Source organism: Bos mutus, chromosome 5 (assembly GCF_027580195.1).
Source record: "Bos mutus isolate GX-2022 chromosome 5, NWIPB_WYAK_1.1, whole genome shotgun sequence".
Taxonomy (NCBI): domain Eukaryota; kingdom Metazoa; phylum Chordata; class Mammalia; order Artiodactyla; family Bovidae; genus Bos; species Bos mutus.
Window position 1 is genome coordinate 75315556 of NC_091621.1, and position 58038 is coordinate 75373593.

Below are 58038 nucleotides of genomic sequence, written 5' to 3' on the forward strand. Positions count from 1 at the left end.
TAATGCTTAAAAATAAACTACATAAATAACAAAAAAATTTGAAAATTTATTTTCTATGTGGATGAATGGTTGATTATATTTCCAGACACTTAACCATAGATCAAGGTCTCTGTTATTGGCTCTTAATCTTCCTATCTGCCCCCATCTGAAATTCCCACTATTAAGGTTATGCTTCTGAGCACAAAAATATGGGACTTGAATTATCAGTCTCTTATCTGAATTAGATACACAATAAATGATTATAATAATTAACATATTAGTAGAAATAAAGAGTCCATTATTAAAAGAAATTTTCAATGCTAGTATCAAGGGAAGTCTTCTGATTTTACCTTTTATATATTTGCCTTCCATACTTAGGTTAAAGTGGCAGAGATCAAAAGCACAAAATGAGAGATGAAAAGTTCTAATCACTCTGTATTAAAAATAATAAATAAAAATCAACACAACTTATAGACCCAGAGAGATAGGCTTGATTTAAAATACGGGTCATGTGTGCTATAGAGAAAGACTACCAGGGTTTCAAACATAAGCAAACTTGGTTTAGTACTTTAGCTTTACTGTACCTTACTTTTCTCATTGGTAAAACAAGCATATTTATTTATCTTTATTATTAAGTCATATCCAGGGATAAAAATAAGCTAATATATCCCTCTTGATTTAATCTATATTTGACACAAAGCAAATAATAAATATTTCTCCTTATTAAAAAAGGAAAATTCAGTGTCAGCTTTTTTACACTAAGTAAATTTACCTTTGGTTTGTCCATATATTCCATTTTCCAAGTAATTTTTTAGATCACTTTGATGTTCAAACATTAGACAAATTTTTTTCCTCTCACTTTATTTTGTGATAGTCAAAGGGTCTGCATTATGCAAGTTCAGTGAGAATTTCCTGTATTGTGGTTCCTGAAGCATTTTAGAAGACAATGATTTTACTGCCTCTTTTCATACTACACATCCATGTCTCATCGGCAGAAGATTTAAACACACTTTGATACACAGTTGTTGTTTTTTTTTTTTTTTTTTTTATTTTAAAGGATTTCTTTATAACTTTCGGGTTCCTTAGCTTCCAGCTTAGCTTCTAGATCTAATCTCATTTCTCGGAATCAGCATCCATCGTGTCTTACCTTCATTGACATTGGACAACATCTCACATGGCAGGTATGTGCATCCCAAGTCATAACATGAAAAAAATGAAAACAGCCAGGAAAGATATCTCATGAGCATGGCTGATTTCAGGGAAGGCTTTAATAAAAAGGATGCAGTTTTTGGCTTCCCATGTTTCAGCACTTTTTACTTCAATTTCACTTTTCTGATTCTTCATTCTGTAACTTAGCAATGACTTTGTGAAGTTTTGTCAACAGATTTAAGGAGTCGATTCTGACAAGGATAGCTCTAAATTCTGATTGCGATCCGAATTTACAAGGAAAAAATGTAAACAGTATAATTCTAGCTTGAACTTAAACAGAAAATGCTAAATGTTAACAACTCAATGCTTGAAAGTGCTTTTTAAAATTTACCATTTGTGTTATGGCACCCCAGAATCATCCAGATTAACATTTTGACACATTGCACTGTTATTCAAGACACCGCACTTTGGGGTGCACTCATGTTAATGCAGAATCTCCTGATGCTAGATTATTTTAGGGGGAAGGTCTTGTAAGCAAGCATTTTTTGGCATGAGAAAATGTAGTATATATGAAAAATGGTTCCCGTAAAAATGAATGCTATGTGTCATAAATTAACGTATTGTGGAAATAAAGTCAAGCGCTCAAGGTATTACCTGTATGTTGATTGTGGAGCCTCTCACTACACCAGGTCCAGAGTACTCCCATGTCTTCTCTTCCTAGTACAGCCTCTACAAAGCTATCAGCAGCTTGACATTTCTTAGAGCAGTGAATATGTTGAGATTAGCAGAAGGGCATGCTCCCAAGGGAAGCCTGGCATGCTGCAATCTATGGGGTCTCAAAGACTCAGACAACCGAGCGACTGAACTGAACTGAACTGAACACTCCCAAGTATTGTAATAGTTTCGTGACAATGATAGAATATATTAAATGAAAGACTCTGGGTTGAGAAAAGCTTTCATCTGAATTCTGACTTGGGTACTTAATAACTTTGAACCTTGAGAAAAATAACCTTATTAATGGACAGTAAGTTTTCTGATCTACTTAATGGGAGTCATACATTCTATCTTGTGATTTTGTTGCTGTTGTTTCTGTGAAAATAAATTCGTTATATCAGCCCATTAACCAGAACTTGGTGCCTGTTGATCTCTTGTTACTACAGATCTTTAAGCTTCTTTGCCAAATTAAAAAATTAAAGGTAAATACTGAAATAGGATAAAGAGGAAATGTATGGATAATCTCACTGAAGAATAAAGTACATTATATAAAAATGTTGGTAACAAGTGGAGTTCTGAATGGAATATCTTCATTTTCCAGCATTTTTCTGGCAAAATGATTGGATTATCAAGCCAAAGCACTTTTTGGATCCTCTCACTGTTTTCTGCTTTTAAGAATTCCCGTGTTTGTTCTTTAAATCATTACCCTATCTTTCTTTCTTTACAGGTTTTCAGACCACTCCATGGAGGTTGATTTCTGGGGTTTTAGGAGTAATATGCCTTTTGTTGATGGTAACTTTGGGAGTTTTGTTGAAAAATTGTAAGTTTTTATAGTCAAGGCTATATAAAAAAAATCAAAATTGTGATGAAGCTATCTTATAAGAAAAGTTTCATTTTGATAACATGTAAACGATTCTGATGCTGGAAAAGACTGAAGGCAAAAGGAGAAGGGGGTGGCAGAGGATGAGACGGTTAGAGAGCATCACTGAATCAGTGGACATGAATTTGAGCAGAGTCCCAGAGAGAGTGGAGGACGGAGGAGCCTGGTGTGCTGTAGTACATGGGGTCGCAAAGAGTCAGACAGGGACAGTGTGCTGATTTGGTACTGAACAAAAATATTTTGTTATTTCATAAATGTTTATCTGACAAAGTAAATTTCTTATCATTTCTTACAGCACTTACTATACAAAGTGTTCAGCTTGGACCCTCCACAGACCTCAGTGAAGGTTGGTTTCACACTTTGGAAAATTTTTGTGTTGGTAGAGAAGGAAATGGAGAAGGCAATGGCACCCCACTCCAGTACTCTTGCCTGGAAAATCCCATGGAAGGAGGAGCCTGGTAGGCTGTAGTCCATGGGGTCGCTAAGAGTCGGACACGACTGAGCGGCTTCACTTTCACTTTTCACTTTCATGCATTGGAGAAGGAAATGGCAACCCACTCCAATGTTCTTGCCTGGAGAATCCCAGGGACGGGGGAGCCTGGTGGGCTGCCATCTATGGGATTGCACCGAGTCGGACACGACTGAAGTGACTTGGCAGCAGAGAAGGAAATAAATGGTTTCTTGGTTTTCTCACACATAAGCTTGATGGAATATTACACAGTCATATTGATTGATATAGTAATTGTAGGATAGTCCCATTTCATTGTTCATTTAAGAATGTATTAAATACATGTATTAAATGTATTTAATAAGAATGTATTAAATACATTATATACTATTTATGTAATTAAATAATTACATATTTATGTAATTAAATAATTATATAAGAAAATTATTATATTGAAATGATATATTTTTCAATGTGAGTGATCATGTAAAAATAAACACAAAAATTACAGTAAATACTATAACAAAAATAAATTGCAAATAAAAAATGGCAAAAAATAAGTTGCAGTAAATATTCCAGCTAATTCTAATTACCTGCTTGTGTTTGTTGATAACCTATACTTCTGTATCTCTTTACCTTTACCTCTGCTTCTTCCATAATTTAGAAAGTAACATGGAGATTAATGCAATTCTAAACCCTACTTAATCAGTGAAAGTCAGCTCAAAGTCCTAGTTTTTTTTGTTTTTGGAACTAGAAGATCTGTTATTTACTCTTCAACCCATTGTACTCTTGTTTCTCACTCTATCACCCAACAAAAGTCCTAGTTTCTAAATGTAATTTTATACTCAAATGCTCTCCAAGTTGTCTTCAGTGTTCATATATCTCTTCACTTGTATCATTTTTTTCCCCTGAGCATTTTTCCAACTTTATTGAGATACAATTGATAAAGGATGCTGCATAAATTTAATGGGTGGGGATTCCCCGATGGCTCAGCAGTAAAGAATTCCCCCTACAATGTTGGAGACATGGGTTCAATTCCTGGGTGGGGAAGATGTCCTGGAGAAGGAAATGGCAACCCACTCCAGTATTCTTGCCTGGGAAATTCAGTGGTCAGAGGAACCTGGCCACTATACTCCATGGGGTCACAAAAGAGTCAGACACAACTTAGCAACAAGTTTTGTGTACAATGTGCTGATTTGGTATGCTTATTATTACAATATTATTATCCCAAAGCATTCACTAACAGCACCATTATGTCACACAACTATCATTGCTATTCATGGTGAGAACATTCAAGAACTACTCCTGTGGCAACTCACAAGTAAGTAATATGGTATTGTTAACCTTAGTTACAATGGTACATAGTAGATTCCCAGAACTTATTCATTTTCTAACTGGAGAAGTATATACCCTTTTTTTTTTTTGTATTGGCCACAAAAGGTGGCTTGTGGGATCATAGTTTCTTGACCAGGAATTGAACCAGAGTCCAGACAGAGAAAGTTTGGAATCTTAACCACTGGATCACCAAGGAATTCCCATGAACCTTTCAACAAATCCATTTATCCCACATCCCATCCCCTGGTAATCACCATTCTACTCTAAAATTTCAGCACCATTCATTTGACAAGGATTTGAGTGTTGTTGAAGACATTATCACTAGTAAACTGAATGGTCCAATATCAAGCTAATTATTCTTTTATTTTCATTTTGAAAATAAAGTATCCAGAATTATTTTTTTAAAAATCTTCTGACTGCATCATGCGGCATATGGCATCGTAGTTTCCTATCCAGTGATCAGAAACTTTGCATTTAAAGCACAAAGTCTTAAACACTATACCACCACAGAAGTCCTCAGAATTCTTTTGTGACTCAGGAAATGTGCTAAAATTGTTTCCTTCTTTACATATCTTTTTCATCTAATTTACTTTCTCTCTCTCTTTTTTTTTTATACCAAAAATTTGCTTTCATTTTGCTGTGATTTATGTAAATGTTGCCTTTGATCAAAAGCAATACTCACCTTGAGGCATAAGAGCAGTCACAATTTAGCATAGATGCAAAAGACAAATGGACAAAGAAAATGACAAAACAGAATGCCAGCATAGTCTACTTTTAATTACACAGCAGAGATCAACTTTGGGTCGCTTTCTCAAAAAAGGTTCTTATCACTGCCCCCCATCCTACCACCTGCTACACTGTATTTGAACATACTGACTTTCTTTGTATACTTACCCAAATTATCACTAAATATAGTTCATAAATGAAGGCAATTTATATAATTCTACCCCTATCTGTAGAATATAATTTCTATGAGGAAAAAGGGTCATGTCTGAGTTGTTCAAATTAATATTCCTTGAACTGTGGTGTATGCAGTAAATTCTCAAAGAATATTTGTGGAAAAGATTAATAAGTAACAAATGATTTTTTTTGGTTGCTGATTTATTTTAAAATTTTTATTTATTTATATTTTTTGGCCACACCATAAGAGACATGTAGGAATCATTTTTTAAAAAAATTTATTTATTTTAACTGGAGGCTAATTACTTTACAATATTGTAGTGTTTTTTTTGCCATACATTCACATAAATCAGTCATGAGTGTACATGTGTTCCCCACCCTGAACCCCCCTCCTACCTCCCTCCCCATCCCATCCTTCAGGGTCCTCCCGGTGCACTGGCCCTGAGGGCCTTGTCTCATGCATTGAACCTGGACTGGTGATCTATTTTACATATGGTAATATACATGAATAACAAATGATTTTTGAAAAAGTAAATAACACTGAAAAAAAAATTGAACCTCCAATGTCATCCAGTAGTGTTTTATCATTTCTTCTAGAATCTGGCTGCTATTCTTGCCAAGAAAAATGGATTGGCTACCAATGCAACTGTTATTTCATCTCTAATGAAGTAAAAACATGGAAAGACAGTAGGGATTTTTGTGTTTCTCATAATTCCAGTCTACTTCAGATACAAAACAGAAATGAACCGGCAAGTATTTAATTTTGATTTTCTACATTTTCTTTGGCTTAGGAAATATATTATCTAAGTAAGCTGAATACTTTGATTCAAGTCTTTAATCAGATAACAAGTAGATGATTATATTTGAACTAATATCCTATACTTTGAAACCATTACAAAATCAACCCAAAATTTCTCAAAGATTTACATTATAGGAGTGTTGACAGATAAAGTACAGATAAAGTTTTAAAGATAATTCAAAGTAGAAATAAAAATAACCTAATTTAGCTAAAAATAACCTATTTTTAGCTCTTTAATTGAATTTCTAATTTATTTTGTAATTATATAGCTTTTGTTATCACTCTTGGGTGTAATGTGAAATGTATATGTAAAATATTATAAAACAATTAGTTCTTTAGTAAAAGTTCTCTAGCTCCCCGTAGAACCTGTGCTAAGATCTATCCCTCAGTGTGCTATTGGGATCAGATTTGACTGATGGTCCCCTATGAAGGAAATGTTCCATAAAAACTCTAACATCCATTATGACATTTTTCATTCCTTTAAGAAGTGAGACTTTGTGGTATTTTTTCCTCCAGAAATGGACTTGATGAATGAGAAACAAGAGGCAAGTGACTGACTACATCTCCTAAATTAGAAGTTAAAAATGATTTTAGTTTGTATTAGTTTGGTGCAAAAGTAATTGTGGTTTTGCTTGGTTGAAAATTGCTGTTGGATATTGGAAAACATTCTTAAATAAATGTGATTATGTTATATACCGTTTATTATGCATTTCTCACTTTATGTTTTTTTGCTAATGACATCACTTGCTGTTTATTTTATATTTATTTTAGGCTATAGAAACTATGTTAGACAAAAAGCAAATTTAAGCAATTTTTAAATTCAAGTTCAAAATGGGTTATAAAGCAGTGGAGACAACTTGCAATGTCAACAATGCATTTGGCCCGGGAACTGTTAACAAAAGTACAGTGCAGTGGTGATTCAAGAAGTTTTGTAAAGGAGACAAGCACCTTGAAGATGAAGAGTGCCGTGGCTGACCATCAGAAGTTGACAACGGCCAATTGAGCGGGTCATCAAAGCTGATCCTCTTACAACTACACAAGGAGTTTTCCAAGAACTCAGCATTAACCATTCTGTGATCATTTGGCATTTGAAGCAAATTAGAAATGTGTAAAAGCTCTAAAAGTGGGTGTCTCAGGAACTGACAGCAAATTAAAAAAAATCATTATTTTGAAGTGTCTTCTTCTCTTATTCTATTCAACAGCAAACCATTTCTCAAGTGGATTGTGATGTGTGACGAAAAGTGGATTTTATACAACTGGCGATGACCAGCTCAGTGGCTGGACCGAGAAGAAGCTCCAAAGCATTTCCCAAAGCCAAACTTGGACCAAAAACAGGTCATGGTCACTGTTTGGTGGTTTGCTGCTGGTTGGATCCACTACAGCTTTCTGAATCCCAGTGAAACCATTACATCTGAGAAGTCTGCTCAGCAAATTAATAAGAAAAAACTGCAATGCCTGCAGCTGGCATAGATCAACAGATAGGACCCAATTCTTTTCCATGAAAATGCCTGGCTGCAGGTTGCAAAACAAACACTTCAAAAGTTGAACAAATTGGGCTACAAAGTTTTGCCTCATCTGCCATATTCACTTGATTTCTTGCCAATCAACTTGCCAATCACCACTTCTTCAAGCATCTCCATGAATTTTTGCAGGGAAAATGCTTCCACAAACAACAGGAGGCAGAAAATGCTTTCCAAGAGTTTGTCAAATCCCTAAGTATGGACTTTTACACTACAGGAATAAAAAGTTGATTATCGATGGCAAAAACGTGTTAATTGTTATGGTTCCTATTTTGGTTAAGAAAGATGTGTTTGAGCTTAGTTATAACGATTTAACATTTATGGTCTGAAACCACAATTACTTTTTTGTAACAATCTGATAGAATTGAAAAACTGAATCTGATACTGGAAACTGGGCTTCTTAAAAGTACATGTTTCCTAGAGTAGATTTGAAATAGGTTAATATGTTGGTCTCTGTTTCCAAGCAGGATTTTATGAAGTTCAGTTCCAGTTTTTACTGGATTGGACTTTCTTACAGTGAAGAACATCATGCCTGGTTGTGGGAGGACAATTCTACTCTCTCCCAAGATCTGTAAGTTTCTGGCATCAAAACTTTTTCTGTTCTTTTTGTTTATCCTTGGATTTGATCATTCCTTTTCCCATATACTAATAATTTCTTCTTCATTACAGACTTCCTTTATTTCACACTGTAAATCCAAAGAACTGCATAATATATAACCCAAGCAGCGGTGCATTGAATGAAGACTGTGAAAGAACAAATACTTACATCTGTAAGCAACAGTTTATTTAGATGTTTCTTGGGGCAGAAGTATTCTGCAATGAAGATTTAGACTTACTTAGAATGCCAATGTATTATTACTATCTATTTCTGGGATCTGTAAAATATTTCAAATTGTGTCTTATCAACCATATAATTTTCATATATTTGAAAGCACATGCTTAAATTTTTTATCAATACATAATTGATATATAAATTATATTGGTTTTAGATATACAACAGCAATAACTAGACAGTAAGTCTAATTAACATTCATTGTTATAGTTACATTTTTTTTACATAAATTACATAATTTTTAAATTTTGTGATATTTAAAATTGATGAAACTTGTATACCTACACTGAAATTTTAGAGTCAAGATAAATAATTTCATGAATATTTAATGTATACAGTCAATAGTGAATTTCATAATTTATACATCTATTCTTAGAAATTCTCTCTGCTGAAATTTAAATAAAACCTAGTTCCTACCAAATAATATATATCAAAATCATATCTGTCCTTTGAATGGCATCAGTTCAATTCAGCTCTGTCACTTAGTCATGTTTGACTCTTTGTGACACCATGAATTGCAGCATGCCAGGCCTCCCTGTCCATCACCAACTCCTGGAGTTCACTCAAACTCATGTCCATCGAGCCAGTGATGCCATCCAGCCATCTCATCCTCTGTCATCCCCTTCTCCTCCTGCCCCCAATCCCTCCCAGCATCAGAGTCTTTTCCAATGAGTCAACTCTTCGCATGAGGTGGCCAAAGTACTGGAGTTTCAGCTTTAGCATTAGTCCTTCCAATGAACACCCAGGACTGATCTACTTTAGGATGGACTGGTTGGTTCTCCTTGCAGTCCAAGGAGTCTTCAAGTCTCAAGAGTCTTCTCCAACACCACAGTTCGATGGTATGGGGAGGGAGGAGGGAGGAGGGTTCAGGATGGGGAACACATGTATACCTGTGGTGGATTCATTTTGATATTTGGCAAAACTAATACAATTATGTAAAGTTTAAAAATAAAATAAAATTAATAAAAAAAAAAAGCATCAATTCTTCGGCACTCAGCTTTCTTCACAGTCCAACTCTCACATCCATACATGACCACTGGAAAAACCATAGCCTTGACTAGACGTACCTTTGTTGGCAAAGTAAAGTCTCTGCTTTTGAATATGCTATCTAGGTTGGTCATAAATTTCCTTCCAAGGAGTAAGCGTCTTTTAATTTCATGGCTGCAGTCACAATCTGCAGTGATTTTGGAGCCCAGAAAAATAAAGTTTGACACTCCAGATGCCATGATCTTCGTTTTCTGAATGTTGAGCTTTAAGCCAACTTTTTCACTCTCCACTTTCACTTTCATCAAGAGGCTTCTGAGTTCCTCTTCACTTTCTGCCATAAGGGTGGTGTCATCTGCATATCTGAGGTTATTGATATTTCTCCTGGCAATCTTGATTCCAGCTTGTGCTTCTTCCAGCCCTGCATTTCTCATGATGTACTCTGCATATAAGTTAAATAAGCAGGGTGACAATATACAGCCTTGATGTACTCCTTTACCTATTTGGAACCAGTCTGTTGTTCCATGTCCAGTTCTAACTGTTGCTTCCTGACCTGCATACAGATTTCTCAAGAGGCAGGTCAGCTGGTCTGGTATTCCTATCTCTTTCAGAATTTTCCACAGTTTATGGTGATACACACAGTCAAAGGCTTTGGCATAGTCAATAAAGCAGAAATAGATGTTTTTCTGGAACTCTCTTGCTTTTTCGATGATTCAGCGGATATTGGCCATTTGCTCTCTGGTTCCTCTGCCTTTTCTAAAACCAGCGCGGGTATACCTGTGGCGGATTCATTTCGATATTTGGCAAAACTAATACAATATTGTAAAGTTTAAAAATAAAATAAAATTTAAAAAAGTAAAAAAAAAATAGATAAATAAAACCAGCTTGAACATGTGGAAGTTCACGGTTCATGTATGCTGAAGCCTGGCTTGGAGAATTTTGAGCATTACTTTACTGTATGTGAGATGAGTGCAATTGTGCAGTAGTTTGAGCATTCTTTGGCATTGCCTTTCTTTGGAATTGGAATGAAAACTGACCTTTTCCAGTCCTGTGGCCACTGCTGAGTTTTCCAAATGTGCTGGCATATTGAGTGCAGGACTTTCACAGCATCATCTTTCAGGATTTGAAATAGCTCAACCGGACTAGATTGAAAATTCCCATCCTGATCTCTTTTTTCTGGAAGCAAAAATAGCTTTATTGCTATTTTTAAATTCTTTCTGGATACCTATGCATCTATATCTTCTAATTTAGACCTGCAGGTGCCATATAATACTTTCTTCATGTTCATCACAGAGTTCAGAGGGTTTCACATTTGTGTGTCTTCTCTTGATGCTACAGAGTTCCACATAAGAATTGCAAGTCTTTGCCCAAGTATGTAGTCTCACAGATTACTTTCATATTTTGGAAAAGGAAAGGTAATCTAAGCCCTGATCGCATAAATATACAGTCTTATTTTATTTTACTCCATAGATCTTTCTTGCCTCATATTTATCTATCAGTTAAAAAAAAAAACCAAAAAAGCCATTCTTACATGTGCTTTGAAGATTTTAATCTCTCATCAATCTCCAAAATCCTTTCCTAAAAATTATATAATAAATACTGAACAATTACACTTTTGAGGGGTACAGGGAGCAGTTCGTTTTATTGAGGGGTTTTCGAATAGGTCAAAGAAGGATTAAGATCATAATGAGTTCTGATGCCTGTGACCTGAATGGGATTTTCCTAAACTCGGAGATATCAAAACCCAAGTCTCCCCCTTTTTTATAACTGTTGCATATAATTGACCCGGTTTCAAACCCTGGGTTGGGAAGACCCCTTGGAAAAGGGAATGGCTACCTGCTGCAGTACTCTTGCTTGGAGAATTCCATGGACATCAGGCTCTTGCCTGATGGACTACAGTCCATGGAGGGTCACAAAGAGTCAGACAGGACTGAGCAACTAACACTTTCACTTTTATACATCTTAAGAAATTTGTTTTGACATCTCTATTTGCTTTGTGATTTTATATTTTAATTAAGTGGTAATGATTAAGAACACAAAGTTGATTTTAAAATTACTGAGTCAAGATGAGGAAAGAACCTCTTATGTTTTATTTCTCAAAATATAATAGTACTACAAGTTGAACTCTGCACATTTTTGTATGAAGGTTGACTTAGGGAAACTGCACTTGTTATATTATGAAAGATACAAAATAGACTATAGCATTCTTCAAATGCTTAACATGGACTAAGCAAACATGCCTTGCACTTTATAGATACTTGAAATGTTTTGCCTTTGCTGCCCATGTGATTTTCATAACAATAATTTAGTTGAATTTAATTGAATTCAATTAAATTCAAAATTGAATATAAAATATAAAATGAAAATTATAAACAAAGTTACACACACACACACACACACGCACCATCTTTTTTTTATCACTTCCAGAATGCAGGAAAAAGGAAATTTAAAAAAATCAAAACTATCATATTTGTAACAAACAGCTTATTTAGCTATTTTCTTAGAAAAAATCCAAATCTCATCTGACTAAATATGGAACCTCCTTTATTTTAATAAATCATGCTCATTTCTCTATCTCTAGACTACTAAATGTATCCATGTCTATTTTATCTCTTTTAATAAATATTCACTAATTGTGTCAAACTCTTGTGTCCCCATGACTGTAGCCCACCAACCCAGGCTGCTCTGTCTATGGGATTTCCTATGCAAAAATACTGGAGTGGTAGCCATTTCTTTCTGCAGGGGATCTTCCTGACCCAGGGATACAACCTGGGTCTCTTGCATTGCAGGCAGATCTGAATGTGCATCTGAGCCATCAGGGAAGCTTCAATATATACTAAACAAAAACATTTGAAACCACTTATATTGTTGTTGATAAAATGTATGTGTTTCTACTTAAAATATAAAGATTAAGAAAATTATTTTTAAATTTCCTAATTTTATTGTGTTTTGTTAAACTTAATTTGAGTCTTCTGTTTTGAAGCCCTGGTTCATGTGATTGCCTCCCAATTTTTCTCGAAATAAAAATAATTTATGTTCTGCTCTCTTAAAATTCAGCAATTTTTGTTTTTCTTGGGTGTTTTTGTTCATCCTTCTCAATAGAGGAGTCATTCACATCTCTTTCTTCCCATGATCATTCCGTTAAACCATTTCCCTAAGTATCAAATATCATATACTGTAAAACTCACTTTTGTGATAATGTTACACATATATCTTTCGAAACCTGCATTGATATTCTTCAGTTCAGTTCAGTCGCACAGTTGTGTCTGACTCTTTGTGACCTGATGAACTGCAGAACGCCAGGCCTCCCTGTCCATCAAAAACTCCCGGAGTTTACCCAAACTCACGTGCATTGAGTCAGTGATGCGATCCAACCATCTTATCCTCTGTCGTCCCCTTCTCCTCCTGCCCTCAATATTTCCCAGCATTAGGGTCTTTTCCAATGAGTCAGCTCTTTGCATCAGGTGGCCAAAGTATTGGAGTTTCATTTTCAACATCAATCCTTCCAATGAACTACCAGGACTGATTTCCTTTAGAATGGACTGGTTGAATCTTGCTGTCCAAGGGACTCTCAAGAGTCTTCTCCAACACCACAGTTCAAAAGCATCAATTCTTTGGCTCTCAGCTTTCTTTATAGTCCAACTCTCACATCCATACATGACTACTGGAAAAACCATAGCCTTGACTAGACGGACCTTTGTTGACAAAGTAATGTCTCTGTTTTCTAATATGCTATCTAGGTTGGTCATAACTTTCCTTCCAAGGAGTAAGTGTCTTTTAATTTCATGGCTTCAGTCACCATTTGCAGTGATTTTGGAGCCCAAAAAATAAAGTCAGCCAGTTTCCACTGTTTCCCCATCTATTTGCCAGGAAGTGATGGGACTGGATGCCATGATCTTAGTTTTTTGAATGCTGAGCTTGAAGCCAACTTTTTCACTCTCCTCTTTCACTTTTACCAAGAGGCTCTTTAGTTCTTCACTTTCTGCCATAACAGTGGTGTCATTTGCCTATGTGAGGTTATTGATGTTTCTCCTGGCAATCTTGATTCCAGCTTGTGCTTCTTCCAGCCCAGTGTTTTTCATGATGTACACTGCATATAAGTTAAATAAACAGGGTGACAATATACAGTCTTGACGTACTCCTTTTCCTGTTTGGAACCCGTCTGTTGTTCCATGTCCCATTCTAACTGTTGCTTCCTGACCTCCATACAGATTTCTCAAGAGGCAAATTAGGTGGTCTAGTATTCCCATCTCTTTCAGAATTTTCCACACTTTATGGTGATCCACACAGTCAAAGGCTTTGGCATAGTCAATAAAGCAGAAATCGATGTTTTTCTGGAACTCTCTTACCTTTTCTATGATCCAGAAGATGTTGGCCATTTGCTCTCTGGTTCCTCTGCCTTTTCTAAAACCAGCTTGAACATCAGGAAGTTCACGGTTCATGTATTGCTGAAGCCTGGCTTGGAGAATTTTGAGCATTACTTTACTGTGTGAGATGAGTGCAATTGTGCGGTAGTTTGAGCATTCTTTGGCATTGCCTTTCTTTGGGATTGGAATGAAAACTGGCCTTTTCCAGTACTGTGGCCACTGCTGAGTTTTCCAGATTTGCTGGCATATTGAGTGCAGCACTTTCACAGCATCATCTCTTAGGATTTGAAATCACTCAACTGGAATTCCATCACCTCCACTAGCTTTGTTTATAGTGATGCTTCCCAAGGCCCACTTGTCTTCACATTCCAGGACATCTGGCTCTGGGTGAGTAGTCACACCATCATGATTATCTGGGTCATGAACATCTTTTTTGTACACTTCTTCTGCGTATTCCCGCCACCTCTTTTTATTTTTTTATTTTTTAAATATAAATTTATTTATTTTAACCACCACCTCTTTTAAATATCTTCTGCTTCTGTTAGGTCCATACCATTTCTTTCCTTTATTGAGCCCATCTTTGCATGAAATGTTCCCTTGGTATCTCTAATTTTCTTGAAGAGATCTCTAGTCTTTCCCTTTCTATTGATATTCTTAGGTTGTATCTAATTGTATATTTCAAGCACTAATAACACAGTTGAGAGTATATGATTTAATTCCACCATTTCATCATACAGTATGCCTATGTAAAGAAACCTTTTCATTTATTTTTTGTTGACAATGTGACTGTCACACCAAAGCCATTTTTACTCTTGAATAAAGTGAGAATTAGAAGAAATAAACTTAAGTCATACTATGATAGATGCAGGCTTCCCCAGTGGCTCATACGGTAAAGAATCTGCCTGCAATGAGGGAGACCTTGGTTCGATCCCTGGGTTGGGAAGATGCTCTGGAGGAGGGCATGACATTGCACTCCAGAATTCTTGCCTGGAGAATCCCTGTGGAAGGAGGAGCCTGGCTGGCTACAGTCCATGGGGTCACAAAGAGTCAGACATGACTGAGTAACTAAGCACACATGATAGATATATATTAATAAGTGCCATCTTTCAAAACATTTGAAACTTAAAGTTAGGAATCATTTCTTGGAGACTTAGATTTTTTTTCTTTTGTGTATTATTTTGCAGAAGCAGAGCGTGGACATGCTTTAAAATTCCATAGTACAGAAGAGTGTATTAGGAAAGTCAGTAATTCTTTTCCCTATTTGTCATTACACTGATCCTGCTCCAGGGGCAAACTAATTATTATTCTGTTTTTTCTACTTTTATTAGCTCTCTGTATAAAAGTAGGGAGAAGTATTTTTTACATTTATAGCCCAGGATGAATCTTGGAATCTAGCAAAATCAAGGTTTGAAATATTTTTAAATTTACCATTAGGAGAGTCCATTCTGTTTTATTATTGTTGTTGTTTTTGTTGAGGGCTTATGAGGCTTATTGGATGTTACAAGAAATAAGGCTGTTAAATAGGATGGATCCTATCTCTTTCAAAGGCAAATTATCTCCAAATAATAATAAGATGAATAGTTAGAATATGGCTTAGGAGGAGGAATTGCACAATACCCTCCCATACAGAGAGTGAGTCATCATCAGGAGTTTCCCCATTTTCTATAATGATTCAAGAAACTGATGAAAAGTGCTGACTCAAGTGGCAAATGACTATCACTACCAGTGCATTCTCTCTACTCCCAGCACACTGTTTCCCACAAATAGTACTTAGTCTTGCCCCTTCGACCTTTTTTTATCTTCCTCCAATCCTCACTGTATCATTAGCTTATTCTCCTTTTCCTCTGGTCAGGAGAAAGTGGAGTCATTGGATTATTTTCTTATTATAAGAAAAAATAACTTTGGACCATGAGATTGAATGACTGATTGTGACATCACTTTATTAAAATGTAAGGTGCCCAGAATTGCAAAAGTAAATATACAATTTTTTTTGGTCCCTGGAGGCACAGGGACTGGGCATCATATTATGTGCTTGACTGTTTCCAACTGCAGCTTTTCTGAACTCCATACCTTTTTCCTGGCTCAGATGCTCAACTAGCTCCTGCTTGTGGGAAGGCGGCTCTTCTCTTTGCTACAGTTTGTTAAGTGTCTGGTATTTCTGGTGCTATTCTGCTTCTTTTGGTAAGTCTGCCTTAAGATCTGACCAAGATAATTCATATTTCATAAAATTGCACTGAAGGCAACGTCTCAAGGTGTGAAATTTGAGACAAGAAAAGAAGAAAAACAGGATAGTAATCCATCTCTACCTAGTTTATCCAGAAAGTTCAAACAATGTTGCTGTGCCCATACATATTTTAGATTCATATTCATTTTTTGTATGCTAGTATGTGCATTCATACAAACACACACATACCATCTCTTTTTAATCATCCTCTAGAGTATACGGAGAAGGAAATTTTTTAAAAATGAAACTATTGTATTTGTAATAAACAGCTTATTTAACTGTTTTCATAGCAAGAATTCGAATCTCATATGATTAAAAATGGAACCTCTTACATTTTAATAAATCATGGACATTTCTCTGCCTCTAGAAGACAGTGAAGTGTATTCATCTCTATTTTATCTTCTTGTAATAAAGATTATATAAATACATTTGAAACCACTTATACTGTTGTTGATAAAAATTTGTGTCTCTACTTAATAAAGATAAAGAAAAATTATTTTTTACATGTCCCAATCCTATTGCGTTTTGTTTATTTGAGCCTCCTGTTTTGAAGACATGGTTCACACAGTGATTGCCTCTCAATTTTTCTCAAAATAAAATTAATTTACCTTCTGGTCACTTTAATTCAGCACTTTTTACATTTCTTTGCTGTTTTTATGTTTATCCTTCTTCAGTAAAGGAGTTCTTCACCTCTCCTTTTCTTCCCTGATCAATCCAGTAAAAACTTTCCCAAAGTATCATGTCATACACTATAAAACTCACTTTTATAATAATGTTACATATATATCTTTAGAAACCTGGATCACTATTCTTATTTTGCTCTAAGTGTATATTTCAAGCACTGATAACACAATTGGGGAGTATATGATTTGATTTCACCATTTCACCATACAGTGTGCCAATGCAAAGATTTTATTAGTTCAGAATCTTTCTTTTTTTCTTTTCCCAGGGAATTCTTCCTCTCTCTGAAAAAGAAAATAATTTGCAACTTGATGCTAGCAAATTTCTTTCCACCCAGAGAATGCACCCATTTTCCAAGTGGTGAGGTCAAAACAGATTTCTCATTTGGGACCCTTGAAATATATCAGATCAGATCAGATCAGATCAGTCGCTAAGTCATGTCCAACTCTTTGCAACCCCATGAATCGAAGCACGCCAGGCCTCCCTGTCCATCACCAACTCCTGGAGTTCACTCAAACTCACGTCCATCGAGTCAGTGATGCCATCCAGCCATCTCATCCTCTGTCATCCCCTTCTCCCCTTGCCCCCAATCCCTCCCAGCATCAGAGTCTTTTCCAATGAATCAACTCTTCACATGAAGTAGCCAAAGTACTGGAGTTTCAGCTTTAGCATCATTCCTTCTAAAGAAATCCCAGGGCTGATCTCCTTCAGAGTGGACTGGTTGTATCTTCTTGCAGTCCAAGGGACTCTCAAGAGTCTTCTCCAACACCACAGTTCAAAAGCATCAATTCTTCGGCATTCAGCCTTCTTCACAGTCCAACTCTCACATCCATACATGACCAGAGGAAAAACCGTAGCCTTGACTAGACGAACCTTTGTTGGCAAAGTAATGTCTGCTTTTGAATATGCTATCTAGGTTGGTCATAATTTTCCTTCCAAGGAGTAAGTGTCTTTTAATTTCATGGCTGCAGTCACCATCTGCAGTGATTTTGGAGCCCAGAAAAATAAAGTCTGACATTATTTCCACTGTTTCCCCATCTATTTCCCATGAAGTGATGGGACTGGATGCCATGATCTTCGTTTTCTGAATGTTGAGCTTTAAGCCAACTTTTTCACTCTCCACTTTCACTTTCATCAAGAGGCTTTTTAATTCCTCTTCACTTTCTGCCATAAGGGTGGTGTCATCTGCATATCTGAGGTTATTGATATTTCTCCCGGCAATCTTGATTCCAGCTTGTGTTTCTTCCAGTCCAGCGTTTCTCATGATGTACTCTGCATATAGGTTAAATAAACAGGGTGACAATATACAGCCTTGATGTACTCCTTTTCCTATTTGGAATCAGTCTGTTGTTCCATGTCCAGTTCTAACTGTTACTTCCTATATTCTGGAACATTGATAAGCAAGGAAGAGACTTCATAATTACATGGACATTCATTTATTTTCTCCAACTCTTGGTTCAGGTTTGAATGGTCTTTTAGTTACTGAAGTCAACATGAGCACTGATCAAGGGCATGAGTAAACTACAGGGAAGAAAATTTGTAGTTCTTACAGTGAAGAATCTCCTCCCCTACTTGGGGAGAGGAGATTCTGCTGAGAGACCTGCATTTTCTGCAAGGAGTAACAAACACTTAAGTGAAGCTGACATTTCAGTGGAGCTTCAGTTTGGGTTCTTTCTGGATCAGACCCCTCCTGATAAAGGTTTGAGTGAAAAGCATATTTGGAATGTGTGTGGATAAAGGAGGAAGTGTTAATTCAGGAAAGAGAATGTAGAACACAATAAAGGTCACTCTCTTAATCCAGATACTAGAGGAGGAGACTGGAGGCTAACACTGTTGAGTGAATCTGGTGAATGGGGAAAAATATAATGTTCAAAAACTGCCTCACATTCAAGTCACAGTTGCTGAATTAGAGCAAATACTGAGACTCATTGTTTAGGGCCATCCCGGTGAGAATTCCTCAGCACTTCTGGACTGCCAGGCGAGAGCAGCAAAACTTTCAGCAGTTCTAGGAGGGAAAATTTGCACTTGCTGATTTACCATAGTTTACAAATATTCCAAGGGATATGGGAGGGGGGAAGTGATAACATTTGCTTCAAGTGGAGATAAATGGTAGGGAAATTGGTACAAAAACAATTCAACTGCCTTTGTGCAAAAAGGGATCAATCAACCAGTGCTGACAGCACAGAGAAAATTAGAGGATTTTATACTTATATATAATCTACACATATATGCATATAAAGTCCTCTTTAATCACCTGACTTCCCTGGTGGCTCAGCAGTAAAGAATCCATGTACAGTGTAGCAGATGCTGGAGACATGAGTTCAATCCCTGGGTCAGGAAGATACCCTGGAGGAGGAAGTGGCAACCCACTCCAGTATTCTTGCCTAGAGAATTTCAGGGCAGAGGAGTCTGGTGGGCTACAGTCCATGGAGTCACACAGGGTTAGATACGAATGAGCAACTGAGCACACATACGTATATAAAATATACACATATATGAATGCTGCTACTGCTAAGTCGCTTCAGTCGTGTCTGACTCTGTGTGACCCCATAGACGTCAGCCCACCAGGCTCTCCTGCCCCTGGGATTCTCCAGGCAAGAACACTGGAGTGGGTTGCCATTTCCTTCTCCAATGCGTGAAAGTGAAAAGTGAAAGTGAAGTCGCTCAGTCGTGTCCGACTCTTGGCGACCCCATGGACTGCAGCCCACCAGGCTCCTCCATCCATGGGATTTTCCAGGCAAGAGGGCTGGAGTGGGGTGCCATTGCCTTCTCCAACATATATGTATACACATGTAGATATGTCTACCTATCTGTATCCATCTTCTACGCTATCCATCTATCTGTTTATCTATCTATATCTTTTGTGTGTATATGCATGAGTGCATTCAGTTATCTTATTTGTGACTTGACATTTACATTGTTGGACTGAACCAATCTTTGATGGATTTTTACCACGGAGTTAGAGAATTAAATGAAGGAGAGAGAAAAAGTGAGAGAAGAAGAAGGAGACGAGGGGAGAAGTCCCTCTGATTCCACCATTTTTATTTTGCCTTCCATACTTGGGTTAATAAGGCAAGAATGAGAAGTACAGCATGAGAGCTGAAAAGTTCCAACTACCCTGTACTAAAGGAAATAAATGAAAATTAAGAAAACATAGATGGAGAGAGAGGCTTAATTTGAAATTCATCTCATGTGTGCTCTAGAGAAAGACTACCAGCGTTTCAGACATGTGACCTAGCTTTACTATACCTTACCTTACTTTTCTCATTGGTAAAATAAGCATATTTATCTATCTTTATTGTTAAGTCACATTCAGGGGAAAAATAAGCTAACATATTTCATGTGCTTCATGTTTGACACGAGGTAAATAATAAACATTTTTTACGAATAAAAATGGAAAATTCTGTGCAAATTTTTTTGTACTAAGTAAATTTTCCTTTGGTTTGCCCATATATTCCATTTTCCAAGTAACTCTTTAGATGACTTTGATGTTTGAACATTAAAAAAAAAAACTTTCCTCTGACCTTATTTTGTGATAGTCAAATGGTCTGCATTATGAGGTTCAGTGAGAATTTCCTGTATTGCGGTTCCAGAAGCATTTTAGAAGATAGCGATTTTACTGCTTCTTGTTCATACTACACATCCTTGTCTCGTCAGCAGAAGATACAAGCACATGTTGATTCACAGTTCTTCTTTTTTAAAATTTCTTCACAACTTTTGGGGTGTTGGTAGCCTCCAGCTTAGCTCCATGGACTCATCTCACTATCCTTGAACAAGCATCCACAGTGCTTTATCTGCGTCGACATTAGACAACATCTCACATGGCAGGTATGTGCAGCCCAAGTCATAAAGTGAAAAAATAAAAATAACCAAAAATATATCTCATGGGTATGGCTAATTTTGGGCAACATGTTAAGAAAAAATGTGTACAGTTTTAAGTTTCTCATATATTAGCACTTTTTAATTTCATTTTTCTGATTCTTCACTGTCACTTAGAGATGATTTTGTGAAGTATTCTCAAAACAGATTTAAAGAGTGGATTTTGACCAGGATAGCTCTAAATTCTGATTGAGATATAAATTTACCAGGAAAATTATCCTAGGTTTTCCTACCTACCTAATGGGAATCATGTGCTCCACCTTGTGATGCTTATGTTGTTGTTACTAATATAAGTTTGTTATCAATATATCAGGGTTATCCTGGGGGCTCAGACAGTAAAGAGTCTGCCTACAATGAGGGAAACCCATGTTCAATCCCTGGGTTGGGAAGATCCCCTGGAAAAGGGAATGGCACCCACTCCAGTGTTCTTACCTGGATAATTCCATGGACTGAGAAAACAAGTGAGCCACAGTCCGTGGGGTCGCAAAGAGTTGAGTCCATAAAATGGAACTTAGTGCCTGTTTGTCTCTTTTTACTACAGATCTCTAAGCTTCTTTTCAAATTAAAAAGTAAATGGTAAATACATTGTACTGAGACAGAACTGATAAAGAAGAAAAGGTACTGAAAATCTCAATGAAGAACAAAGTACATCATATTGAAATATTGGTATTGGATAGAGTTCTCAATGGACTGTCTTCATTTTCAAACATTTTACTGGCAAAATGGGTTATCAAACCAAAGAACCTTTTGGATTCTTTCACTGGTTTCTGCCTTTAAGAACTCCTGTATTTGATCTTTAAATTATTATCCCATCTTTCTTTATAGCTTTTCGGACCACTGCATGGAGGTTGATCTCTGGGGTCTTAGGAGTAATATGCCTTGTGTTGATGGCTGCTTTGGGAGTTCTGTTAAAAAATTGTAAGTTTTTCTAGTCAAGATCAAAATTGTCATGAAACTATCTTACAATAAAAGTTTGATTTTTCTAATGTGGAGTATTTTGTTATTTCATAAAACAGTGTCTGATAAAGTAAATTTCTAATCATTTCTTCCAGCACTTACTAAACAAAGTGTTCAGCCTGGACCCTCTGCAGATCTTCAGGAAGGTAGAGTTCCTACTTTGGAAATCTTTCTTGTTGATAAAGAATAAAATAAGCAGTTTCCTGTTTTTCTCATACAGAAGCTTGATGGAATATTATAGTCATCAAAACTTGCCTGCTTGTTGTAGGATAGTCTTCTTTCATTGTTCACATAAGAATTTATTAGATTTCATCAAATAAGTATTATTTGTATATTTAAATAATAAGGAAAATATTACCCTGAAAAAAATTTTTTCAATGTTGTGTTCATGTTTAAGTAGCAAATAAAAAATACATTATATTTTTATATTTATATTATATATATACATGATACTTACATTAAAGTAAATATTATAGCCAATCCTAATTACCTCATTGTGTTTGTTTATAACCCATACATTTATATCTCTTTACCTTTACCTCTGCTTCTTCTATAACTCAGAAAGCAGCATGGAGATTTTTGCAGTTCTAAACCCTACTTAACACTTAACCTGTGAAAGTCAGCTCAAAGTCCTAGCTGTTGTTTTTTTTTTTTGTCTCAAACACTCTCCAAGTTGTTTTACTATCTTCTTTGTTCATATAGCATCTTCATTCATATTTTTTTTTTCCTGAGCATTTTCCTGGCTTTATTAAGATACAATTAAGATACAATTGACAAATGATGTTGTATAAGTTTAATGTCTGCAATGTGTTGATTTGATGTACTTATTACTATAATATTATTACCACTGTAGCACTAGCTACTGCCTCCATCATGTCACACAACTATCATTTCTGTTTGTGGTAAAAATATTTAAGAACTACTCCTGCAGCAATTCACGAGTATTTATACCACAATACTGTTAGCTCTAGTTATAATGGTGCACAGTAGATTCCCAGAATGAATTCATCTTCTAACTGAAAGCTTCTATTTTTTTTTTTTAATTGTTTTTGGCCTCACCTCACAGCTTTTGGGATTTTAGTTCCACTATCACAGATTGGACCCAGGTACTCAGCAGTGAAAGCATTGAGTTTTAACCACTGGACCACCAGGAAATTTCCATGTACCTTTTGACCAACATCTCGCTATTTCCCCCATATCTCAGCCCTTGTTAACCACCATTCTACTCTACACCCTCAAAATTGTTTATTTGACAAAGATTTGAGTGCCTGCCATGTCATAGAACTTTTATCACCAAGGATGGTCAATACTGAAGACACCATCACTAATATATTTGGTGGTCAGACTTCTGGCTAATCATATTATTTATCATCATTTTGAAAATAAAATATGCAGAATTTTTCTCTCAGAAAATATGCTATAATTCTTTTTTCATTTTAATACTTCTTTCATCTAGTTTACTTTTAATTACATAGAAAAAATCAGCTTTGGATCACTGCCTTAAAAAGGGTTCTTCTAATCACCTCACATCCTACAATCTGCTATACTGTTTATTTGAACACAGTGAATTTCTTGTGTATACTTACCCAGATTAGCATTAAAAATAGTTCATAAAGACTAAAATGTATGCAATTCTCTCTCTCTAGAATATAATCTCCATGAAGAAGAAGAGTCATGTCTGGGTTGTTCAGGTAGATATCTGCTGATGTGTAGTGTATGCAGTAAATTCTCAAAGAATATTTGTAGACACAATTAATAAATAACAAATGCTTTTTGAATGAGAAAGTAGCACTGAAAAGAAACTGGATCTCCAATGTCATCAAGTCATGTTTTATTTTTTCTCTTAGGATCTGGCTGTTATTCTTGCCAAGAAAAGTGGATTGGCTACCAATGCAACTGTTATTTCATTTCTAATGAATTAAAAACACGGAAAGACGGTAGGGATTTTTGTGTTTCTCATAATTCCAGTCTACTTCAGATACAAACCAGAAATGAACTGGTAAGTATTTAATTCTTATTTTCTACATTTTATTTGACCCAGAAAAATATATTATCTATACTTTGACTCAAGTCTTTAATCAGATAGTAAATGGATGATTATATTTGAACTAATTTCCTATACTTTGAAACCACCATAAAATTGAGCCAAACTTTCTTTAAGGTTTACATTATAGGAGTGCTGACAGATAAAATATAAGAAACTGTTTAGAGAGTATTCAAAGAAGAGATAATAGGTCATTAGTTTTATTCCAAAAACTTTAAACTTTTAGTTCTTTAAGTGAATTTATAACTGATTTTGTAATTATACAACATTTGCTATCACTCAGGTATAATGTGAAATGAATATGTAGAATATTATAAAATAATAACCCAACTCTTAATAAAAAGTTCTGTAGCTTCCTGAAGAAACTGCGGTAAAGATTTATCCCTCCAGATGCGGTTGATTTGGGATCAGATTTGATTATTGATCCCATTTGAAGGAAGTGTTCCATGAAAACTCTCATACCCTTTATGACATCTTTCATTCCTTCAAGAAGTGAGATTTTTGTGGGTTTTTTTTTTCCTCCATAAATGAATGGGCTTGATGAATGAGAAATAGTAGGCATGTGACTGACTCCTTTTCCCAAATTAGAAGTTAAAAATTATTTTAGTGGGTATAATTGAAAAACTGATGTGGACACTGGCCCCCTTAAAAGTACGTGATTCCTAGAGTAGATTCAAAATAGATTAATATGTTGGTCTCTGTTTCCATGCAGGCTTTTATGAAGTTCAGTACCAGTTTTTACTGGATTGGGCTTTCTTATGATGAAGAACATCACGCCTGGTTGTGGGAGGACAATTCTACTCTCTCCCAAGATCTGTAAGTTTCTGGTACCAAAACCTTTTTTCCTGTTCTTTTTGAGTTTATCCTTAGATCTGATCAGAGAATTGAATATCCAGAACCATTATAACTAAGGTATCCTATTTTGGGCATGAAACTATAAAAAAGAGAATAGATACAACATAATAAAATTTTTAACCACATCCACAGCATCCAAGTGTTTGCTCAAGAGCTTTCGACATATGGTTTTGTTTCCTGCCTTGGTACAAGCACTTGGATATGTATGCATATGTACAGAATCTCACATGTATGAAAGCAGTCCGGAGAAAACAGTATGTCCATTATTTTTCTTATTCTGGTGGAGACTGATATTCTCAGCATTGACCCATGTTTCAAATATTCTGGGTTTATTTCCTGTATATTTATAAGCTTCAAATCTCATTTTCATTCTTAAATATGAGATTTAACAGCATCATACATTGAGAAATTTTATAATCTGATTTTTTCTTGGACTAGACTTAGTTAATACATCTTTAATTAACATAGAAGCAAAGAATAACACATATCAAAATTATTAAAAACAACAACAAAATAAAAAAATCCCATATCAATGCTATTGATTATTGAGCATACTGTGTTTTGGTAACATTGTACTCTGAAATTGTGAAAAATGACTTGAATGAAGAAGATAATGACTCAAGATGTAATATCTCATTCAAATGCTTTTAAATGTTCCCTAATTCTATCATTTAGCAAGAACAGCATCCTTGAACCTTTTCATTTCCTGTTCTTGTATATTAAAATTTTCTTCTTCATTGCAGACTTCCTTTCTTTAAATCTGTAAATCCAAAGAACTGCATTATGTATAACCCAAGAGGAAGGATTTTGGATGCACACTGTGAAAAGAAGTTTCGTTATATCTGTAAACAACAGCTTGTTTAGATGTTTCTTGGGGCAGAAGTGTTGTGCAATGGAAATTCAGTATTACTTAGAATGGTTACAAATTGTATTACCTACCTCTGGGATCTTCGAAATTTCCCAAATTGTGTTTTATCAATCATATACTTTTCATGTATTTGAAAATATATATTTAAAGTTTTTATCACTATACAATTGGTATATAACATTATGTTAGTTTTAGGTATACAACATAACAATAACTAAGACAGTATGCCTAATTCATCAACATATATAGTTACAATTTAAAATTTTGCCCTGTGTTTTAAAATTGATGAAATTTGTGTACCTATACCTGAAATTATAGAGTTAAGATAAATAATTTAATGAATGTTCAATGTATATGGTATGGATTTAACAATTTATGCATCTATTTTTGGAAATAATCTCTGCTGAAATTTAAATAAAACTTAATTCAGGCCAAACAATATATATTAACATCATATTAGTTCTTTGTATGGTGTGCTAAATTGGAAAGTCCCATCCTCATCTTTTTTCCTCTGAAAGTAAAAATAATTTTAGTGTTTGTTTTAAGTTTTTGGTGAATATTTATTCATCTATAAGTTCTAATTTAGACCTGAAAGTGCCATATAATAATTTCTTCATATGTATCACAAGGGTTAAGTAACACATTTGTGTGTCTTATCTTGATGCTACCAAGTTCTGCAGAACAATTGGAAAGTTATATCCAAGTATGTGATCTTACAAGATTGCCTTCACATTTTCCAAGGGGAAGGGGAACCCAAGCTCTGATCACATGAATATACAGTCTTATTTTTTGTTTTTTCAAGTATCTTTCTTGCCTTATGCTTCAGATCAGATCAGATCAGTCGCTCAGTCGTGTCCAACTCTTTGCGACCCCATGAATCGCAGCACGCCAGGCCTCCCTGTCCATCACCAACTCCCGGAGTTCACTCAGACTCACGTCCATCGAGTCAGTGATGCCATCCAGCCATCTCATCCTCTGTCGTCCCCTTCTCCTCTTACCCCCAATCCCTCCCAGCATCTGACAGTAGAAAAAGCCACTCTTACATGTGCATTTAAGATTTCAATTTCTGATCAATCCCCAAAATCTTTTCCTAAATGGCATGTGGTAAAATACTGGACATTTAGTATTTAAGAGGACAGGGAGCAAGCAGGCTTTTTTATTGAGGGGTTTCTGAGTGGGTCAGTGAAGGGAAGGGAACATGATGAGTTGTGATGCTTGCGACCTGAATAGGTTTTTTCCGACCTCAGAAATATCAAAACCCAATTCCCTCTTTTAAAAAATAACTGTTGAATATACATCTAAAGAAATTTGTACTGACATCTCTATTTGCACTCTTCTTTTGTATTTCAATTAAATGATTATAATTAAGAGCTCAAGGTTGATTTTCAAAATACAAAGAGTCAGGAAGAGATAAGAACCTCTCATGTTTTATTTCTCAAAATACAATTATAATAGTAATACAACTTGAAACCTTTGTTCTTGTATGAAGATTGACCTAGGAAAAAGCACTTAGGTTATACTATGAAAAACACAGGATAGCTGTAACATCTTTCAGGTATTTAACTTGGACGTGCATTGCACTTTCTACATATTTAAAATGTTTTGCCTTTGCTGTGTGTGTCATTTTTGTAACAATATAGTTTTAAAATTGCATTTATAAAGATCAGTATAGACAAGCTTATTAAGAAAACAGTTTTCTGTTCCAATTGTCCAATCAATCTGTCCTCTTCCTACACAAAAAAATTTCCTCTGAGTATTTTGCTTGTTTGTTTGTTTTTCCTAAGGAGAAAAAATGTAGGAAATATATTTCTGCATAGGATATGCATAGATCTAAGTTTATTTTCTATGCAGGAAATAATAGAATTTTCATAATTTTTGTCAAGGATGAATATCAACTGTGTTCTTATAGCTACATTCAGGCATAGGTTTGAAATTGCTATTCTAACATCATCACTCTATGAATTTTACATAGTTCAATCGTTTATTTTTAATGAGAACTCATGAAAATTTATTACAATATCACAAGAGCAATGAGGAAACAGAAGGTGTTAAATGTTACAGATTATATCTAATTTCAAAGAATAATCTATTTCAAAGTTGTCTTCACTGAGAAAGGAAAATTCCTGTTGCCTTCTAAAGATAGCTGAGAGGTTTTCTTCAGCTCCCATATCATATCCATATCATCCCATATCATATCCATATCATCAGCTCCTATATCCCATATCATTTCAGCTCCCATATCATTTCAGACTGGGAGCTAACTCAGGTTCAGATAATGAAATACTTATTGCAAAATTCAGACTTAAATTGAAAAAAGTAGGGAAAACCACTAAACCATTAAGGCATGATCTAAATCAAATCCCTTACAATTATACAGTGGAAGTTAGAAATAGATTCAAGGGATTAGATCTGATAGAAAGAGTGCCTGAAGAACTGTGGATGGAGGTTCATGATATTGTATAGGAGGCAGTGATCAAGACCATCTACAAGAAAAAGAAATGCAAAAAAGCAAAATGGCTGTCTGAGGAGGCCTTACAAAGAACTGTGGAGGGAAGAAAAGCTAAAGGCAAAAGAGAAAATGGAAGATATACCCATTTGAATGCAGATTTTCAAAGGATGGAGAGATAAGAAAACCTTCTTCAGTGATCAATGCAAAGAAATAGAGCAAAACAATAGAATGGGAAAGATGAGAGATTGCTTCAAGAAAATTAGAGATACTAAGGGAACATTTTGTGCTTAGATGGGCTCAATAAAGGACAGAAATTGAATGGACCTAACAGAAGGAGAAGATATTAAGAAGAGGTGGCAAGAATACACAGATGAACTGTACAAAAAAGATCATCATGAGCCAGATAATCACAATGGTGTGATCACTCACCTAGAGCCAGACATCCTGGAATGCAAAGTCAATTGGGCCTTAGGAAGCATCACTACAAAGCTAGCACAGGTGATGGAATTCTAGTTGAGCTATTTCAAATCCTAAAAGATGATGTTGTGAAAATGCTGCACTCAAATGCCAGGAAACTTGGAAAACTCAGCAGTGGCCACAGGACTGGAAAAGGTTAGTTTTCATTTCAGTCCCAAAGAAAGGCAATGCCAAATAATGTTCAAACTACCACACGATCGCACTCATCTCACATGCTAGCAAAGTAATGCTCAAAATGCTCCAAGCCAGACTTCAACAGTACATGAACCATGAACTTCCAGATGTTCAAACTGGATTTAGAAAGGCAGAGGAACCAGAGATCAAATTGCCAACATCCGTTGGACTATTGATAAAGCACAAGAGTTCCAGAAAAACATTTAATTCTGTTTTACTGACTGTGCCAAAGCCTTTGACTGTGTGGATCACAACAAACTATGGAAAATTCTTAAACAGATGGGAATACCAGACCATCTGACCTGCCTCCTGAGAAACCTGTATGCAGGTCAAGAAGCAACAGTTAGAACGGAACATGGAACAACAGACTGGTTCCAAATTGGGAAAGGAGTATGTCAGGCTGTATATTGTCACCCTAATTATTTAACTTATATGCAAAGTATGTCATGAGAAATGCTGGACTGGATGAAGCACAAGCTGGAAACAAGATTTCTGGGAGAAATATCAATAACCTCAGATATGCAGAAGACACCATGCTTATGGCAGAAAGTGAAGAACTAAAGAGCCTCTTGATGAAAGTGAAAGAGGGGAGTGAAAAAGCTGACTTAAAACTCAGCTTTTTCAGAAAAAATTCAGAAAACTAAGATCATGGCATCTGGTCCCATCATTTCATGGCAAATAGATAGGGAAACAATGGAAACAGTGACAGATTTCATTTTGGGGGGCTCCAAAATCACTGCAGATGGTGACTGCAGCCATAAAATTAAAAGATGCTTGCTCCTTGAAAGAAAAGCTATGACCAAGCTAGACAGCATATTAAAAAGCAGAGACATTACTTTGCCAGCAAATGTCCGTCTAGTCAAAGCTATGGTTTTTCCAGTAGTCATGTATGGATATGAGAGTTGGACTCTAAAGAAAGCTGAGTGCTGAAGAATTGATGCTTTTGAACTGTGGTGTGGAGAAGACTCTTGAGAGTCCCTTGGACTACAAGGAGATCTAACCAGCCCATCCTAAAGGAAATCAGTCCTGAATATTCATTGGAAGGACTGATGCTGAAGCTGAAACTCCAATACTTTGGTCACCTGATACGAAGAGATGACTCATTGGAAATGACCTTGATGCTGGGAAAGGTGGAAGGAGAAGGGGACAACAGAGGATGAGATGGTTGAATGGCATCACTGACTTGATGGACATGAGTTTGAGCAAACTCCAGGAGTTGGTGATGAACGGGAGGCCTGGCTGCTGCAACCCCTTTCGGTCACAAAGAGTCAGACATGACTGAATGACTGAACTGAACTGAACTGATAATTTCAGGGCATTATCATGTAAAGTGCTAGCTTAAAGAAATGTTACTAGTCATCCATGGCAAAGTGTCCTTCTTACTATTGGCCTCATCATATTAATTACAGTCAATCCAGGACCATCTGACTCATTTCATTGTTATTAATTTTTTCTCCCACTCTTACCTGAATTATGCTTCCTTCATCCTGAAAATCTCTTTGTACTCCTTGGGATGGGAACAATTCCTTTTATAGAAAGGTTTTGCACAAAAATTTTGTTTCTTTCTGATATGATGTTTCTGATGTATTCTCTGTAGGAGTCACTTACTTTTATTTTGATTTCTGCTTTTTGCTCTGAAATGGGCTGATTTGGAAGGAGCGGGGTGAATGACTATCTCACTGTTGGATATAAAGCAAAGGTAAGAGGGTAATGAAATGTGTGAAAAACACACACTATAACAAAACTGTATTTCCATAAGTCAGTTCAGTCTTTCTTCATTTAATTCTGTTACTCAGAATGTGTTACTCATTACCCTGAATGCATGCAATATGGGTTATGTATTGATGGCTAACAAATTATATTTAGAAACCTAAAACCACACATGTTTATTATCTCTCACTATCTGTGGATCTGGAACTGGACACAGCTTAACTATAGTCTTTGTTCAGGGTCTCACTAGATTGAAACCAAGTTCTTGGCCAGGTGGTATTTTCACCTAAAACTCAAGAGTCCTCTTTCAAGCTCAGTCAAGCTTTTGAAAAAAATTTGTTCTATATGTTTGTAAGACTAATACCCATAGCTTACAAAGGACTCCTTTCTGCATAGATAGTCACACCAGGGTTACTTTCTTCTTCAGGACAAGGAATAGCACCCCTGACTCCTCTCTTTATCATGTCTATGTCTCTTTTGGGCTTCCCTGGAGGCTCAGATGGTAAAGAATCTGCCTGCAATGCGGGATACCTGGGTTGGATCCCTGGGTTGGGAAGATCCCCTGTAGGAGGGCATGGCAACCCACTCCAGTATTCTTGCCTGGGGAATCCCCACAGACAGAGACGCCTGGTGGGCTACAGCCCATGGAGTCGCAAAGAGTTGGACATGACTAAGTGACTAAGCACAGCACTCTTTTAATTGTTTCCCTTATGAGGTCAGGTCTCCCCATAATAATCTGTCTTTTGGTTACCTGAGAGTTGACTAATTTGGAACTTTAATTACATCTGAAAAACAGCTTTATTTTGGCCATTTAATGGAATCTAATTACAGCAGCATCCCATCATATTCACAAATCCCCCCTGTAATTTAGTTGGAAGGGATTATATAGGTGCACACCAGGGAGTGAATACTCTGAGGGTTATTTTAGAGCTCTGTTACCACAACAATTTATCCCCCAAAACTATGCTGTAACTGCTACTCCATTGTTTATTGAATTTATATACTGCCCTTTGATTCCTCATAACTAAGAATTTAGTTCAAATGTGTCATGATAAGTAATCTTTTCAATTGCAATATATTACCTCTAAGTTTTTCTATTGTTGTTGTTGAGTCCCTAAATCATCTGACTCTTTTTCAACCCCATAGACTGTAGCCAGTCAGGCTCCTTTGTCCATGGGATTTCCCAGGTAAGAATACTGGAGTGGGTTGCCATTTCCTTCTCCAAGGGATCTTCCCAACGTAGGTATTGAACCCACATCTCTTACATTGGCAGATCAATTCTTTACCACTGAGCTGCCATGGAAGTGACACCTAAATCTGCTTAATGAAATACAGTTATTTTACAGCTGGACTCTTTGCTTACCTCCAGAAAGACTTGAGAATTGTTTACTGGCTGTTGGCCATGATAAGGGCAATTAGTTAACCAACCAAGTAACTAATTAACTCATGACTAATGATGAATTTTTTAAAGCTCAGAATTCCTGAGTAGAATGTATGACCAATTTGTTTATTGATAACGTAAGCTTGAAGTACAGAGAAGGCAACATCACCCCACTCCAGTACTCTTGCCTGGAAAATCCCATGGACGGAGGAGCCGGGTAGGCTACAGTCCATGGGGTCACTAAGAGTCGGACACAACTGAGCGACTTCACTTTCACTTTTCACTTTCATGCATTGGAGAAGGAAATGGCAACCCACTCCAGTGTTCTTGCCTGGAGGATCCCAGGGATGGGGGAGCCTGGTGGGCTGCCGTCTCTGGGGTCGCACAGAGTTGGACACGACTGAAGCGACTTAGCAGCTTAGCAAGCTTGAAGTAATGAGTTAGATATTTAATCTTCACCATGTGAACAGTCTCAGCAGAAAACTTCTGCCTGAGCTGTCCTGTAACCAAGTTTCCACACACATCCATCAGCATAAATACTAGCAGTTTCATCCAGAGAGATGATGAATCATATCTTCAGACAAATAAGAACATTGGGTAGCTTGTTTCTGGATGTTTCTTTGAATTATCTTTCTCCTGTTGTCTTATATTCACTGCCTTTATTAAAAGCTTTACATGAGTATTCTCATTGGAGCCTTCAATTTGTTTCAATTATCTAAACCTGGAAATCTTTGGAACATTTAAACCAACTTTTTCATTTCCATAATTTTGGAACTTTTGAAACATCTTTTATCCTAGTGTAGGGGTTGGAAAACTTTCCCTAAAGAACTGGATAGTAAATATTTTCAACATTGTAAGTTAGTCTCTGTTGAAACTTCTCAACTCTGTGATTTGTAGTGCAAAAGAATACATAAATTAATAGTTTGACTGCATTACAAAAGCACTTTATTTTCAAAGACAAATGATTGGACAAATGTTCACCAACCCCTGTCAAAATGTGTAAAAGAAGACTATATGGACATCAGTGCTACTCTGCACTTCGCTTTATCCTTTTCCTGGTTGTATCTTACCAGTTGTAAATGTACTTACAAATTTTGCTGTATAAAATCAGTTGTATCTTATTAATATCAGTCTGTACTACCTATTATAAAACCTGCATTATAAAATCCAATGTGACAATCTTCCTCTGTATGTTTTTACTTTATTGAGCACAATAAAATGGTTAGACTTGCATTTTTTCCAGCCATTAAAAGCTCCTTTTGTTTGTTAAAACAATAAATAATAACACAGTGAGAACACAGTGAGGCTATAAGAAAGCAAATGCATACATGGAGAACATAGCTGCCTCAGGTTATCATGTTAGATGCTCATTCACTGCGAACTCATGAATCTTCCATACAGGCTTTTAGAGGTTATGAGTGTGGAATAAATTTGAAGTAAAGATCTGAAAGAAAGAGTACTGTAGTAAATACTACCAAATCCTCAGTTTTATATAGCAAAGATGGTTGCTTGATTCCAAATATCCCTCGAACTTCCCTCTCATTTGTAAAAGCAATAAAGGAAACAAATAAAATGATAAAAGATCCATGTTCTTTCATCATCTTCATAGACGGAGCACCACAACCAACAAATTATCTCTAGGTAGAAATACAGCAATATTAAGGAGTTCTTGCTCCAGTCTACCACTGAATGCTTATGGTGCTGGTTAGGGAAATTAGTCCTTAAAATTGTCTATGAGAAAGTGAAAATAGAGAACATAGCTTAAGTGTAGACACAATGAATCTATAAAGATAAACCTGCAACAGTAAGTTCCAAAATACTTAACAAAGGTTGAGACTCGGTAGTTTATAAAACTGGAAAAAGGTTTGAAATGGAAGACAAGAAGTGAGAAACTTGGGAAAGCATTTTTTTTCCTTAGTATTTTTTTTTCCTATTACCTGAGAAACAGGTAATACACATAGGGTGATATCTCATAGAGCTGTGAGTACAAAAGCAAAGATTTAATTTGGAGGATTTAAGACTACTGAGGAAATGAAAGACAAGAAAGACATCCCTTTGGCCTCCCTACTTCTATCGCAATATACCATCCAGGAAGGAAACTGTCAAGAATAGGGCAGAACTGACAGAAGAGGGAGCTCTCTAACTAGGAACCTTAACCATTAAGTAAATGCACTTGTGCTCAGTCTCTCAGCATTGCCCTACTCTTTGCAAGCCTAAGAACAGTAGCCCTCCAGACTCCTCAGTCCATGAAATTTTCTAGGCAAGAATACTGAGGCGGGTAGCCAATTCACTATTCCAGGGGATCTTCCCAATTCAGGGATCCAGCCTGCATCTCTTGAGTCTCCTGTATTGGCAGGCAGATTCTTTACCACTGCTGCCACTTGGGAAGTTCTATTAGATAAATAGGAGTAGAAAAAACAGATTTCATCTATATAGGCCACTTTAAAAAATCAAGAATGTGAAATATAATATTTTTACCTACAAAAAGTCATCCACCTAAAAAAAGGAAACAACCATAAGGCTAAAGAAGACTATATATGTCCCACAAATTAAATTAGATATTTTCATACAGTCATGAAAAGAAATGCACACACACACAAATATTGAAATAAAGCAGAAGTTAATGATGCTCAGGAAAGCAATAGAGAGCTAAAAGCTAAGAGATGAATTAAGATTTATAAGGTAAAAGGAAGCGAAAAAAAGCAATGGATGAAATTCTGATACTATGTACCTATGAGAATTAAATGACAAAGAAAGACATTTTATAATGATAAAAGCCAAATGCTACCGTGAAGATTAAATAATACTGAATTCATCTAGGAAATAACAGTGAGTATATAATATAAAAATTCTAGGAAATGAAAGAAGAAATACATAGTAATGTGTTCACAAAAAGTGACTTAACAGGTCACTCTGAATATAAAACAGAAAGTTTGGACAAAAAATAAGCTATATTACAGATGATGTAAATGATATAGTCAATGTGGTAGATATTCTGGACACAAACTGACCACTATACACTGATAATATAAAATATACCTTCTTTCTAAATGTACCTGAAACATCTGCAAAAATTGAATATATAGAACTCTTGAAAAAAGTAAAAAGGTATAGATACTTCCTTAACTCGATAAAATACATATACACACTTATGTGTGTGTATGTGTGTCTGTGTATTCTAAAGTTAGAATTTTACTTGTAGAAATCTAATGAAAAAAGTGTAAAAATTTCCTGAAACACAAAAAAATAGGCTTCAAAAATATAAAGCTATTTTCTGGTTTAGGTTAAGACCTTTTATTAAGTTAATTTATAAATTTGAAGTGATACCAATAAAAATCCAATGACAGATGGACCAAGTTGACACTGAAGTTCATATGGGAAACTTAGCACATAATATACAGTCAATATGACTGTAAAAGTATAGTTATGAGGAAGTACTAAACCTACTAATTATTAAAACATACCTCAAAAGCCTCCAGGTAAAACAGTGTCCTTGGTAATGACACACAAATAGGCAGACCAAAGAAATAGAACAGAAAGGCCAGAAATAGTGTCAATTTATCAATACATATAGAAATTTAGATTACAATAAAGGTGGTGTCCTCAAATCATAGACTTTTAAATAGATACTATTATTTGGAAAACTAGGTAGGCATTTGTAAAAGATTAAAATTAGATATATGTGCAGCTAGAATTACTCAAGAGTACAACCTTCAACTACATTAAGAGAAAGATAACTTTCCAAAAAGGATTTTGTTAGTGACAGTGATAAAGTAATGGAGGTTTAAAGTCTCTAGAGGCTTAGACAAAGTTTAATTTGAATTCTCAGTCAAATTCTGACTATATTTGATGTTTCAAGCAAATAATTTTATTATCAGAGCCTCAATTTTTAATGTACACAGTGGGACTATCTACCTGTGGATTTGCTGAGAAATTAAAAAAAAAACACCTGAAAAGTAAGCATACAAAACAGAAGTGAGAACATAGTTGATGCTCAGTTAAGATCCGCTGGAGGAGGAAATGGCAAACCCCTCCAGTATTCTTGCCTGAAACATTCCATGGACAGAGGTACCTGGTGGGTGACAGTCCATGGGGTCGCAAAGAGTTGAACACGACTGAGCGATGAGCAACTACGCACACAGCTGTTTTCTTGCTCTGGATTTTCTAGGCTCCTTTGCCATGTTGCTATCTTCCAGAAGTGGGAGAGAGGTGCTAACAGAGATAGAGAAGAAAATGTAAGAATAATCTCACTGAAGAATAAAGTACTCCACTTAAAAATCATGGAGTTAGGGGCTTGAAAAGAACATCTTCCTTTTCCAATGTTTTGTTGCACAAACGACTACATATCAAATACATGACCTAAAGGCTAAGAGATACATTTAAATATTTACTACAAGGATCCTTTTGAATCCTCCCTTGATAGTTCCCACTTTTAAGATCTCCCTCCCTTGACTTTGTGGATCACAACAAACGATGGAAAATTGTTAAAGAGATGGGAATACCAGACCACTGACCTGCCTCCTGAGAAATCTGTATGCGGGTCAAGAAGCAACAGTTAGAACCAGACATGGAACAACAGACTAGTTTGAAATCGGGAAAGGAGTATGTCAAGGCTGTATATTGCCACCCTGCTTATTTAACTTATATGCAGAATACATCATGAGAAATGCTGGAATGGATGAAGCACAAGCTGCAATCAAGATTTCCAGGAGAAATATCAATAACCTCAGATATGCAGAAGACACCCCACTTATGTGTCTTCTGTGAAGAACTAAAGTGAAGAACTAAAGAGCCTCTTGATGAAAGTCAAAGAGTGAAAAAGCTGGCTTAAAACTAAACATTCAGAAAACTAAGATCATGGCAATCTGGTCCTATCACTTTATGGCAAATAGATGGGGTAACAATGGAAACAGTGGGAGACATTTTTTGGGTTCCAAAATCACTGCAGATGGTGACTGCAGCCATAAAATTAAAAGATGCTTGCTCCTTGGAAGAAAAGCTATGACTAACCTAGATAGCATATTAAAAAACAGAGACATTACTTTGCAAACAAAGTTCTGTCTAGTCAAGGCTATGGTTTTTCCAGTAGTCATGTATGGATGTGAGAGTTGGACTATAAGGAAAGCTGAGGGCCAAAGAATTGATGCTTTTGAATTGTGGTGTTGGAGAAGACTCTTGAGCGCCCCTTGGATTGCAAGAAGATCCAACCAGCCCATCCTAAAGGAAATAAGTCCTGAATATTCATTGGAAGGACTGGATGCTGAAGCTGAACCTCCAATACTTTGGCCACCTGATGCAAAGAACTGACACATTGGAAAAGACCCTGATGCTGGGAAAGATTGAAGGCAGGAGAAGAAGGGGACAACAGAGGATGAGATGGTTGGATGGCATCACCGACTCAATGGACGTGAGTTTGAGTGATCTCCTGGAGTTGGTGATGGACAGGGAGGCCTGGTGTGCTGCAGTCCATGGGGTCCAACAAAGAGTTAGACATGACTGAGCAACTGAACTGAACTGAACTGAATTGAACTGAGCTCCCTTGACTCTTCTCTCCATTGCTTCCTCTGCATTTTTTCAGCCTTCTCCATTAAGGCTTATTTCCAAGACTTTAGAAGTCTTGCACCTTGTATTGAATTTTGGTGTGAATCTTGTTTTAAAACGATTAAGCATTTCTAATGAAGTTTTTATGAGACTCCAAGCTTTTCAGAAGTATTTTCACTATAAATGTTTTATTTTGCCAATACATAACATTTTAAACATTTCATGTACTTCCTGAAACCTGAACCTAATCTCATAAATATCTAATGCCTTCTTACAACATTTTTCTAAACACAGTTTTCAGGTAAATTCTCTCCAGAAACCACCATAATCTTTCAGGTTCTAATATCTGTAAATATTGTGAACCAATCCCAGTGGCTGGTTTAATCTGAAAATAGAGGATTTCAGTATTTCCCCATTCAGGAGTATGAGAGAATGCAACAGTAAGAGTCTCCCTTTCTCCATTGTAGGGTGGTCCAATTCCAATGTTCACTGATGTAAGGATGATAGTAAATGTTTAACATCTCTGTGTTAATGAATAATGGAAATATGAGCTTGATATGCAAGCTTGTTTCCTCTCTGAGTACATATGATTACATAACAGATTACAAACAAATCACAGTGAATTCTGATTACCTGCTTGGGATTACTCAGAGCCCTTGCTGTGTTTCTCTTTTCCTTTGCTCCTTTGCTCCTGCTGTTAACTACATGACTCAGGAAATAATTCAAAATTGAAGCATTTCTAACTCCTTCTTATCCTGTATCCATCTCAAAATCCAATTGCCAACATGAATTCCTTCTTTTTTGAGTGATTCCTAAAACTTTTTATCACTTTTCTGTGATCATGTAGCCTTTCTTTCACGACTCACTTCCACGATTTCAGTGTTGTGCATGTGGCAACATTTGAATTATTACCATAAACTGTGATTTGTGAGTATTAATGAGAGAAAAGTAAATAAGACATTATCGCTAGGATAGCATGTAACCAGATTTTCAGCTAATATTTTTTAAGTTTAGCAACCTTTGGAGAAAAATAAAAACACTTCCTGAACATCTATCGAAATTCCACAACTAAACTACCTAATTAAGGTGCAAATACTTTTTTTCCCCAATTTACTTTTGGCTAAAAAATTTAGTCAATATACAAGGTTCTTTCCTGGCCCAGTAAATGTGAAAATGCTATTAATAAGTTATTGGTAATATTAGTTATAATAACATAATAAGAATAACTTATTGTTAAACTTATTGAACAACTTGTAATTAATAAATTATTGTAATTAATTGTAATTAATAAATAACCCTTTATAATATGGTGTAAAGGATTATTTCTGACTTATTTAGTCATATCCCTGTGCACTTCACACTTCAGTGAATATAGTAGTTTCTTAATTAATTTTGACTCATCAGTTTAGTTCAGTTCAGTCGCTCAGTCATGTCTGACTCTTTGCAACCCCATGAATCACAGCACGCCAGGCCTCCCTGTCCATCACCAACTCCCGGAGTCCACCCAAACCCATGTCCATCAAGTCGGTGATGCCATCCAGCCATCTCATCCTCTGTTGTCCCCTTCTTCTCCTGCCCCCAATCCTTCCCAGCATCAGGGTCTTTTCCACTGAGTCAATTCTTCACATCAGGTCGCCAAAGTACTGGAGTTTCAGCTTTAGCATCAGTCTTTCCAATGGATATTCAAGACTGATTTCTTTTTGGATGGACCTGTTAGATCTCTTTGCTGTCCAAGGGACTCTCAAGAGTCTTCTCCAACACCACAATTCAAAAGCATCAATTCTTCAGTGCTCAGCTTTCTTCACAGTCCAACTCTCACATCCATACATGACTACTGGAATAACTATAGCCTTGACTAGACGGATCTTTGTTGGCAAAGTAATGTCTCCACTTTTTAGTATGCTGTCTAGCTTGGTCATAGCTTTTCTTCTGGAGTGAGCGTCTTTTAATTTCATGGCTGCAGTCACCATCTGCAGTGATTTTGGAGCCCCAAAAAATAAAGTCTGACACTGTTTCCACTGTTTCCCCATCTATTTCCCATGAAGTGATGGGACCAGATGCCATGATCTTAGTTATATGAATGTTGAACTTTAAGGCAACTTTTTCACTCTCCTCCTTCACTTTCACCAAGAGTCTTTTTAGTTCCTCTTCACTTTCTGACATAATGGTGGTGTCGTCTGGATATCTGAAGTTATTGATATTTCCCACAGCAATTTTGATTCCAGCTTGTTTGCTCATAGAAATGAAAAAAAAAAAAAGGATGTTTTTTGATTGAATAAATACTAGTAAAAAATGTTGAAAATTCAAACATTAATTATGTTTTATATTCTACCCTTAGACTCTGGCTTCTGTGCTTGTCCAGAAAGTAGATTGAATACAGATGTAACTGTTAGTTCTTTCAGTTCAGTTCAGTCACTCAGTCGTGTCCAACTCTTTGCGACCCCATGAATTGCAGCACGCCGGGCCTCCCTGTCCATCACCAACTCCCGGAGTTCACTCAGACTCATGTCCATCGCGTTGGTGATGCCATCCAGCCATCTCATCCTCTGTCGTCCCCTTCTCCTCCTGCCCCCAATCCCTCCCAGCATCAGAGTGTTTTCCAATGAGTCACTTCTTTGCATGAGGTGGCCAAAGTACTGGAGTTTCAGCTTTAGCATCACTCCTTCCAAAGAACACCCAGGACTGATCTGATTCCAGCTGTGCTTCTTCCAGAGCAGCGTTTCTCATGATGTACTCTGCATATAAGTTAAATAAGCAGGGTAACAATATACAAGATTGCTGGGAGAAATATCAATAACCTCAGATATGCAGATGACACCACCCTTATGGCAGAAAGTGAAGAGGAACTAAAAAGCCTCATGATGAAAGTGAAAGTGGAGAGTGAAAAAGTTGGCTTAAAGCTCAACATTCAGAAAACTAAGATCATGGCATCTGGTCCCATCACTTCATGGGAAATAGATGGGCAAACAGTGGAAACAGTGTCAGTCTTTGTTTTTTGGGGGCTCCAAAATCACTGCAGATGGTGACTGCAGCCATGAAATTAAAAGACGCTTACTCCTTGGAAGGAAAGCTATGGCCAATCTAGATAGCATATTGAAAAGCAAAGATATTACTTTGCCAACAAAGGTACATCTAGTCAAGGCTATGGTTTTTCCAGTGGTCATGTATGGATGTGAGAGTTGGACTGTGAAGAAGGCTGAGCGCCGAAGAATTGATGCTTTGGAACTGTGGTGTTGGAGAAGACTCTTGAGAGTCCCTTGGATTGCAAGAAGATCCAACCAGTCCATTCTGAAGGAGATCAGCCCTGGGATTTCTTTGGAAGGAATGATGCTAAAGCTGAAAGTCCAGTGCTTTGGCCACTTCATGTGAAGAGTTGACTCATTGGAAAAGACTCTGGTGCTGGGAAGGATTGGGGGCAGGAGGAGAAGGGGACGACAGAGGATGAGATGGCTGGATGGCATCATTGACTCGACGGACGTGAGTTTGAATGAACTCTGGGAGTTGGTGATGGACAGGGAGGCCTGGCGTGCTGCTATTCATGGGGTCACAAAGAGTTGGACACGACTTAGTGACTGAACTGAATTGAAGCTAAAATAATGCTAGAATTGTCAAAATGTTTTAAGTGTTTTCTATTCCACCAAGAGTTAAATTATTTTGGGAAAATGAATTTTATTTAAATGTGAATAATTCATTGATTAGTATTTGTAGTTTTGTTTTTTAGTGACTATAGCAGATTTAAATTATTTGGGAATTAATTACCCACTAATAATAAATGCTGAGAACTGTGAAAATTTGCATGCACCATCTAATGATGAAAAATAGTACTTACCTTAGAACAGAAAGAGTTGATAAAGAGACATCACAAGTGTCTATAAATAATAGTTCCAAAATAGCATGTAAAATGTAAATATAAAATGAATGTAAAATGTAATAAAGTCCACTGGAAATAATTAAAAGCACTTGAAGCTACCTTTAAAAAAAAAAACAATAAATGATGTATTCAAGTATGTCTGTGACAAAGCATGGGTTGAGTAAAACTGGTCTTTAGTGAAAATATGTTAGGTATCTTGTGTAATTTAAGGTAAGATTGATGACATGCCCAATCTAGAGATGATACAGAGCTAAACTGAGCAGCAGTAAAACAGTTTCCTGTGTGGCTACATCCAGAGCACTCTTATTCTTGAATTCTGCTCTCACCTGTCAGAGTCTCTCATATGACAGGCAAAGGCATTATTAGCCTGTGTATTTCTTTTCTTGGCTTACTTTCTGGGCTCTTGATGATCAAAATTCTTAAATTCAAACTGCTGTGATAAAAGATAAGATTGCTTCTTCCGAGGATATAGACACACACTCAAGTTCAGACGCTGTCTTCTAAAAATCAGGTATTTGTTAATTTCCCAGATTTCTATTGTTTCTCAACATGTATTTTTGGAATTTTGAGTGAATTTGGATCAAATAAACTGAAGTTATAGATGCAAAGACAAACGTATATGTTTTAAATGTACAAATGTAGATATGTTTTAAAAATAATAATATAATTTTATATGATTATATATAATTTTCAATCATATATATATATATACATTTATATATCTCTATAAATATCACTTGGGAGAAAAGGAAATAAAAGTATTATTATCACTGATACTATTTAATTTGACATTTTATGATACCTTGACATTATTAACTGGAATAAATTTGAGGTTTAAAGAAAATAAATGAGGAAATATAAAATTCCAAAAGGGTAAAGCATAATTAGACATAATTAAACTATGCATAAATTGGATATATTATCCTTTAGTAATAGCATAAAAATTTTTCACAATGATTCCTATCAAATTTTCTAAAATGTTTAATCATGAAAAGTATTTTTCAAATTATTTCAGATTAATGTTTAATACACAAACTGTTACTTTTTATACTTCATATAGAAAGCTAATGAACAATTAAAGCAATAACAAAGGTTAATAAGATGTATTAAGAAATTCACAATACATTGGGGACACGTTAATGAAAGATAAGATAAGGTAAAAGGAGATAACTAATTGGATGGTGATAAACGAAAAATAATGAGAAAAATTGGAAAAAGAGATTAATTGTTATTGGAGGATCTGGAAATTTTATTAAAGGTGGTAGAATTTGATCTACAGATTCATTATGAGCAAATAGAGGAGGAAAATGTACTTGAGAAGGAAGAATTTGAGCAAAACACTGAAATTGGAGAAGTGCTTGTGGTATGTTGAGAAAGAACAAATGTGTCAGTGGAATTATGGGGAAAATGAAAATAAATTGAGTTGAAAGATAAGACTAGAAAGAAAGCAGGAACAGGTGAAATTGTGAAAGAATGGAAGTGCCAAGCTATAAGGATAAATTTCAGTCGAAAGAATTCAGTAAAGCCATCAGATCATCTTTTGCGTTTTTACTTATAAATAAATGATATTAACAGATTTGCAATTGTGAGTAGATAATATTTAAAAGGCCAAAAGTAATATACTATAGCAACTACTTTGCGTGTGTGCTCAGTCGCTCAGCTGTGTCCATCTCTTTGTGACCCCATGGACTACAGCCCCCCAGGATCCTCTGTCCAGGGAATTTTCCCCCATGAATGCTGTAGTGGGTTGCCATTTCATCCTCCAAAGGATCTTCCTGACCCAGGGATTAGACCTGCTTCTCCTGCATTGGCAGGTGGATTCTTTACCACTGAGCCACTTGAGAAGTCCTACGAACTCATTAAGTAACAGTTAAAAATTAATATTTCTTCATTCTTAAAATATTTTCATATTTGTAATTGTATTCTAACCAATTAGAATTCACTAGTTATTCAAATTCAATCCCAATATCATTTTATTCAATACCAATTTTACTTATGGATTTCACAATTTACATGAATTTAAAATGAATTTTTTTGTTCATTTTCTTGTATCTCTGCCTTTCAGTAATGAGTGAAGAAGTTGTAACTTACTCCGATTTGCTATTTCAACCATCATCTCAGCCACAGAGGGGACAAAGACTTGAAACTACCAAGAGAAAAGGTCTTTCATGTTTTCTACTTAAAAAATACGCAGAATTATTCATTATCATGCTTATATGCACACACACATGATCTAAATGTTTTTTTTCTTACTAAACAAAGAAAATAAGTGCTTTTGAGGGAAGATTATATTTTTCCCCATGAGAGTCATCACTGTAACTATGTTGTAAACATAATATCAGCATTTTTAGACTGAATGAAATGTTTGAGGATCGAGATATGCTGTTTATCATTTTCTATCATTTAAGATATCAACACTATATAGTAGGATATTTGGAAAATAGAGAAGTGAGAAAATGAAGAGATAATTTCATTATTCTAACGCAGTTGCTGTGAATTAGGGACTACTTTTCTTGTTTTCCTGGTTTGTGTATTTGCTGGCATAGTGTGTTCAAAGTGTACTTTTTCAAGTGCCGTGCTTCTTGATACACAAACGCCAATGTTATTAATTTACTGGTGCGTATGATTATATGGATTCAATGATATATCTTCCTATCATTTAAAATTTGCTTTCATTTGTACTTTTCCTATTGCTAATTTGCAGTCCTCATATGTTTTAAATCAATATGTAGAATGATTAGAAGTGAGCTGTGTATCAGTGTCCTAGTTCTATTTTGTCTTACATCAAATGGATATTCAATACTTTGACTAAGATGTATTATTTTAATGGGAACCTCAATTGATTACTTTCCAAATTTTTAGATTGTTAATTATTACAATATGGTTTATGATATACAGATTCACCATGAGGTTAATTAAGAAGTATTTTTAAATTTTGCTTAATATATTGTCAACAAATTTTTAAAGACCCCTTAATACCTAATACACTCTGCTTGTTATAGATTCAGAAATTGTTTTCTTTTTAAAATTCTGATGAACAATTCATCTTACCAGTGTCTGTACTTCTTATCAATGCAGCTACTAGTAGATTTGTATGGGAAAACCTACTGGTTTGGGAAAACTTTATTAATGATATTATTAATTGTATGTATGTGCATAAGTATGTATACAGTGACATACTTCACCACAGTTCATATTTTACCATGGATCAAACAGAACAACTTAGAGCCATCATCCTGTCTTTAAGTTTATTTTTACCTAATAAAGCTTCTTAGATTTTCACTGTCTATAAAGTTCTTTCACAGATGGAAATCAATTACCAAAAAACTCCACAAGGTAAGTTTCATGCTTATACCCAATATAAAAATATAAACAGAGACATGATAGTTAAATGTTCTAGAGATTAGAGTATGTAATTGATGGAAATCAATTTTTAGCTGAAAAGACCCAAACTTTTTCTTCTTCTGATGACAACAGGTGGATATTCTGTCCCTTCCTTTGTGGCGTGTATCCTGTATTGGTGGATTTTGTGTGTGAGGAAGTTTCTTCTCTCTGCTCCAGCTAAGGTCCTCTGCTTTGTACAATTTCAGGATATTGGGAAGAAGCTGGTTTTCTGTCTCTTCTCTAGAAGCAGATGGTTTTTGCCTACTGTCAATGCAGGGTACAGGGTGGGCTTGTTGTTTTTTAGTCACTAAATTGTGTCTGATCCTTCACGACCCCATGGGCTACAGCTCTTCTGGTTTCCCTGTGCTTCACTACCTTCTGGAGCTTGCTCAAACTCATGTCTATTGAGTTGGTGATGCCATCCAACCATCTCATCCTCTGTTGTACCCTTCTCCTCCTGCCTTTAGTCTTTCCCAGCATCAGGGTCTTTTCCAATGTGTCTGCTGTTTACATCAGGTGGCCAAAGAATTGAAACTTCAGCTTTCATCATCAGTCCTTCCAATGAATATTCAGTGTTGATTTCCTTTAGAATTGATTGGTTTGATTGCCTTGCTGTCCAAGGGACTCTCAAAAGTCTTCTCTATCACCACAATTTGAAAGCATCAATTCTTTGTCCTTCAGCTTTCTTTGTGGTCCAACTCACATATCCATACATGACTACTGGAAAAACTATAGCTTTGACTAGATGGACCTTTGTCGGCAAAGTAATGCCTCTGCTTTTTAATACACTGTCTAGGTTTGTCATAGCTTTACAGGTTTCTGAGGAGGTTGGGAAGGTGACCTGGTATTCCTATCTCTTTAAGAATTTTCTACAGTTCGTTTTGATTCATACAGTCAAAGGCTTTAGTGTAGTCAATGAAGCAGAAGTAGATGTTTTTCTGGAACAACTTTGCTTTTTCTATGATACAACAGATATTGTCAGTTTGATCTCTGATACCTCTGCCTTGAAGTCTGCTTTTAGCCTTGAAGATTTGTTGAAATACTTTAATATGGCTTCCACTTTTCTTCCTATGCTTTGCCAAAGGTGAAGTAGAGTTTGCGTGCTGTCTTTCCATAGAGTCGGGGCTTTATCTCTTTAGAATTCAGATCACCTGATCACTTTATCAATTCAACTGCCTCATTCCCTCAATATGTTATGATTTTGTAGATTGCCTTCCTTTTCTCTATTTTTAGGATGTGAGCTACAATGCTATAGAGTTTACTGCACCTTAAACAGAAGCAGAACTCTGAATAAACATTTAGAGTTGATGTTACAAGATGTATTCATCTCTCTCTCTATAGATCACCCTACTCCATTTTCTTCATGGAAATATGTTGCTGTGTTTCTGTGGATCATTTGCCTGGGGCTTCTTCTGTCTGTTGGATACTTGGTCATTGAGTGTAAGTCAAAATATGAAATAGAAGTTTACTTTTCCGTTATTCACATAGTGAAATGTATTGAAGATAATACATCATTTTGATCAGTTCTATTTTTTAAAGAAGTAAATATTCTCTGCACAAAACTTAATTTCTTAGAGACATATAAAAATGTTGTCCATTTTAAAGCATATCAAGAATATTACATACTGCCTTACTATTTGTTCTCATGTTTCCTTTACCAGAAATAACTTAAAAATTTTTTTCTCTGTGATGGACTCTGTAGGAGAGGGAGGGAGGGGATGATTTGGGAGAATGGCATTAAAACATATATAATATCATATAAGAAATGAATTGCCAGTCCAGGTTTGATGCTGGATACAGGAAGCTTGGGGCTGGTGCACTGGGATGACCCAGAGGGATGGTATGGGGAGAGAGGTGGGAGGGGGGTTCAGGATGGGGAACACGTGTACACATGGTGGATGCATGTTGATGTATGGCAAAACCAATACAATATTGTAAAGTAAAAAATAATAATAATAATAAAATAAAAAAAGAAAAAGCTTTCTTATACTGTTATCAGAACAATATTTCTTTCTTCTTTGATTTATGGCTGTGTAAACTTGTATATGTACTATAATTTGATTTTCATGATTATGACTTTATTACATTTAAGTTCTTTGAAGTAAATGATGCTTCATTCATCATTTTTGTAGCTCTGAATTCAGCACAATGTTTTACCTATAGAAATGTGTCATATTTTTCTTTTTGAGTTTAAAACTGACCTTTCTGAGTTCTCCTCAGTGAATAAAAAGCCATTTCACCCAGAAGGATGTCCAAGAAATAGCTCCTCCAACACGGAAGCAAATAAAACAGGTAATTTTGGATGAGTCCCTGAGTCATAATTTTATTTGCAGGAGATAAGAGACAATTAACTGTTTTGTTTAATGCATGTAACTGGATATGTGTAATGATGATGGCACTATTAAATGACAACCTGAAGTTAAATAAAATATTTCCACAAGGCATCATAATTTTGGGGCTTATCTATATGATTTCATTTATGTATTTCTTATTGTCTTATTTTTGAAACTTACAGCTTTTTAAAGATAATTATATACATATTTTATTTTCATGTGAAAACAAAGAAAGAATATTATGTTGATAATTTTAACAGTCATATACACTGAATAGTTTTCCTGACACATTTCTAATTTTGTCATTAAAAATTATTTCCTAGTATACAGCTTATGAATCTAAATGTTTTCAATGAATTGAGTTATTAACTTAAGAAAAATTTAACACTAAATTTAAGTGCACACAGCCTATAATGTAAAAATAAAAAAGTGTTTTTGTTTGTAGATAGTAGATTTGCTATGTCAACTTACAGATGTAATTTGCACTGATGGAAATCATTCAGTTATATTTTAAATTTTTAATAGTTTGGAAATACCCTACTTGTTCAAACAACTGGCATCAGTATGGAGAAAACTGCTACTATTTTTCAAGAAACAGTGTTCCTTGGAAGGAATGTCACCATTATTGCACCAATTTACATTCTGAATTTCTTAAGTCGAATACTGAAGAAGAGATGGTAAGGACGAAATTTTGTTTTATAAATTTTGGTATCAGAAGATTTTAGGATGACAGCAATCACTCGGGTTTTGTATTCTTCTGAATTACTTTCCATAGTGTAGTCGCCAAAATCTCTGCAATTTGTAATTTTGAATGTGTACTTCAATAAAACCTGAGTGGTTTTCCTCTAGCACTTGGGGTAAAGTCTAAGTAAAATGTAGATAAGATCACTTGTAGTCTGATTTCTGCCTATTTCTCTGTCTTCTTCTGTTGTTAGGGACTCTCCATCACACTGTTCTAAGGAAAGTGTGCCATGGTCTCCAACTGCATTGAAGTTATTTACATTGATCACGGTCCGCTTATGCTCTTTTATGTCCTTGTTCTGTTTACCTGTGACAAATTTTATTTCCTCTACCTCCTATCCCAAACTATCATCTCTCAGTTAATACATCTTGTTTTAAGATTTTAGCTTACTAGACGATCCACTTGGAAAATGTCCTTAGTTCACTAAAATCTGTTAAAATTCCCTGTTAATTATTTCTCTCCTTCAATCCTGTATTTCTGTTCTTGTACCATGTGTCAATACTACTTATTACATAAGTCAATGAATACTATTCATTTTTTCAGTGCCTAATTTGAGCAACTACAGTTTTAAAATTTCATGCTTACTTTTACAACCCATAACTTAAGAAAATGACTAGAATGATATATGTACCAAAAAAATTACTCAGTGAATAAGTGAGTTATTAGCTCTGAGCATCCAGCCTATATCTGAAGAATTTAGGGTTAATCCCTCCAGATTCTTTCAATATAAAGAACAGAGAATCCAAAGAGAAGTAAAATATGCATATTTAAACTATTATATTCCTCTTTTGCAAGAAAAGTTCCACTTTTTGATTTATTTTCCTCTTCCTTTCTGCAGAATTTTATAATAAAATTGTCAAAAATGCAATGCGGTTTGCAAAAAGAAAAGTTTTCAATTAGTTTATACTACAGCAATAAACAACTGAACTGGGTTTGGCTAGATGATACAAAACTTACCCTGGACAAGTAAGTCTCTTGCTTTTTAAAATTTCAGTACAGAACAATATTATTTTCTTCCATATAGAAATATTTAATGTGGATCTGGGTAGCATTTATAATAGATGCACCTGTAAGAAATCAATAAGTAAAAGATAGGAAAGATGGAAAGCAAGGAATAAAATACTTAGTAACATACCAAATACTATACTAAATTAAATATGTTCCTTTCAAAGCTCATTGAAATTGCTTATTGAAGTATAATTATTTTGCATTTTAGTAAAAGATAATTGAATAAATAAACTTGCATAAGATTACAAAGTGAGTAAGCTTCAGATTTGTCATTTTAATTTCAGTGTAGTTTGTCTGACTGCAAGACATGTGCATGTATTGAAATTTTCTTAAAATGTGCTCTCTAATTCTCCAGGACTCACCTAGTGTACTTTGTATAGTTTGCTGTCAGAAAAAAATCACTACGAACTGGGTGGCTTAACACAACAGAAATGTATTCTCTCAAGCAGAGGGAACAGAGGTTTGAAATCAAGATCTTGGTAGAGTTGGTTTTTTACTGGAAAGATCCTTTGTCTGAAGGAGCTTGCTAAACTTTTCCAGAGAGAAAGCTAACTGTTGTTGATGATGAAAAACATTTATTTGTTCTGTAAATACTGTGGAACTTGTTTATAAAAATATTACTGTATAAAGGAAATACAGTAAACCTCCATGAAAATACAAAATATTCTGCCAATCCTTGGCATCATTTAAAGACAAGTCAGTCCTCTGTATCTGCGGGTTCTGAATTCTCAAGTTCAACCAACCATGTAGACACAGAGGACTGCCTGGGATTTGAGCATCTGTGGACTATGTTATCTTGGGGATCCTAGAAGAATCTCCCCACTCCCCACATCCTGAGTACAAAGAGACAACTGTCTATACCTCCAACTTCCTTTGCGCCTTCTCTGCATCTCTCTGTGTATGTTGCTCTCCCATAAGGATATTCTGATTGGATTTAGGGTATAATCCAATATGGTTTCATCATGACAGTAGTCTTTTTTTTTCAATTTATTTATTTATTAAAAATTTTAAAATTTTGTTTATTTTTAATTGAAGGATAATTGCTTTACAGAATTTTTCTGTTTTCTGTCAAACCTCAACATGAATCAGCCATAAATATACATATATCCCCTACCTCTTGAAGCTCCCTCCCATCACCCTGCCCATCCCACCGCTCTAGGTTGATACAGAGACCCTGTTTGAGTTCCCTGAGACATACAGCAAATTCCCATGGGCTATCTGTTTTCCATACGGTAATGTAAGTTTCCATGCTACTCTTTCCATACATATCACCCTCTCCTCCACTCTCCCTATGTCCATAAGTCTGTTCTTTATGTCTGTTTCTCCATTGCTGCCCTGCAAATAAATTCTTCAGTACTATCTTTCCAGATTCTGTATATATGTGTTAGTATAAAATATTTATCTTTCTCTTTCTGGCTTACTACACTCTGTATAATAGGCTCTAGGTTTGTCCACCTCATTAGAATGGACTCAAATGCAATTCTTTATGGCTGAGTAATATACCATTGTGTATATGTACCACTACTTCTTTATCCATTCATCTGTTGATGGACGTCTAAGTTGCTTCCTTATTCTAGCTATTGTAAATAGTGCTGCAGTGGACATCGGGGTACATGTGTCTTTTTCAATTTTGGTTTCCTCAGGGTATATGCCTAGGAGTGGGAAGGCAGGGTCATATAGTGGTTTTATATCTAGTTTTTAAAGCATTCTCCATACCACCTTCCATAATGGCTGTATGAATTTACATTCCCACCAACAGGGCAAAGAGTTTTCCTTTTCTTCACACCCTCTCCAACATTTATTGTTTGTAGACTTCTTGATGATGGCCATTCTGACCAGTGTGAGGTGGTATCTCATTGTAGTTTTGATTTACATTTCTCTAATAATAAGTGATGTTGAGCATCTTTTCATGTGTTTGTTAGCCATCTCTATGTCTTCTAGGAGAAACGTCTATTTAGGTCTTTTCCCCACTCTTTGATTGGGTTGTTTGTTTTTCTGGTATTGAGTTATAGGCATTGCTTGTATACTTTGGAAATTAATCATTTGTCAATTGTTCCATTTGCTATTATTTTCTCCAATTTTGAGGGTTATCTTTTCACCTTGTGTATAATTTCCTTTTGCTGTGCAAATCTTTTAAGTTTAATCAGGTTCCACTTGTTTACTTTTGTTTTTGTTTCCATTATTCTAAAAGGTGAGTCATAGAGGATTTTGCTTTGATTTATGTCATCGAGTGTTCTGCCTATGTTTTCCTCTAACAGTTTTATAGTTTTGGGTCTTACATTTAGTTCTTTAATCCATTTTTAAGATGCAAAAATCATCAACAAAATTCTAGGAAACAGAATCCAACAACACATTAAAAAGATTACACACTGTGAGCAAGTTGGGTTTACTTCAGGGATGCAAGGATTCTTCAATATACACAAATTAATCAATGTAATACACCATACTGATAAATTGAAAAATAAAAACCATGTAATAATCTCAATCAGTTCAGTTCAGTCACTCAGACGTGTCCGACTCTTTGTGACCCCATGAGTCGCAGTACGCCAGGTCTCCTTGTCCATCACCAACTCCCAGAGTCTGCCCAAACCCAGGTCCATCGAGTTGATGATGCCATACAGCCATCTCATCCTCTGTCGTCCCCTTTTCCTCCTGCCCCCAATCCCTCCCAGCATCAGAGTCTTTTCCAATGAGTTAACTCTTCGCATGAGGTGGCCAATAATCTCAATAGATGCAGAAAAAGGCTTTGACAAAATTCAACACCAATTTATGATTAAAACTCTTCAAAATATGGGTGTAGAAGGAAGCTACCTCAATGTAGTAAAGACCATATATGATAAGCTCACATAAAACATTACTCTCAATGGTGAAAAACTATAAGCATTCCCCCTAAGATCAGGAATAAGACAAGGATGTCCACTCTCACCACTATTATTCAACTTAGTTTTAGAAGTCCTAGCTATAGCAATCAGAGAAGAAAAAGAAATAAAAGGAATCCAGATCAGAAAAGAAGAAGCAAAGCTCTCAGTTTGCAGATGACATGATACTATACATAGAAAGCCCTAAAGATACTATCAGAAAATTACTAGAGCTAATCAGTGAATTTAGAAAAGTCACAGGATAAAAAATCAATACACAGAAATCACTTGCATTCCTATATACTAACAATAAAAGTCAGAAAAAGAAATTAAGGAATCAATCCCATTCACCATTACAACAAAAAGAATTAAATATCTAGGAATAAACCTACCCAAGGATGGACAGGGAGGCCTGGCATGCTGTGGTTCATGTCTGACAAAGAGTCGGACACGACTGAGCAACTGAACTGAACTGAACTGAAGGAGACAAAAGAACTGTATACAGAAAATTATGACACTGATGAATTAAATCAGGAGATATATTCCATGTTCCTGGGTAGGAAGAATCAATATTGTTGATCTCTATAAAATTACCAATGGTATTTTTCACAGAACTAAAACAAAAAATTTCACAATTCATACAGAAACACAAAAGACCCCAAATAGCCAAAGCGGTCTTGAGAAAGAAGAATGAAGCTGGAGGAATCAACCTTCCTGACTTCAGATTATACTACAAAGCTACAGTCATCAAGACAGTATAATACAGGCACAAAAACAGAAACATAGGCCAATGGAACAAATAGAAAGCCCAGAAATAAATCCATGCACCTATGGGTACCTTATTTTTGACAAAGGAGGCAAGAATATACAATAGGGCAAATATGGCCTTTTCAATAAGTGATGCTAGGAAAACTGGATACCTACATGTAAAAGAATGAAATTATAACACTTCTGAACACCATACACAGTAACCCCAGATATGTAGATGACACCACCGTTATGGCAGAAAGTGAAGAGGAACTAAAAAGCCTCTGGATGAAAGTGAAAGAGGAGAGTAAAAAGTTGGCTTAAAGCTCAACATTCAGAAAACTAAGATCATGGCATCTGGTCCCATCACCTCATGGGAAATAGATGGGGAAGCAGTGGAAACAGTGTTAGACTTTGTTTTTTTTGGGCTCCAAAATCACTGCAGATGGTGATTTCAGCCATGAAATTAAAAGACACTTACTCCTTGGAAGGAAAGCTATGACCAACCTAGATAGTGTATTAAAAATCAGAGACATTACTTTGCCAACAAAGGTCCATCTAGTCAAGGCTATGGTTTTTCCAGTAGTCATGGATGGATGTGAGAGTTGGACTATGAAGAAAGCTGAGCACTGAAGAATTGATGCTTTTGAACTGTGGTGCTGGAGAAGACTCTTGAAAGTCCCTTGGACTGCAAGGAGATCCCACCAGTCCATTCTGAAGGAGATCAGCCCTGGGATTTCTTTGCAAGGACTGATGCTAAAGCTGAAACTCCAGTATTTTGGCCACCTCATGCGAAGAGTTGACTCATTGGAAAAGACTCTGATGCTGGGAGGGATTGGAGGCAGGAGGAGAAGGGGACGACAGAGGATGAGATGGCTGGATGGCATCACCAACTAAATGAACATGAGTCTGAGTGAACTCTGGGAGTTGGTGATGGACAGGGACGCCTGGCGTGCTGCAATTCATGGGATAGCAAAGAGTCGGACACAACTGAGCAACTGAACTGAACTGAACACCATACACAAAGATAAACTCAAAATGGATTAAAGACCTACATGTTCGGTTCAATTCAGTTCAGTCACTCAGTTGTGTCTGACTTTTTGCAACCCCATGAACCGCACCACGCCAGCCTCCTGTCCATCACCAACTCCTGGAGTCCACCCAAACCCATGTCCATCAAGTCAGTGATGCCATCCAACCATCTCATCCTCTGTCGTCCCCTTCTCTTCCTGCTCTCAATCTTTCCCAGCATCAGGGTCTTTTCCAATGAGTCAGCTCTTCACATCAGGTAGCCAAAGTATCGGACTTTCAGCTTCAACATCAGTCCTTCCAATGAACACCCAGGACTGATCTCCTTTAGAATGGACTGGTTGGATCTCCTTGCAGTCCAAGGGACTCTCAAGAGTCTTCTCCAACACCACAGTTCAAAAGCATCAATTCTGCGCTCAGCTTTCTTTATAGTCCAACTCTCACATCCATACATGACCACTGGAAAAACCATAGCATTGATTAGATGGACCTATGTTGGCAAAGTAATGTCTCTGCTTTTTAATATGCTGTCTAGGTTGGTCATAACTTTCCTTCCAAGGAGTAAGCGTCTTTTAGTTTCATGGCTGCAATCACCATCTGCAGTGATTTTGGAGCCCAGAAAAATAAGTCAGCCACCGTTTCCACTATTTCCCCATCTATTTCTCATGAAGTGATGGGACAGGATGCCATGATCTTCGTTTTCTGAATGTTGAGCTTGAAGCCAACTTTTTCACTCTCCGCTTTCACTTTCATCAAGAGGCTCTTTAGTTCTTCATTTTCTGCCATATGGATGGTGTCATCTGCATATCTGATATTATTGATATTTCTCCTGGCAATCTTGATTCCAGCTGTGCTTTCTCAAGCTCAGCATTTCTCATGATGTACTCTGCATATAAGTTAAATAAGTAGGGTGACAATATACAGCCTTGAGGTACTACTTTTCCTCTTTGGAACCAGTCTGTTTTTCCATGTCCAGTACTAATAGTTGTTTCCTGACCTGCATACAGCTTTCTCAGGAGGCAGGTCAGGTGGTCTCGTATTCCCATCTTTTGAAGAATTTTCCACAGTTTATTGTGATCAACACAGTCAAAGGCTTTGGCATAGTCAATAAAGCAGAAATAGATGCTTTTCTGGAACTCTCTTGCTTTTTCGATGATCCAGTGGATGTTGGCAATTTGATCTCTGGTTCCTCTGTCTTTTCTAAAACCAGCTTGTACTTCTGGAAGTTCATGGTTCACGTATTGCTAAAGCCTGGCTTGGAGAATTTTGAGCATTACTTTACTAGTGTGTGAGATGATTGCAATTGTGTGGTAGTTTGAGCATTCTTTGGCATTGCCTTTCTTTGGGGTTGGAATGGAAACTGACCTTTTCCAGTCCTGTGGCCACTGCTGAGTTTTCCAAATTTGCTGGCATATTGAGTGTAGCACTTTCACAGCATCGTCTTTCAGGATTTGAAATAGCTCAGCTGGAATTCCATCACCTCCCCTAGCTTTGTTCATAGTGATGCTTTCTAAGGCCCATTTGACTTCACATTCCAGGATGTCTGGCTCTAGATGAGTGATTTCACCATCATGATTATCTGGGTGTTGAAGGTCTTTTTTTACAGTTCTTCTGTGTATTCTTGTCACATCTTCTTAATATCTTCTGCTTCTGTTAGGTCCCTACCGTTTCTATCCTTTATCGAGTCCATCTTTGCAGGAAAGATGTGCCCTTGTACCCTTGGTATCTCTAATTTTCTTGAAGAGATCTCTAGTCTTTCCCATTCTATTGTTTTCCTCTCTTTCTTTGCATTGATCCCTGAAAAAGGTTTCTTATCTCTTCTTGCTATTATTTGGAACTCTGCATTCAAATAGGTATATCTTTCCTTTTCCCCTTTGCTTTTCACTTCTCTTCTTTTCACAGCTATTTGTAAGGTCTCCTCAGACAGCCATTTTGCTTTTTTGCATTTCTTTCTCTTGGGATGTTCTTGATTCCTGTCTCCTATACAATGTCATGAGTAGTTGCATGTAAAAGAATGAAATTAGAACACTTCCTAACACCATACACAAAGATAAACTCAAAATGGATTAAAGACCTAAATGTAGATGTATTTATTTTTTAATTGAAGGGGATTTGCTTTACAGAATTGTGTTGGTTTCTGCCAAACATCAACATGAATCAGTCATAGGTATACAAATGTCCCCTCCCTTTTGAACCTCCCTTCCATCTCCCTCCCCATCCCATACCTCTATATATTTACAGAACCCCAGTTTGTGTTCCCTGAGTCATACTTCAAATTCCCACTGGCTATCTATTTTAAATATGGTAGTGTAAGTTTCCATGTTACTCTCTCCATACATCCTACTCTCTCCTTTCTCCCTGTCTCCCCGTGTCCATAAGTCTGTTCTCTATGTCTATGACCTCATGACATTAATCTCAATTGCATCTACAAAGAAGCTATTTCCAATTAAGGACACATTTTGAAGTTCTGGGTGGAGCTTGGATTTTATTTATGAATTCTATTCAACCTTTGACTTGGATGGTGGCTCAGATGGTAAAGAACCTTCCTGCAATGCAGGAGACCTGGATTCGGTTCCTGGGTCTGGAAGGTCCCCTGGAGAAGGAAATGGCAAATGACTCCAGTATTCTTGCTTGGAGAATCCCATGGCCAGAGTAGCCTAGAAGGCTACAGTCCATGGGGCCACAAAGAGTCAGACATGACTGAATGACTAATATTTATTCAACCTACTTCCTACATTCAAAAAAGGATTTATAGGCCTCAATTCCCATGATTTTTATTAAGGTATCTGGAAGTGGAGGTATAAAATATATACTAGTGCACATGGACAGAGGAGCCTGGTAGGCTGCAGTCCATGGGGTCGCGAAGAGTCAGACACGACTGAGCGACTTCACTTTCACTTTTCACTTTCATGCATTGGAGAAGTAAATGGCAACCCACTTCAGAGTTCTTGCCTGGAGAATCCCAGGGACAGGGGAGCCTGGTGGGCTGCCGTCTATGGGGTTGCACAGAGTCGGACATGACTGAAGTGACTCAGCAGCAGCAGCAGTAGTGCACATACACAATTGTATAAAAACCAGTTTAGCAAAACCATGGGAAATACTGAACTACCAATACTCAGTCCCCAGTTTTAAGCTCCACAGTTTAAAATATAGTAAGTAATTGATAGCACAGGCTCTTAATTGTCTTGGATTTATGTCTTGGCTCTGCCATTAGGATCAGAGTTTTTTATCCAAACATTCTGTTTTGGTTTCTATTGCATTTTCTATAAGATGTGATGAATAATAGAACCCACTTCATAGCGTAGTTGTGAAAATACCATAATTGATAAATTAAGCATGTGAAAAATGTATGGTTCTTCAAGAAAATAAAGTTATCTCTTCTCCCTCCTCCTCTTTCCTCTCCTACCCCAGGTCTTAACAGTAAATTAATGTCAAATAATTTTTTTTTTAGATGAATCTAATTTAAAAATGTGATTTCAGAACTTCCCTGGTGGTCCAGTGGTTAAGACTGTGCTTCCACTGCAGGGCGTATGGGTTTGATCCCTGGTTGGGGAACTAAGCTGTGTGCCATGTAGCTTGCCTAAAATTAATAATAATAATATAAAAGTAAATAACATAAAATCTAAATTAAAATAGTATTTCTACCATAAAATATTATGACTAAAATATGCAAGATTTCTTCCAATATATCCATTCTTAACAGACATGATTTTCTAACATAATTTGTGTTAAATTAAAATTTTGGATTTACTTAAAATTATGAGTGATTATGTATTTATTTCTAATTGTTGTACTTTTAGTAAATGCATGCCCCTTCTCAGGAATTATATGATATATGTCTTTAAATGTTTATAAATTGCTCTGATTCTCATTGACATATCTAAATATTTAATCTTTTAAAACTATTTTCTAGACTTATTAGTAAAGAGGAATCTGATGTTTACTCTGGGGTAAATTTTCCCAGGACAGAATGACTTGTCATTAACAATTCATGACAATTTTTTTTTTACTGTATATATAATAAAATGTTTATCAAAACACTAATGTATAAACAAAATATAGTAGACCCCTGTGAAGATGGAGGATACTTTGAAATCATCTGAGGTCAAGAGATGCAAGTCAGAATTGAAGGCATTATTTATATCCCAATTCTAGAATTAATATTAAATTTCAGATGACAAAATATTCATTATTTTATTATTAGAGAACTGGGAAAATGATGTTTCTACTTTTTTATAATATTATGCATTTAAAAAGTACAATTTTATAATATTATGCATTTAAAAAGTACAATTTACACATAAAACAATTTCAGAACTTAATGGAAAGTATTTTTTTTTTCTAGGCTTCAACTTCCAGGACATGAGAATGCTAATAATAAATGTGCACACATAAAATACGGCCGAATAATTGCTGAAGATTGCCATAGTAGTGGTTATTGTATCTGTAAGAAGACAATATATTAGATTAGATAAAATGCCTGAGATTTTCCAGTGAGATGAAAACTCACTATGAAACTATGTAAAAACGTGTTTAGCTAAAAATAGATGTCATTAAACATTGAAGTCTATATGTTATTCTTTAACTTTAATCCATAATTTGTAGCAGGATTGATACAATAAACAGTATTTTAGTGACATTGGATAATTGTTGTTTAATTGCTAAGTTGTGTTTGACTCTTTTGTGACCCCATGGACTGTGGCCTGCCAGGCTCCTCTGTCCATGGGAATTTCCAGGCAAGAATACTGGAATGGGCTGCCATTTCCTTCTCCAGAGATCTTCCTGACCCACAAATCAGACTCACGTCTCCTGCATTCCAAGCACATTCTTTACCACTGAGCCACAGGGAAAGTTCAACATTGGATAGTATAGAGAAAATAAAGAATATGAGGGAACATTATTGAGATAGAAGTAAGAAG

At 36.0% G+C, this 58038-nt stretch overlaps 3 protein-coding genes across 6 annotated transcripts; all 3 read left to right on the plus strand.

The window, feature by feature from the left end:
- Nucleotides 1–963: 963 nt before the first annotated feature.
- On the plus strand, nt 964–8752 carry LOC102276456 (natural killer cells antigen CD94-like). The gene is made up of 6 exons (XM_014483642.2): nt 964–1160; nt 2570–2662; nt 3018–3068; nt 6003–6154; nt 8192–8295; nt 8394–8752. Exons 1-6 carry the CDS (start codon nt 1154–1156, stop codon nt 8512–8514), a joined length of 528 nt encoding a protein of 175 aa, XP_014339128.2. The 5' UTR covers nt 964–1153; the 3' UTR covers nt 8515–8752.
- Nucleotides 8753–20426: 11674 nt separating this feature from the next.
- LOC102284891 (natural killer cells antigen CD94) lies at nt 20427–32862 on the plus strand. 2 transcript variants are annotated; one of them, XM_070371087.1, is made up of 7 exons: nt 20427–20640; nt 21517–21609; nt 21744–21794; nt 23295–23339; nt 23496–23647; nt 24405–24508; nt 30113–32861. In XM_070371087.1, exons 1-7 carry the CDS (start codon nt 20634–20636, stop codon nt 30132–30134), a joined length of 474 nt encoding a protein of 157 aa, XP_070227188.1. In that variant the 5' UTR covers nt 20427–20633; the 3' UTR covers nt 30135–32861. The 2 variants fall into 2 exon arrangements, with proteins under 2 accessions (XP_070227188.1, XP_005898703.2); XM_005898641.3 differs by having other exon boundaries at nt 20430–20640; nt 25291–32862.
- On the plus strand, nt 30184–57751 carry LOC106700968 (killer cell lectin-like receptor subfamily B member 1B allele A). Of its 3 annotated transcripts, none has more exons than XM_070371085.1 (7): nt 30184–30214; nt 43084–43179; nt 45744–45842; nt 46623–46694; nt 47261–47412; nt 48316–48443; nt 57465–57751. In XM_070371085.1, the coding sequence occupies exons 2-7, from the start codon at nt 43086–43088 to the stop codon at nt 57583–57585; spliced, it is 666 nt and encodes a 221-aa protein (XP_070227186.1). In that variant the 5' UTR covers nt 30184–30214; nt 43084–43085; the 3' UTR covers nt 57586–57751. The 3 variants fall into 3 exon arrangements, with proteins under 3 accessions (XP_070227186.1, XP_014334577.2, XP_070227187.1); XM_014479091.2 differs by lacking the exon at nt 30184–30214 and adding an exon at nt 41370–41529; XM_070371086.1 differs by lacking the exons at nt 30184–30214; nt 43084–43179 and adding an exon at nt 44190–44354.
- The last annotated feature ends 287 nt before the right edge of the window (nt 57752–58038 follow it).

Excerpts from the sequence above, each read along its gene's own strand:
- LOC106700968 (XM_070371085.1), top strand. The coding sequence starts at position 43,086 with ATGAGTGAAGAAGTTGTAACTTACTCCGATTTGCTATTTCAACCATCA. Across the intron at positions 45,843-46,622 it reads TGGATACTTGGTCATTGAGT|TGAATAAAAAGCCATTTCAC; the intron begins GTAAGTCAAAAT and ends AGTTCTCCTCAG. Across the intron at positions 46,695-47,260 it reads CACGGAAGCAAATAAAACAG|TTTGGAAATACCCTACTTGT; the intron begins GTAATTTTGGAT and ends AATTTTTAATAG.
- LOC102284891 (XM_005898641.3), top strand. Across the intron at positions 21,610-21,743 it reads GGGAGTTCTGTTAAAAAATT|CACTTACTAAACAAAGTGTT; the intron begins GTAAGTTTTTCT and ends CATTTCTTCCAG. Across the intron at positions 24,509-25,290 it reads TCTACTCTCTCCCAAGATCT|ACTTCCTTTCTTTAAATCTG; the intron begins GTAAGTTTCTGG and ends TCTTCATTGCAG.
- LOC102276456 (XM_014483642.2), top strand. Across the intron at positions 2,663-3,017 it reads GGGAGTTTTGTTGAAAAATT|CACTTACTATACAAAGTGTT; the intron begins GTAAGTTTTTAT and ends CATTTCTTACAG. Across the intron at positions 6,155-8,191 it reads TACAAAACAGAAATGAACCG|GATTTTATGAAGTTCAGTTC; the intron begins GCAAGTATTTAA and ends GTTTCCAAGCAG.